The 72,089-nt window shown below is 40.5% G+C and overlaps 1 protein-coding gene and 1 long non-coding RNA gene across 4 annotated transcripts in view; both read left to right on the forward strand.

The window, feature by feature from the left end:
- Positions 1-2,541: 2,541 nt before the first annotated feature.
- Positions 2,542-39,046, forward strand: LARP4B (La ribonucleoprotein 4B). Of its 2 annotated transcripts, none has more exons than XM_085317685.1 (16): positions 2,542-2,673; positions 13,646-13,793; positions 14,062-14,223; positions 18,263-18,344; positions 19,290-19,426; positions 19,977-20,080; positions 21,930-22,040; positions 22,528-22,581; positions 22,958-23,167; positions 25,727-25,833; positions 26,339-26,593; positions 27,968-28,013; positions 31,290-31,454; positions 34,581-34,705; positions 35,340-35,448; positions 35,984-39,046. In XM_085317685.1, exons 1-16 carry the CDS (start codon positions 2,593-2,595, stop codon positions 36,263-36,265), a joined length of 2,178 nt encoding a protein of 725 aa, XP_085173811.1. In that variant the 5' UTR covers positions 2,542-2,592; the 3' UTR covers positions 36,266-39,046. The 2 variants fall into 2 exon arrangements, with proteins under 2 accessions (XP_085173811.1, XP_085173810.1); XM_085317684.1 differs by lacking the exon at positions 2,542-2,673 and adding an exon at positions 8,605-11,819.
- A 29,819-nt stretch (positions 39,047-68,865) lies between these two features.
- LOC146588617 (uncharacterized) overlaps positions 68,866-72,089 on the forward strand; it is an 11,805-nt gene continuing 8,581 nt past the window's right edge. For both annotated transcript variants that reach the window (XR_014897393.1, XR_014897394.1), the window contains exon 1: positions 68,866-69,234. This is a non-coding gene — a long non-coding RNA (uncharacterized LOC146588617). The remainder of the gene's footprint in view (positions 69,235-72,089) is intronic.

Raw genomic sequence — 72,089 nt, forward strand, 5'->3', positions numbered from 1 at the left:
AAGCACAGCTCTTAGGTAGGTTGAATATCCTCTTTAAAGAGATTGTAATGGTATCTCATCTGTTTTGAGAGCCATTTTGATCCTGAGTGATAGAAATGCAACGTAAATATATGGATTTGGCCTCGTTGTTAAAATAACAATAACTTGTTCATATTGCGAGTGGATTTAGGTGTGGTGTATATCATGACAAAGCAGTGTGACTAATAAGAATATGATTATTAGTCTGAGTAATCCCAACAAAGCCACCTTGAGTTTCCATCTAGATTTAGTCTTAAGAGTCTCCTGTAATCTCATCTCAAGGATTTCTGAAAAGCAGGAGAAGGATGTGGTGTTCTTATTGTAACTTTAATTTTCTTGGACTAGCCACCGGTAATGTGCACATTGCAATCATGTGTTACCTATCAAGTTGGCTAATGTCTTGTCTACCCTCAACCTAAATTAATGATTTAGCCGAATATTCTTGATGGCCAGTCAGCAAACGCTTTAAAGGGCATATGTGTAGTGGAACTTTACTCTTGTTTGTTAGAATCACATGATCCTAGCTGTTTTCCTTCCGTAATCCATGGGTTTACAAAGTACTGGTGCTAACTCTGCATAGTTCAGAGGATGGGAGAGACTTATTCCAAGGGGACGTGGTGAGCCTAGAAGGGAATGGGAATGGATGAGATAAGCAGGCAACATACAGAGATGGAAAGAATCACCTCGGCACTGATTTGGGGACCAAATTGCAAAGTGGGTATCATTATTGACTAAAACATGTTTGTGTATCTGTAAAGTAGAGTTTAGTTTGTGAATTTGGGCTGAGGTTCCCACACAAGGTTACTATGAAGAGCAAAGTAGACTATATATAGTGAACATGAAATGTGTAGGAGGTCTTACGCTCTTCTTAGAAAAATACTAATCCAAAATTCTAAAAGACTGAGAGCAATTGCTATAAAGAATATTCAACAGAAGCATTCCTCAAGGAACTTAGACATCTTCTGTTTTGTTAATGTGTATATAACTTCCCACGTGTGGATTTGAACAAAAGTGTAACTATTTGTGTTTACTTATGCTGAGGATGTTTCTTTGTTTACTTTTCATTTGAAATAAAACATCCCAAATGATTTCCAGGGTTTCTGCTCCTTGGACTGTATGCGTAATACTCTCCGCATGGAGTCAGTATAACTTCCCATTTTTATTATCTAACTCATTTCTCCTGTAAATAGCTTCCATTCCAAGATGAGTGGCAGTGTGTTACTTGTGAAAAACTGGGAATAGCGTATGTTCTGAAGAATGCGTTTTTCATGCAAACTCTTGCACAGGTATCGTGCAGTGATAACCAGCTGTTCATCTAAGATGAATATGTAGTTCTGTCTGGGCTGTCAGTATGTTTGTTTCTTCAACAATATTGGTGAAATAGCTTATCTTATGAATTACAAACCGATCTGAATGTCTCTGTTATGGAGTCACACTGATGAGGGTTTTATTTGAAGATTTTGGAATGTATCAAATAACTTGTGTGGAAGACTTCTGCTTTTGTTCATTTCAGAATTTAATGTAGAGAAGATGGCAGCAGAAGGCCATAATGCCATAGAGTAAAGAAATGCTTTTAACCCCAATCTTTTAGAATAGTACAGAATACCTTAAAAGGAGCTTAGGCTGCTAAGGACTGGAACTATACTACTCATCTTCCATGTGCTGCAAATTTTTACTGAGCAGATAGTAGAGAATATTACCCTAAAGCTGAATGTTACCAGCTTGAAGAAAGTAAGTTTCTCGCATGACAATATTATAGATGCAGCACTGGAATTTCTGGGGAAATTAATTGGGAAGGATATTACAATTCACTCGTAGTCCTCTTAAAGAAAAGGAGGGGCGAAACCTACCCTGATCGTTATATCCCACTATTTACTTTGAAGTCTCAGAAATGAGCCTTCCCTTTTTTTTTAAAAGACCAGGTGTCTTTTAAAATAACAATATTGAATAATAATTCTCAAATTTCAAAGCTAAGTTGCTGTCAGATATTCAAGCTACTCAGTTTTCTTCCTGTCTAATCAAATAAAATAACATTCTGGAAAAATGGAGCAGAACAACTTGTTGAGCATTACTAATATACTATAACTGTTGTAACATGCTTTTTAATTTTCTAAGATTAAATGACTGTCAGAGTAGTTGTAAAAGACAGAAGTCTGTGACTAGGAATACGTCTTAAGTGTAGAAAACTGTCTACCAAGTGATATAAAGGAAGCATGGTTTGAAAAGCAATCTGAATAATTAAGGTAGGAATCAAATGAAACTTTCCCAGTGGAGTTTCCCTGCCTAGTGCAGGTTTTCCCTGTTTACATCTGCAGTCTCTGGGCGAGCAGCTACTGGAAGCAGAATGCATGTACAGGATCACTTTATCCTTGCCTATACCATAATATTTTTCCTAAACAGTGTTGGATGTAAGTTTATTGGACCTTTGATCTGAATCAGCATGGCACTTTTTGAATAACCATGTATTCTGTGAAATTTAAATAACTGCTTATGGAGTCTTTTGTCTTCATATTTCTGCAGCTTACAAAGGTGACCAGAAAAGTTCTCTCTGAGCAGCCAAAAAGCAGACAGCTCATGACTTCTGATCAGGACACTAAAGTTGTGGCTGAACCTCAGGTGCAGCAAGTACAAGAAGTTAAAGACGGTTCTCATCTAGTAAGTATTATCATAATTACATATTCCCCTAATATGTGTGCTATATGAAACAGGTTGTTAGTATGTCTTAATCAAAATTGTATCTCAGAATGTTGGAAGAAGGCAATTAGCTTGTACTATTGCAGCATATAATGCCAGATTAGAACTTTTTAAAGGTGACTACACCTCCATACCCAATTGTAGTCTTGAAACATTGTTTTTGTCAGCCTGACAGGGAATATAAATAAATTGCAAATGACAGGAGTTGGCATTTCTGTAGGAAAACAGGAATTTTTAGGCTATATAGGAATTGCGTTACCAATCTTGAGTTAGATTCTAGCTCACTTAGGTTAACATATAAAGTATATCTCAACAGGAAATACTTTTGGCATGTATCTGTAATTGTAAAAACATAAACCTATAAAATAGGAAATTGCATTCTGTAACAGGAATTTCACTTTGTCATTTCTGCCAAATGGTGTGTGCTGGTACTTCTGTGCTACTGTGTAGGATCCAGTAAGTTGCTTTATAGGATGCTTTTGGCAGATCATGCAGTGGATAGGACTTCATATATGTATGTGCAGGAAATGTTACAAACTTTTTTTTAAGCAGACTGAATACTTAGATTGTATGTAAGGTAATAGTGACATGTTTTCATCTTTGATCATTAACAGTGTATTGGGAAGAATATTGCCCCTTAGGACAAACCCATCTTGAAGTGTTTCTCTGTGTGTTCTGCTAGGCACTTAAAGCCAATGCTATGCATTATAAAAATCCGTCTTTCTTAAGCTTATCTTGCCACAGTCACTTCATCGCAGGAGCATTGCATCAAACACTTCAGACTTGTACTTTGCTTTTCTTTGCTAACCAAGCCAGTTCCAAAAAATTTATTAGTATTCAGGGATCTCTTCACTTCCATTCTGTTCTACCTCTCTCAGATGTGAATTTTGTTTAATTGAAAATAGATGAGTAAGTTGAGGCAAGATTTGTGCCATAGTTTGGAAAGCTGAGCTTTTGTGATGTTGCATTTTCAAACAGTTTAATTCCCAGAAACTGTTGAAATTTTGCCATAGTTCTTTGCCACGTGTTTCAGTGTGTAACCTTCAGTAAGAGGCTCTTGCAGATTTACTTCAAAGGCTTGCAACTTGTAGTGCACTTTTTAAAAGGTGCATTAGAATTAAAAGTAACTTGATCAGTCTTTACATTGATGCTAGTTCTTCTAATTTGGCATACAAAGACATTCTTATAAAGCTACGTGTAAAATCTTGGATCTAAATTTCAAATTCTGCTCTTTCTTACTGCTCTGGAGAAAAAAAGAGTAGCCATTTCTTGCAAATTTAAAAAACTGTCAAGTATTTTTCCTTAGCAAAAGAAACTTTTAATGTCAATTTAGGTAACCTGTAATCTATTTGTAGTGCTATAATGCCACGTTTGAAGTAGCTAATTCTTTTTGAGAGGAAAGCTTTTCATTTTCTGAGTATTTTATTCTGAAAAGACGTGACCTATAACTTCTAAAGCTCTTTTTAAATTATACAGTGTCATGTATCTGTTGCACTGTATCATAAGGTCATTTTTTGTATCAGAATCATTGCCAATATATGCTGTTAAAAGAGTTGTTTTAAAGGTGGCTTCTTTCATGATGGCATGCATGTGTTAGTATATTTTGACAGGACTTTAGGACTTCATTTGCAAGGGGAAAAACAACATTTGCTTCATTCTCTGGGAACAAGACTGTAGGTACTAAAGCTTCACGAACTTGCAGAGAGGAATTAGCAGACTAATGCCTTTAAAACATTTCATCTTTCCAAAAAGTGGGAGGTAGTGTCCTCTTGCTCAGAGGACACTAACAGATTCTTAGCTTTGTTAAATCTAGGACTTCTGTATACTGGTATTTGGTGTTCTTGTCTTTGTTTTTGTTTTTCCCTAGAAGCAGGCTTTGTCACTTCAGGTTACAAAAGAAGCCTATGACAGATGTCGCCTGATGGATAATTATCCTTTGTGAGAAAGCGCTGGTCCAACTGAACCCAGGAGAGTCAATGTTTAAGTAACATCCAACTTGGCTCACTTTTTTGTGAGTCATGTAATCTTTTGGATTAGTACATTTTGCTGCTAGGGATTTGAGGTTACCCTCTGAGGAAAGAGGCCAAGACCCAAATCCTGCAGCAGAGTTGGCTTAGTAATAATGACCTTTTTTTGCCTGACAGAAGTTGACCTAGTCTTCAGTTCTGAAGGCATAGGCTTTCTCCTGGTGCATGATCCTAAACTCTTCCCCTGTCATACCTGCCTTTGATTAATGTGTGGCATCTCAAACAACTATTCCAAGCTCCAAAGAATTTTCTTCTTTTGCCTAAATCAATAGCCTGGTTTGGTAACTGCTGATTTGATTTTTTTCTGAAATTAAGCTTTATGAGGGCTTCTTGTCATCAAATGGCAACAGTTTTTTGTTTTTTGATTTTTTCCCAAATGTTGGTATTTCCCCGTGTACATTGTGACTGTGATCCCTTTTGAACCTTGCTGTCTGATCATAAGAGGGTTGCCCACAATCTGATTCATTATCAGGTGGTATCTTGGGCTTCTGTTAATGGGAATTTGAACTTCTGTGGTTTTCAGCTTTTAGAGGCAGTGTAACTACAGGTTCAGTCAACTTGTTTGGTATTTTTCTTGTGCTTAGGACTGACAAGCCTGAAAACTTATGATGGAAACGTCATTGAACTTCCTAAAAGTTTTTCACAGGAGGTCATATGGAAGGAGGTCTTGGCTTTAGAACTCCTAAGCTAATCTATGTTGTTCTAAAATTCTTTTGCAACCCGTTCAGGAATGATCCTGACAGAGAAATCAAAGAGCATTGAGGAAGCTAGGTTTGCTAGTTTAACATAGGACGCTGTGCAATAGTTTTGTGAAAATTAAGTGTAGCCTATAATCCTTAGATCACTTAACAGAATCACAGAATGGTTGAGGTTGGAAGGGACCAACATTTATAAGAAAATACATAGGATAAACCCTTATTTGTTTGCAAGATTAATAGGCACGTGTGTAGAAATGAAAGTGGATTTGCAGGTATACTGTTAATAAGCATGTTGGCTTCTGGCCTCCTGCTCTAGTTGTGTACAGGTTATAGGACTTAGTAAAAATAAATTTTTGAAGACTGCATAGTGTTACTTCAGAATGGTTTTGTTGCATGGAGAGGGAAAGCCTATTTAAGTTTTGAGTATATGGGAAGCTTTTCATCCAAGAGCCTAAATACAGCCCCCCTCCCCCTTCAGCTGATTTAGTCTCTGAAATGACAGAGCACAGTGTTACTCAGAGTGCTTCTCAAGTCAGGTGGAGGTGTTTAGCTTAAACAGCAGGCTTTTAATTTTGGAATTTTGGAAGTTCAACAACCAGCCTCAGGTGATACAACAATAGTGCAGGCATTTTCTACTTAAGTTTTTTGGGGTTTTTTATGGTGATCCCTCTGTGAACAGTGATGAAGAATGATTTAAATGTTCACTATAGGTGACTAAAAACAGAAATTATCCTTAGAACACTTGGATAAAACCAAAGGAACAGGCACAAAATGTGCCTTTGTGCATAAAGAGGAGAGTAGGGGAAAACTGCAAGGCACGACTGCTCGACTGAGCTGTTTCACCCATTTTCTCCTGGTCAGTTGATAGCAGAATTGCTTGTTGGAGCACTGGAGGAGTGGACTTTGCCCTGGTCTGTCCTCTTAAAGGCACTTTGTTCCTGTATAGAAAGCTTTTCTCTCTGCATGTAGTTAATAATAGTTAAATCACAGGGAGAAAGATCTCAGTGTTTACCTGATGAGAGTTACAAACTCTGCAAGTATTGATGTGACTGTGTGCTGACATTAAAACGGTTACACTTGTTTGCTTATGGCATTTCTTCAGAGAAAAAAAAACATTATAAACAGCTTCCCTCCCCCTTTCCCTGTACTTCGTTCCAGGGAAAGCTAAAGAAAGGAGTGACTTGGCATAGTTTTAAGTCTGAATCAAGCTAGAAACAGGCGTGTTGAATAACTTTGTCCCAAGAGAGAATTAAAAAAAAATGCAGCAGATGGCAGCAATGATGCATCAGACTTCCTATCCTTAAGAACAATATATCTGCAGGGACTTGTGATGCTTCACATATTAGATAACCTGGGGGGCAGGGTAGTCTTCCTCTTTTGTTACTCTGTAATTTCAAAGCAGGCTTGCCGAGGAGGGGATGTATTCCCCAGCCAATTCAACAACCTTTTTACTGGCCAGAGGATTAGTGCTGAGCAGAATTTTTCATCTGAAGCACAGGCCTTTCACATATGCAAGTCTGAATCCATCTGTGGCATTTAAATGTATACTAACCTGTGTTTAAGAATATGAAAGCACATCATCTTTTTTCATCTTTTTGTGATTCATTAGTCCCATGAGCAGCATGCTAGCATACTAGTTTGGGAAGTCTGTAATGTGACTGCCATATTGTTACATTACAGGTGTAGTAATTTTTTTGTTACATGTAGTGTTCATATACCAAATATAGAGCAAAATCAGTTAAGAAACTACTTGAAATAAATATTCAAACACCTTGCAGAAGCTTCAGAAAAAGGAATAGAAACACTTCACACTTCGTAAAGAATAGAGATTAATGATTTTAGATTGTCACCTTTGTGGGTGCTGTTTATGCCTGCAGCACACCTTAAGCATTGCTTCTCAGATTTGCCGAGAGATTCATCTCTAACCTATTTTATGCTATTAATGTGCAAACTCTATTATTATTATTACTGCGGGAGTGCTTCACAGAATGACTGCAGTGCAGACTACCTGAAGGGAAACATTTGAGCTGCTAGAGTGCTTCTGTACTTGCTCGGTAATAACTTGCAGTATACAAGCTAGTACTGTAACATTTGGAACAATTTGGGATAATAAAAACAGTTTTGTATTCTCTCAGGTCCTTCCACATGATTTTAATTGTGTGGTTCTGAAACTCGTTCAGTGCAGCATCACTCTTCCCCCTTCCCCCCTTCAATCTTCAGGTGCCAGCAGGGAATAAAAGCTTTCTGCTTTTTCTGCTTTTTGGGGGGTTCATTACTCTAAACAGTAGATGTAATTCTTCTAAATATTAAAGAATCAAATATGCTGAGAAGATGCATTGTTGTCATGAGGTTAGAAGGTCTGTTCAAGTACAGCAAAGAAAACATATTGTTGGCAGACTTTTGGAAATGGTAGACTTTATTCGCATTATTTGTTAAATCTCCTACGTCGGAGGCTTTCTGACACAGAATACACATTTTTTTTGAGATAAAGTATAATTAATCCTGCCACAGTACCAGAAAATAGCTATATGATTTTTGTGAAGCCCTGAGGCCTCACTGAGGGTTTATTTTTTTTTTAATGCAGATAACGATTTAAAAAAAGGCTTGGAACAGAATTAGCTTCTGATAACATACAATGACTGTTTAATGGAATACATGAGGTCTTATCTATCTTTAGGCTTTTTTTTCCTAAAGGAGCAAACTCGATGTAGGTTCAGCTATGGGGGGAGGGAGAAGAAGGAAAGGTATAAAACTTGTTTGATCAAATAGATTCAACTAATTTTGTCTTCAAAACAGATTTAAACATGTGAAGCCAGATCCTTGTATGGTTGAATATGTAAAATTTAAAAGAAAATAGCTTTTTGGCACACATGCATATTTAAATATTTTAATGGTTTAGATGAAGTAAACTTCAGGAAACCAAATAATGAAAGTTCAGGAGACTTGCTAACACTTGTAAATGGTCTGTAATCTCATTAGGAAAATTACTTGGCTTGAATGTTGCAGTACATATGATAAAATATTAAAACATTGCTGAGCAACTGGGATTTGGACTTTGAGTGGCAATGACATGTGAACCTTCTGCATGGTTTTAATGTGCTATTTTTGGCGGCTGGGTGTTGGCTTGTCTTTTCAGTAGCAGTAGAAAGTTAGTTTAGTGTATAGAGGAAGGTGATTTGCAATGAGAAGACTCTGATTCTATTTACTAATCATGGGCTGCTGCTTCAGTAAAGAACTGAACACCACAAGTGAGGAGAAAACTGGCTTGTTACAAAAACCTGTGGAAGACGAAGCACCGGAGTCAAGGATAAGTAAAACTTTATCTTTGATTTTAGGAACCATGGAAAGCAAGGATCTGCATACAGTGGGAAGGACTGTTAATGGGGCAGCTGCATTAGTCAGTGCTGAGTGTGTTCATACTGACAATTGCATAGCATCAAATTCTAAATTTGGGTCCTGGGATAGGAAAGCAAGATATCCTTCATACAAAAGTGTGGATAATATTCCTTGTGAAAGTGTCTCTAGGAAAATGTATGACAGACCTTTCAGCTTTTTTAATTCCTTTAGTCACCTCCTGAAGGTCTCTGGTACACATGACAATCTGCAGAAAAGTGAAGGAAAGAGAGAGAAGTTTATTAACAAATTTTTATTACCTAAAAATTCTAATGCTCAGCATATGAACAATACAGAAAATGTTAACAGTTATATTAATGAAAATATAGTTGGAGAACATTGCTCATCTCATCTTATTTCTACTTCACCCGTACCAGAGATCCTAGACAAAGGCTTGCAGGAAATTTCCTTAAATAGGAGTTTTCTGGAGGATTATCGAATTACATGCAACCATCTAAGACAGAATGAAACAGTAGTAAACAGTGAAGACAATAGGAGTGACAGCCTTCCAAAATTTTCAAGTGCACACAGACGGACAATTCCAGCATTTTCCTATCTGGATGTAGACAACAGAAAACATGTAAAAGATTGGGAGTTTTACAGTATTTGTGTTGTAGATGCTGAAGATCTGAAAGTGGATGAAGAGGTACTAGCTACTGTGCATGAAGAGATTACAGCAGACATAGATAATTCAGCTGTTACTGATGAAGGAATGTGCAGCGTGGCATGGTCTGTAGGCACTGAGAAGGAATTTTCAATGCAGCAATCAGCACAAGTGGAAGCTGAGTTTAATTCACAGAAAGAACTGTGCCTGGATAAAAAGGAGGAAAGGTCAAACATGCAGAAAAAAGAAACAAATGAATATTGTAGTATGAACATCCAGTCGTCTTATGATAACTTACTGGCTAGCAGCTGTCAAGGACATAGGTTAAATACTGAGACTGTAGCAACAGATGGCTTAAGAGTGAAAGTAAGTAATGAACAGATCCCAGAGAACAGACAGAAGGACATACATACAGTAGGTAATGGTATCAGTTGGAATGAATCACTTAATAGAAACTGTGATGCTGTAAAACTTGTGGATGCTACTAGAGATGACCAAGACACTAAATGGGTGGTAGAGAATACAAGGAGTAACTTAAAATTATCATTAGAGTTGCATGAAACAGACAGAGATTCCTTTTTGATGAGTCAAAATATAGAAAAACTTGAAGAAGACTATCTCCTAAAACCAGAAAGTAAGCAAAACTCTAATGTGGAAATGAGACCATTTCACAGTACTCATTGTGATAGCCAGAAGTTTGCATCTGATTTCTGTGAATGTAACGGTGTGTTAGAAGAAATCTTAAACTGTGGAGAGAAACACAAAAGTACAATTCTGCATAGCACTGAAGCTTCAAATGTGACTGAAGTGCAGGGAAACTTGAAGAGTTCTGATTTTCAAACTCAGATTAAGAGTTGCACTGAAAACAAGACATCATCTAAAGCTCCAAGCCATAATAGCATGGAGGAAGATGTCTGTGTGAGTATTGTTCAGCAAACAGGCAGCATGCTTGAGGAAGCTGATAGCTCGAGCAAAACTCTATCTCAAGTAAGTGATGGCCTTTTGACATCTCATGAACTACATAACAGAAGCACAGAGGAAATATTCCTAAAGAAAAATAGCCTAGAATTTCAGATTTCTCAAGAGGCATCTGAAAATAAAGCATGCAACTACTCAAACTTAGTTAACAAAAGCAATATTTTATCTGTGTCTTTAGAACATGAAGATATGAATAAAATGGACTTGAATGGACAGGATGAACAGCAAGATGTGTGTTCCTTCCGTGCAGTGGAAAGGCAATGGAATGCTGGGCCTGACCCTCCTAGAATAATTGGGAGTGTAGTAGAATCTATAAAACAGACAGAATGTGAAGTTTACTCAGACGAGACAATTAATGACAAAGCAGAAAACATTAAACGGAATTCTGATGCTAATGTTGCTTATCGTGACAAAAGTGCCTTAAACTGCAACAAAGGCTTACCTCATGATCAAAATTCCTACTCTAAAAATCATGATGATCATAATCTTTCCTATAAAGTTCACAATTATTTACCTACATCATGTCAAAAATCATATTCTCGTGTATATCATAAAGTAGTAGAAAAACCTGAGTTAAATAACCGTGCCAATCCAGAGCCAGAATTCATGTATACTCTGGTTTCTACTGAGTTTTTTACTGAAGAACATTCAGAAGTTCATGAAAATGCTGCATGTGAGCTAAAGCAATGTAATCTTCAGAGTGGCGAAGTGAAACACTCTGACAGTATTGACTCAAAGGAGGAAAATCTCACCGTTTTTAGCATGTCAACTGGCAATGTAGAAACTTCAACTAGTGGGGATTTGGAGGAGTTAGAAACAAAGACTACTGAAGTGAAAAATAGCAGTTACATATTAAATGCTCAAATGAATGACTTGACCACAAGTTGTGAACAAATGCAGTCAGATCATAAGATTTTCTCAGACAAAGAGCTCATTTGTATTGACCCAAAACAGATAGACAAATATGCTGCTACTCCTTCATATGAGATACCTAGTGCCTCTTCTAGTGCTGCAGAATTTCAGCAAGGCAGTGAGAGATGTATATTAGAGCCGATGGAAGACGTTTTGAGTGACCAAGAACATTGCTATAAACTGGACAGACAAAATTCCCATGCTGAAGTAGAGTCACAGTTCATACCTCTTCAGACTGACAATGCTGACTTCACAAATCAGCTACTTTCTGACACCATAATTACTGGTAATGGTGAATATCTGATGGGTTTTTTATGGAATAATGCCATTTCTAACAATACTGTGAAGAATGACAGACTATGTATAGCTAATGAAAACTTTGAGAGTCAACCTGAAGATTTAACATGTGCTTCATATGCAGTGGGAAGATATCCTTATCAACTGCTGATAACAAAAAATGTTGATATTTGGGAATGGCAAGATAAAGATGAATTTGTAAGTATTTTATGAATGTGATTTGATGATAAAGGTTGAAACTAAGTCATTTACACCTTGGTTTCACCAAATAGTTATGAATATTTCATGTGTTACTATGTCCTGAGGCTGACCAGTATCTATCTTTTTCTTTGCAAAACTAAATGCTATACATGCATGTAGCAGTTCAAAATGCTACTAAATAGTGATTTCCCCCTGCCCCCCACCTCCTTTTGATTCTGTATATCTTACCTGGAAGTTTAAATGTTGGCAAAGTTCCCAAACTGCAAGTTCTCAATTCTATATGAACTTGAGACAAATACTTCAGTATGTATTAGGGAAACTTCGTGTAGGCCATTAATAGTGCTCTGCACCTTCAGATAGGAAGAATTGTTTGTGATTTCCTGAAGTCTGAAGTTCTTGCCTTGTAGCAATCTCGGTACCTTTTACTTACTGCTGGAGAGCTGCTTCTGAAGGGCTATAGAAACAAATGGCTGCAGGAGGAGCAGGGGGAATGAGCTGCACTAGGCCTTGGCTAGCTGGACAGGGAAGCAGCCAACCCAGCCTGTGGTGGTGGCTCTCCTTCCCTTGCTCCTGAGCAGAGCTGGTGTGTAGCAGCACCGTGTTTCCCTGTGCCTATCGCCTGATGGCGGCTGCTCTGACCTTGCCCTGCAGTTGCAGTGCCAGCAGTGTATCCTACTAGAGGCCAAGCCCTTTATCCCTAGGGGAACTTCTTGTAGTAGAAATGGAAACTAAAACTTGACATTAGTGAAACCTTACCGTTCCAGTGGCTGTGTCAAACATATCAATCTTTCCTCTGTTGTTTGGGTGTGTTTAAGTTGAGATTCTTTACATCTCTTTACCTTCTGGCTTTGTTTGCTGTGCTCTGGAATAATGACAATATCTGAGTGCAAATGTTTTGGAATAATCTAAATTTCATGGAGTACAGAAATGCATATCTTGCTCTGTAATGATCTTAACATCCTTACATTTACAAAACAAATCTTAGTAAGTTTTAAGTAGTGTATGATATCATGAACAATGCCCTTCCTCAGTATGATACTCTTATTAAAACACATCAACATATTATGAGGATGAAATAACATTTTGCTTGAATAGTAGTGAAATGAGACAAAACTGTCTTATGCCTTTCAGAAGCACTGTAGATGTTGGCACTGCAGAGTAATCTCTCTGAAATGCAAATGTAATTTATATAATGGTTATATATAACCTTTGAATATAACCATTTCCAATCCAGGAAATAAGGTGATTTTACTGGAGCTAGTAGTTCATTCCTTTTGCCTTGCTTAAGGAAGACCTAACCTAAATTCTTATTAATACTTCGTTCTTCTCTTGAAGTAATTGTAGTTGTCATATGCCTTTCATTGCTTTCAGTTTTCTCATAATACTTCCTTAGAACTCTTACATGTTTACGTGGGTCCAAAAAATGCTTTGTGTTTGTTTTTTCCTAGGTTTTTTGCCTTTTTCACAGGAATAGAGCAATAACAACATTATCAACATTGAATTAGCATGTATATTAGAGAGCTGCCTAAAGTCTACAGCAAATACAGATTGGCCGTCTCTCAGAAGTTAAGCATGGAATGTTTGTTGGAGTTTGAGCTGCTTGGCTAACCTTTTCTGGAGGTTTTTAACCAGAGAAATGTATGCTATGCTGCACAATTGAGTCATTTTTGTACCTGAGGTTACTATTGGATCAGAATTCAGCCAATGTGTGCAGATGTGATGAAACTTGACAACACCATATTGAATTGTATACCCGTATACATATATACACGTGCTGTGCATCCATAAAATACATAATCAAAAAAAAATTTTTCCTTTTGTAGGAGTCAGCCAAGGTTTCTGAATTAAATCCTAATGCAAAGGTGTGGGGAAATCATATGTTACACTTGGAAGCAGGTGGTGCCACTGATGGCAGTGTGAACAAAACGTGGGAACAAATACCTGACCAGCCTCCAGATTCATGTAAAGAAGGTATGAATAACAATTTCTAGCTGTTACTCAAGCACAAGGTAAAATTCAGTGGAGAACATTATCAGTTTTAATTTCTTGTTTAAAAAACGAGTACAAGGATTTAAGAAACTTGTAGGAGTTGTTGTGGGTTGTTCCTGTGTTTTGGAGTGTGTGTGTTTCTTTTTTCTTTTTTTCTTTTTTTCCAGATTTAATTCAAAGTGCATGTGTTACTGTGATTGGAAGGGTCGTTTTCTGAGCATGTCTGTAACCTCTGTCATCTTTACTGCAGGACTGGATGCCAATGGTGATGGTGACAAAAAGCATCAGAATGCAGTGCTGACAGAACTGCAAGAGCCATCACCAGCTGTTTTGGTGTCAGACCACACAGATATGAATCCTTTGGCTCTTGATCATTCTGAGTATGAGTCTATGCATGAAACCACCCAGACAGGTAAGAAAGAGCTGATATTTCTTTGGACTTGGTTCAAAAAATAAATAAATGGAAGTTCATTGTTCTACTTGCATTAAAAAAAAAAAAGTCAGACTTTATTGTTCAACATATGCATTCTGTATACAGACCTCACAAGAAACTGTCCCTTTTGTTCTCAGACTTAGGTAGAGACTGGTTTCTGAATAAGCCTGTTTGAATATAAGGCTTATGAGGTACTGTACAGAATCACTCATAACCTGTAGTAGTGTCCTCTGAAATGTTTTTCTGAATGCAAGTCTTTAAGGGTAGATTAACATTTAGATATCTACATGTCAGCACTGGATGTTTCTAGTTGGGTCAGACATGGAGATGAGATTCATCTTCCTGTTCTCTTTCACAGGTAACAGGTATTAATATGATGAATAAAATTTTCAGTATCTTTAAAAAACAGTCAAGCACTTATAATACTAAATAAAAGCAACAAATTAGTATAATCTCTTTGCATTCTTTTTTTTACTGAACCTTTTTGTGAATTTTTCAGTACAACTGTTAGTAGTTGTAGTCTCTACCAGGTGGCATGTTCTAAGAAACTTCTGAAAACTGGCAGTGAGATTAAGCCATGCTTACATGTGATGGCTGAATGGACAGGTCTCCAAGATACATATCGGAATTACTGTTTGAACTGTGAAGGGGGAATGGAAAGGTGAGGGAAATGTGCTAGGTATTCCTACATTGAGGTTCATAATGGGGGAGAGAGTCTGTTCTTTCTTGATTGTGCATAGCTGATTATAACGTGTTTAAAATGGCAAGCATAACATCCATACCAGTTGGTAATCAAGGGAACTAAAATCAGACACTGTTGTGGCACCATCCTTTCTTCTGTTCAAAACTGAAAGTCCCTTTTGACACTTCTATTTAAGGTACTATTGGGGAATATTAAATAATAACTAATTGGCAAATAGTAAATAGCATTAATGGTGCCTAGCACTCTAAAAGAGAATATCGTTCCTAAGTTTAGTGTTAGAACTTCTTAGCATATCCTTTACTTACCCCAAATGGTTAATTTTTAAGAAAGACCAAAGTAGCTGTGTAAAACAGCTGAACAGGATGTCAGATCTTTTTTGCTTGGTAAGTAGTGACATAGGTAGTGCTTCCAACTCTGAAATCAGATTTTCAGGTGTGGTGGTTTTTTTTTGCTTGATTGTTTTTTATATTACATTAAAAAGCATATAATTCTGGTCCTATCATACAATAATTTCAAGCTCTGAAAAAGAAAGAGGGGATGGGGGGGGATAGTGGTCAGAGTATATACTTGTTTCTCAGGTATTGGCATTATCTACTTCAGAATAAAACATTTGAAGGAAAAAACTGGGGGGAGATTAGAAGTTACTTTAGGAAGAAGAAAGGTTAAGGAAGAGAGCTGAAGAAAAGGATGGAAGTCACTGAAGAAGGGAAGGGTGTACTGGGTAATAAATAAATGGTGTGATTTTTTTTTTCCGATTTAATTGTATATAACGTATTAGTAAACATTTTATGAATCTAAGGCCCAGTTGGAACTGAGTCTTGCAAGGGATGTTAAGGACAACAGGAAGGGCTTCTTCAAATACATCAGAAGCAAGGGGAGGACTAGGGAAAATGTGTGCCTGCTACTGAATAGGGCAGGGGCCCTGGTGACAAAGGATACAGAGAAGGCTGAAGCAAAGAAGGCATTCAGTAATTCTGTCTTCACTGCTAAGGGCAGCCCTCAGGAATCCTGGAGCCTGGAGGTAAGGGAGAAGAAAGTCGGGAGAAAGGAAGACTTTCCTTTGGTTGAGGAGGATAGGATTAGGGACCTTCTGGGCAGGCTAGACATCCACAAATCCATGGGCCGAGATGGGATGCACCCACAGGTACTGAGGGAGCTGGCGGATGTTGTTGCCAGGCCGCTCACCATCATCTTTGAGAGGTCCTGGAGAACTGGAGAGGTGCCTGAGGACTGGAAGAAAGCCGGTGTCACTCCAGTCTTCAAAAAGAGCAAGAAGGAGGACCCAGGCAACTATAAACCAGTCAGCCTCACCTCCATCCCTGGAAAGGTGGTGGAACAGCTCATTCTGGATGTCATCTCCAGGCATATGGAGGAGAAGAACGTGGTCAGGAGTAGCCAGCATGGATTCACCAAGGGGAAAGCCTGCTTAACCATTCTGATAGCCTTCTCTGATGGAATGACTGGCTGGGTAGATGAGGGGAGAGCAGTGGATGTTGTGTACCTTGACTTCAGCAAGGCTTTTGACACTGTCTCTCATAACATCCTCCTAGAGAAGCTCAGGAAATGTGGGTTAGACAAGTGGACAGCGAGGTGGATTGAGAGCTGGCTGAAAGGCAGAGCTCAGAGGGTGGTCATCAGTGGCGTGGAGTCTAGTTGGAGGCCTGTGGCTAGTGGCATCCCTCAGGGCTCAGTACTGGGTCCCATCCTGTTCAACTTCTTCATCAGTGACCTGGATGAGGGGATGGAGTGCCTCCTCAGCAAGTTTGCTTATGATACCAAGCTGAGAGGAGTGGCTGACACACCTGAGGTCTGTGCTGCCATTCAGAGAGACCTGGATGGGCTGGAGAGCTGGGTGAAGAGAGACCTCATGAGGTTCAACAAGGGCAAGTGCAAGGTCCTGCACCTAGGGAAAACTAACCCTAGGCACCAGTACAAGCTGGGGCCTGACCTTCTGGAAGGCATCTCTTCAGAGAAGGACCTGGGAGTGCTGGTGGATGACAAGTTGACCATGAGCCAGCAATGTGCCCTGGTGGCCAATAAAGCCAATGGTCTCCTGGGGTGCATTGGGAAGACTGTTGCCAGCAGGTTGAGGGAGGTGATCCTGAGTAGAGGGTCCCTCTACTCAGCCCTGGTGAGGCCTCATCTCGAGTACTGTGTCCAGTTCTGGGCTCCCCAGCACAAGAGAGACATGGAGCTACTGGAGAGAGTCCAGGATAGGACTACAAAGATGATCAGAGGACTGGAGCACCTGCCCTATGAGGAACGGCTGCAAGAGCTGGGCCTCTTCAGCCTGGGGAAGAGAAGACTGAGGGGGGATCTTATCAATGTGTACAAGCACCTGAAGGGAGGGTGCCAAGGGGACAGGGACAAACTCTTCTCAGTTGTCCCATGTGACAGGACAAGAGGCAATGGGCAGAAATTGAAGCACAGGAAGTTCCACCTGACCGTGAGGGGAAATTTCTTCCCTGTGAGAGTGACAGAGCACTGGAGCAGGTTGCCCAGAGAGGTTGTGGAGTCTCCTTCTCTGGAGATCTTCAAGGCCTGCCTGGATGCAACCCTGTCTAACATGCTCTGGGTGACCCTGCTGAGCAGGGGAGTTGGCCTAGATGATCTCCAGAGGTCCCTTCCAACCTTACTTAATCTATGAAAGCAACAGTGAGCTACTTTGAATAGCTCTTCCACTGATGACGTGAGGAGCTTTCATACCAGTCTTACTGTAGTATAGGCCTTGTTTGCTTTAGTTTAGATCCGATGTAATTAGTATTTTCTATGCAGCAATCTTGAAACCTTCATATAAGAACTCGAGGGTTTTTTCATTTAATGCCAGATACTGTTAGTTAATCAGATACCTGTGGATATTTCATAAATACAGTACCTTTTTTGAAACTATCTCTTCTTAGCTTGTTTGGAGCAAGGTCAGTAATATGAATGGATACATCCCTCCATTGCATTGCCTGCTTGCTGTATTTATGGGTTTAGTCAGGTGGATAATTAGGTAGTTTCCTAAGAGTCAAAGACAAGTACTGGACTGATTTAGTTCATATAGGTGCTTTGGGATGTGTTTGTAGCTGTTCTTCTAAAGTTACTTCAACTGTTTGTATTTAGGGAATAAGAGTTTAGAAGTGATCTTAGACATAGCTTTTCTTAATTTTTCCTGTCTTAAGTGCTCTTTTGCCGGTTTGGTAGGTGCTGAACTAATATACAATGGATGTTTATTGAACTTGAAAGCCTATTACTGAATAAACAGGTAGTTATTAATGTATCTAATGTGTAATATAGCAGAACTAAATTTCAAACTTGTTTTTTATTAAATAGGTGGAACTGAACAGTTGCAGCCAGAAGGTCAGGAAGATCTACGGGAGTTACTTAAAAAAACACTGGAATTCTGCTTATCTAGGTATGTAATGTAGCACATAATGAATACAGGAAAATGTAGGTAGCTAAGATAACTAACAAGGTCCTGTACCCTAACTTGGGTAAATGTTAATATTTTTTACAGCAATCCTTTAAAAATAAGTGAGTGCAAAGGATGAAATTCTGGGGAAAGTAGCATGAAGATTCCAGAACATGGCAGTCGTGTACCTCCCATAGTTCATTTTGAACATTTGGGCCTAAAACATAATAAATGCATTGTTTTGCAGTTAAAATACAGCTGATCTGTAACTGCAGATGTCTGTTACTGTTTTTTTGCAAATTAAAACTGATTACCTCAAGCCATTTGAAAATCTTGGTGTAAGCTGATCTTTCTAAATTTACATTGAAACAAACAAGGATTTTATGCATGTACAAAAATCCTTGTGCATACAAATGTAGATTACTAAGTTAGGGATCAGTAAAACAATAAAGGATTTTGAATAATACATATTCCAATTTAGAATGATGCAAGCTTATCAAAACAGTCTATATGTACTTATGATATTTTTTCCTGACATAAGTAAAAATAAACACATAATATTGGTAACTACTAAGAACAATTCCTAATCCTTATCCTCCTGCATCACCAATTACGATCAGTGGTCATTTGAAGTGTCAGACTGTTAACAATATTACATGTTTGTGAGGACAGTGTGCTGCCTTAACACGAAGATAGATGCAAGTTACATTTCATGGGAGGTGAGGGGAGGTGAAGGAAAGAAAGAAAACAGTCACTTTCATGGTTTCTAGGAAGTGAAACAGCTGAATTTGGTAAGTGAATGGGCTGGGGAACTGGTGAAAACTCAAATAGTAATCCTTACATTAGGAATTTGCTTTCTACTACGTGATACAGAATTTTTATCTTAGCTTTTCCCAGTCTTTAATAAACTTAGGGTTATGACATCATCCCCTTTTTTTCTCCCAACAGAGAAAATCTTGCCAGTGACATGTACCTTATATCACAGATGGACAGTGATCAGTATGTGCCAATAATGACAGTAGCAAACCTTGATCATGTCAAGAAACTCAGTACTGATATGGACTTGATTGTTGAAGTGCTGAGATGTAAGTAAAAATACCATATTTGGACAAAATTTTGGTTACTGCTATAGGGCTATTATATCAGAATTTTCAATGTCTGTTTTTTTATGTTCTGCAGTAAATTGCCATCTTCTTTCTTTAAAGCATTAAATAGTATAAGCAGCTTCTAGCTTAGACCATCACACTTACAGGACTATAGTTTTCATTTTATTTAAATCTTCATCTTTCATAAGAACTACTTCAATTTTGCAGTGTTGAGTACTGTTCTGCATAAATCAGAGTAATGTGAGTAATGCGAGTTTAAATTCTCAACGAGGCTACTGGACGTTGCCACTAAGGTAAGAATCAAGGAAGAATGAGACTCAATGAGTGACTTGGAAGGAAAAGTTAAGGAATTCCGATTTTCTAGACTGGAAAATCGGGAAAAGTGTGGAGGTTTTTGAGGAACATATTTGGTCAGCTGCATATTTGAAACAGCCCTCAGTCTTCTGCTTCTTGTTTCCTAATGTTAAAAGGATTAAAAATTTGGCAATTACTGATAGCTAAAACTGTAGACTTCTCTTTTCTCCTTTAGCGTTGCCTTTAGTCCAAGTGGATGAGAAGGGAGAAAAAGTTAGGCCAAATCAGAATCGCTGTATTGTGATTTTACGTGAAGTACCTGAATCTACCCCCATTGAAGTAAGTACTTAATAGTTCAGTAAATAATATTTTTCCTGTCAGTCTTGGCTTATAACATCTGTTTAGGTAATAAATATATTTGATAGAATTGTGTTGCTTATAGGAGGACTGCAGTAAAACCTGTAGTTCTACGAAGGGCTGAAAAATTGACATTGCTTTGTTTGGTTAAAGATACTGTAAGTAATTTCTTGGAATCTGGTTTATCTATATGCACTTAGCTTTTAGCTCCTTGGTTACATAGTGAGTGAAGATGAATATCCCTCATCTGGAATTGAAAAAGACATTGCTGCAGCTGGAAGCTTCTCAGGGTAAAGAACTTCAGGCCTTGTAAATATTTGCATAGTACTGAAGGTGAAGGTGTCAGTCAATAAGGGTCTCCACTGGCTTGCAGAATGAGCACGAAAGTGGAGGGCTTTGAGCTGAAGGTGTTCAGTGCAACTCTGTGTAGCTGGAACAATGAGTGGTGGAAAGACTAGAAGAAAAATGACTGGGCCATAGGTTAAACTCTCTTGAAAGAGGAGGAGAAGGCAGAAATACTTGCTGTTGGATAGGTATTTTTCTTCCTTTTATTTTATTTTGTAGGGCAGAATAATAATTCTGTAAGAGTTGCTCTTCTTGGAAGTCTTCAAACAAAAATAAAAAATACCACTAAACTAAAACCTTACAGTAAAGAAAAGAAATAAGTGGACTTAAATAGGTGCATGAAACTATGTCTTTAAAGGAATCAGAGGAGGGAAGGAACTAGATATACCAAGTACATTGCTTAAAAATATCAGCTGCTTTTAAAATTTCTAAATGAAATGTAGCCTTTCAAAGACTGATCAGTTTTTAATATAATAGATTGTTTTTCTTGCTGTTATCATTTTGTCAGGTTGGCTATATTAGCACTGGGTAGTCTCTCTTAAATGCTTAACAACAACAACAACAGAAAAATTCTGATAGGTCTTCGTTTTCAAAATAGATGGTCTGAAGTGAGATGTTTAAACTTGCCAGAGTGGAAAATCTAGACTTAATTGATAGACTTAACGGGATGTGTTTTCTGACTTAGCAGAAAATGTCAGGTGTTGTTTTAACAGCCATGTTCAAACATACTGTAAGACCTCCCAAGTTGCTATGCTTCTTGATGCTGCTCACATCAACTCTAACAAAAAAATAATAATATGCAAGTTAACTAACACAAATATAAGTAAAGTCTGACGTGTTTTGCTGTAGGTGTTAGCTTTGCTTATGGGGTAACATAAATCTTGCTCTTAATATCCTAATCTGTGGCCACTTGAACTGAAGTGCATCTCTAAGCTTCTACTAAAAAGGCAGGGCCCCCTATCCCTGCAGTACACTAGCACAGGTTTCTGTGGCCCTTGATCAAAAGTGGGTTTGGGGAGAGGGAAGAAATAGACTTTTTCCTGGCACAGTTTCCTAATCTATCATGCCTCATGGACAGAGGCGGCCTTGCAAGAGGGGAGAGCAGAGCAAGAAGTGGTTTAATGCAGTAGTGATGAGGAAGACGAAACAGCTTTTTTCAGTGAAATCGTGCACTTAATACCAAATTTAAGTGTGTCCATACAGCCTAAATAGCTTTCAGCTCCCCTATTCTAAAAGAAGTAAGCAGCCTCTACCTGCTGTATGGTCTAGATAGGCTAACTATTGCTTTTAACTAACAGGGATCTTCATCTAACATTACTGCAGGTATTCTGAAAAGTTCTCAATTTCCCAGTTTTGTAAGCTGGAAGGTGCTTTTAATCTTTCTTACTCGGAATTCAATAATTATACACTTTAAATTGATGTTTTCTCTCCTTCTGTTTTTGTTCTCTCACTACATTTTCTTCTTTATTAAAACCCCTTTCCTTAGGAGGTAGAAGCACTCTTCAAAGGAGATAATTTGCCTAAGTTTATCAACTGTGAGTTTGCATATAATGACAATTGGTTTATCACATTTGAGTCGGAAGCTGATGCACAGCAGGTAACTGCTATATTTTTTCTGAATTCCTTTAGAAAATAAGAAGGAAATAAGGGTGAATTGGGGGAAGATAAGTTATATTCTTGCAAGCATGTAAAAAGTAAGAACAGTAAAAAAAACCCTCTAAAACTAATAATGCCCGTAGCTAATGTAAAGTTATCAGTATTACTAAACTTAAAGTATTACCTTGTTTGTATATTCTGGCTTCCTGACCAAAGCTATAATTTTAGGTATCAAAAATACTTGTATGTAGGATGATGCATTGAATTATGCTTCAATCTTGAGAAGTAAATTTCTGTTTTAATGCTACTACTCATGCCATGAAAGCACTTCTGCAGTGATAATTTGAATCTTACCAAATGCAGATTAAATGAGTTTCTTCTCAGCATAGCATTAGCAGACACTTCAAGAATTAGGCTTAGCCTGTATAAACTTTAGTTTCCTTTGTTTAAATTATATTTGACAAATTTTACAATAACTTTTTTTAAAGGCTTACAGATATCTTAGAGAAGAAGTGAAAACTTTCCAAGGAAAACCAATTAAGGTAAATAGAGCTTTGTTTTTTGAGGGTGTATATATTTTGTTTTTTGTGGGGCTTGCTTGTTTTGTTTTCTAATGTAAATTAAGATGGTCTAGTCTCTGTAGCCATTTGACTTGGATCTGGGTTTTGAAATGTAGCACACACTACTAGACTTCTCTTGTTTTCTGCCTTTCTGACAATAACATATTGTTTTCCTCCTTTCTGGCAGTAACATATCCATCCTGGCAACAGGCTAAGAAAGAAGTGTTCAACTGTTCTTGCCTTCCTTGAAGGAGAGAGCAGTGGCTTGCAAGTGTACAGTGCAAGTTTGAGAGCTGCTAGTTTGAACCATGCTGGTCTAATTTGAAAGACTGCTATAATAATCTAATCTCCTTTGCAGGCAAGGATAAAAGCGAAGGCAATAGCTATAAACACATTTTTGCCAAAGAATGGATATAGACCTCTGGATATGAACCTCTACACGCAACAGCGTTATACAACATCTTTTTACTTACCTCCAGTATACAGTCCCCAACAGCAGTTTCCGTTGTACAGCTTAATTGCCCCACAGACCTGGTCAGCTGCACATAGCTACCTTGACCCTTCATTGGTAAGTTTTTTTGATTGTGAAACATTTGCGTTCCTCTCAAAGTTATTTTGAAGCCTTAAGGCCAAAGGTAAGAGGAATATATGTAAAGGCAAGTTAAGATATTGATTCTTCTTGAAAAGCAGTTTTTCAAAATTCTTCAATTGGAGTATGCAATTAATTATTTGAAAATAGCATCTGGTCTCAAATCAGAATATGATTCTCAGTTGTTAGTCTTTTAGCTTTTGAGTCAGGGGTTTCTTTAACTGAAGATTGGTTAGGACTTTGGTACTAGTTAAAAGCATTTGTAGAGACTAGGTTTTCAGAGTGTATACAGGAGTACTTGAAAATCAATTTGGTATGTACTGAATAAACTTAATAGAATCAGGCAAACATGACTAATTTAGCATCTTGGTCTTCCAGCAGGAAAATAAGCTTTAACTTAACATGCTGGTTTATCCTGTTTGGTATATTCTTAAATCTTGTCTGTATTGCCTTTTTCAGCAATTAAAACTAAAACTATTTCAAGTAACTTTAAACAGTTTGTGCTTAAATTAAGAAATTTTTAAAAATTAAGGAATTTAAAAGGCTATTGTTAAGCCTTAGCTAGGCTGATAAGATGGCAGCATTGAGTCCTTTTGTACTATCTGGTTGTAGTTGAAGATGCTATCTCATCTGGGACATCCTCTGCAACCCGCAATGCTTCTATCTTCTCCATTGTGACAGTTGCATCAAAATTACCCCCTTTTATTCTTCATTTGTCAGCCCACAAAATCTAAGGTGACTATAGTTCCCTGTAATGACTGGGGAGAGTAAGGTTGTCCTATATGAAAGCCTTTTCTTGCCTTCAGAAATGTGTCTTTACTTGTGGCTAGTAGAAACTAGGGTAGCAGCGCTCAAAATCAAAAGCTTTTTAGAGGTTTTTGGCAGAGGATTAAAGTGTCCTTGAACAAACTTCCTGTGTGCTGAACAACAAGCTAATAAAAGTTGGTGTGCTAAACAGTTCACACATAGGAAGACAGCCAGATCTCTTGCAGTGGAAGACTTTTCTAAAGGAGCAAAGAATGCAGAGGAGACAAGGTAGCATTCTGAATGTTACTACCCTTGGAGACAGCCTTCCTGTTTAGCAGCAGCTAAAAATGAATGTGATTCTTGCTGTACATAAGTGATGGCTGACTCTTGCGCAGTTCTGATAAAATGGCTGTGGGATAGTGAAGTAGCTGGACAGCACTGTTGCAGAAGATCTGGATTAATTAAAACTTCTTGTACTCCAGAAACCTTACTTCTGGCCTTCAGAGGAAGACTCTGAAGGTTTGCCAGTATTAAAGATCTCATAGCTTTCTTAGTTAAAATTGAAAACTAGCTAGCAGAACTCTGCTGTGTTGCAGCATATTGTCATTGGTTGGCTGCATTTCTTTTCAGTGTTTGGCTGTGTTTTGTGTATATGAATGTAGCATGATGTTTCTGGAATCTTTTATAAGGAGAGTTATATTTGAATAGAAATTATTCGTGAGAAGAAAGGAGACCAGGAGGAACAGTGACTCTGGAATAATTCTCATAAAACAAGATTGCAATTTGCTTGTAGAGACTTGCGTGTAAACATAGCAGAAGTTTCTCTCCTCTTGTGAGCTTCAGCAAAAATATTAGCAGCACTTTGTCTCATCTTGAATTTGAGAGCGAATATACCCAGTGGTATTGGTATAGAATTTTCGTTCTGAAACTAGAATATAGCAACATGTACTCAAAATTCTATATTTACTTGCTTTTTCACAAAATGAAATACTTAAATGTATTTGAATAAAGATCTGGTTTATACATGTGAAATTAGGTAGTATTCTGCTGAGTTGGGTGACTTGTGGAAAAAGTGAATTAAATAATACTTCAGGAATTGCTGGAAAGTAGAAAGTGACTTTTTTTCCCCTTCCAGGACTGAATATTACTAGTATCCCTTTAAGCATTGTATTAAACTTACCTTCCTTTAATGTATTTAGTGTCTTTTCATTATTCAGGTTCAGTAGTTTCTTACTACCTTTGGTTGAATTTTACAGCATTTGAGTTGTAGCTGTTGAAGAAAACACTTCAAAGCAATATTTTGATAACTTTGTTCCTAAAATATCTATGTTAAACTTTAAATGACCTATTTTTAGGGTCTAGATTACTAGCCTCATGATGTGATAGCATTTGCTGTTATAGGTACTAGACTAGTCGAAGAGCAGTTTGGGATGGCAGTCTTCGTGTAAAATTTTGACTCATTTGTTACTGATGTGCTTTAACTTCTGCAAGAAAGTTTAGACAAGATTAAAGATACCTAATAGGAAACAGTTCTGACACCAGCTCTTTCAGGAAATTGAGGCTATCTCATCATTTAACTGTAGAAAGAATGCTATATAGAAGTTTGTTCTTGAACATGATATAGTATTTAATGGGTTTCTATTCATTCAATGTGAATAGAAAGTACTAGCTTTTCTGTCTTATAGTCACTATTTTTATAAGCAGAATACTAGTGTAAGTGAGTGTTCAGCTTTGTACTTGTGAAAATAGTACAGTTTGTTTATACATACGAGCATGTAATACATTCCTTAGGTAACACCATTTCCAAATACTGGATTTATTAATGGGTTCACATCTCCAACCTTCAAGCCTGCTGCTTCTCCACTGACTACACTCAGACAATATCCTCCCAGAAACAGGCAAGTTCTTTTTTTTTTTTTTTTTTTTTAAACAATATACACCTAAATACACACTACTGAAATATCTGGCACATGGGAGTTTAATCTGCTGATCTTAACGCCAGCTAACCTGAAAATGCTTGTTAAGTTAAACTTGGTGCAAGGTTAAGCGAGGCCAAGGGTCAAACAGTGCTGCTATTAGTGAATACAACGTTTCTAATTACAAATGGACTGTCTGAGAGCCAAGAACTTCTGTTCCGTGTTTCAGGGTGTTCAGATAATCTGAATGATGTGTGATCAGCAGGTGTATTCATGTAACATTTTGAGTTTCAACTAGTTTTTAGTTAACTCATAGCTTAAGGTAGACACTGCAAAGATTGTTCACATACCCTATTAAAACAAACATCTATAATTCATATAAACAATAGAGGGCTAAGCAGTTTGCTGCTTCTGAGTTTTGTGTGGAGGCTAAGGCTTCAGAAGATCTCTCATAGTACGTATGATGAAATGACTTTTGAATTTGTAGGAATCCTAGCAAGTCCCATATACGACACACAATACCCAGTGCAGAAAGGGGACCTGGGCTTCTAGACAGTCCTACAATATTCAACTTTTCTGCTGATCGTTTAATCAATGGCGTCAGGAGTCCTCAGGCACGGCAGCCGGGACAAAACAGGACACGGATGCAGAATGCTACTACGAGTTACACCAAGAGGGAAGTAGGAACTGGACGGATGGAGCAGACCAGTGTTGACTCATCTCCAGGATTAGGCAGAGGAAGGTGAGTGCACTCTGTAGTTGTTCTCTGAAGAAGCCAATAGCTTTGGCTCTTGCTGCTACTTTTAGAAAAGAGAAATGACATTACTATTGTACTGATTGCTATTTTCAACTGAGGCTATGTCTCCTTAAAGCTAAAGTCTTGTTGGAAAGTGCTTTAGAGAAAGTCCTAAATTTAGAACAAATGCAAAGTAGAGTTACGTACTTTCATACCAAGTTAAAATCAGTAGTGGCAACTGATGAGCAGTTTGTAGCCATAATAGCCTCCGTCCTTCCTACAGTAGGTCAAGAAATTTTCTGCATGTTATTTATCTTTAACAAAGTAATTCTTCCCATTCCATTGTTTGGTGGAGTAGACTACCTGAGTCTATATCAGCAGTGCTCGTTTTTAATAACGTCAGTTGAAAGACCAAAATCTTGTCCAGATTAGGTGCATCTAACTTATCAAAGACAATGGATTTGTGTGAAAGGGGGGAAAATATTACTTAGAACTAAAAAAAACCTTACAGTTAAAAACAAACAAACAAATGAAAAAAAGATGGGGAGCTGAAAATTGGCAATCATTTAATTTGAGAACAGAGCAGGTAAGTTCTGAAATACAGTACAGTTCTATTAAGTGCTTTAAAAAAATATTGTGTGACTTTGTTTAATGATGATTATGTTTTTGTCCCCAAATCATGTTTTGAAAGTAACTTACCGAATTGGCAGATAACTTGAGTCTTTTTGCAGATGATCCTACATTAGGCTTTTATTGTATTTTTGCAAAGTTAAATGGGGATTTTGTGCAAGGATTGTAAGACTTTTCTATGTATAATTTGCCACACTGTGTTAATGAATGAAAACTTGATTAATAAGGGAACAGGAAACAAGATCACTCAAAACTATAGGATTTCCAAAACGTGGAAGAATAGTCAAGGTTATGTTCTGGTGCTTCAGAATTGAATAATAATAGGATATTAAAAGTTAAACAGAAAATATTAGGAAATGTATAGAAATTGAGTTAAAAGCCACCATGAAATTTTGACTGCTGCTTGGAGGCAGCAGAGGAAAAAGCATCAAAAACATTCTGGAGGGGCCTTATCTGGATTTAAAATAGCTAACCATATTTCAAAAGTGACATGAGTATCAAAAAGAAGAACAAAACAAGGCAAAAAGCCCTTCTTTGGGATGTTGAAAGCCTTGGCCAAACCTTATGTAAATTTGACATAGGAATGTATTTTGAACATAGGAATTATTAACCAATATGTTCTTACACCTGTATTTTAATGAGGACTTACTAGACCTTTTTTTTTTTTCCTAAAACACTCCTTTATAATCTGTCTAGAATGAAGATGAATGAATAGGCAGGATTCTGATCATTGTGTTTTCTTTCCCTTAGGAAAAACTCATACGGCTACCGAAAGAAAAGGGAGGACAAGTTTACAGTGAGTGTTCATGATTTTACTTGACTACAATTAAAATAGGTTAATGAGACAATAGCATGGGTTCCATGTGGAATAGCAGATGAGATAAACTATTGCACAGGAAATTGTAGGTAATAGTTGACTAAAGATAACAGCTCATTAAATTCACCTGAGTTTACTGCATTTGGATATTGGAGAAGATTGTCCATTAATACAGAAATCAGGAAAAAATTACTCTTTCATTGTAGTAAAGAAGTTTCTATCTTTCTAGTTAATGTTACTTTGTCAGCATGCGCATGCTTATGCTCATGAAGAGCTAACTAGCTAAGCTAATGTTCAAACCACTGCATATTTGATAATCATAGATACAGATGTTAATGGACAATTTATAGATCCTCGTGTCGCATAATGTATAACTAGAATGTTAAATTATGAAATGGTCAGTTTTACTTCTAAAGTCAAACACCTTTCCAGACCATTCCAGACCATTCCTCCACCTGAAAACCCCCAAAACTGAGGAGAAAGATCTCTAGTTCTCCTTGGATAGAGAGATGAAAAGCTGATTTTTTTTTTCCAGGAATTGCAATGTCATCTTTCATTTAAGGGTAGTGTAGGGGATAGTATCTATTAAATAAGAATTCTCAGGTATTTAGTACCACCAGGTAAGGGTGGATATACTAATGCTGTGCAAATATTACTATTTTGGTAAACTTAATGATGAATGCCTAAGTTGACATGATATTTGAAAAAGCTTGAGCTTTACAGTGGGTAGAGATAAATGTGCATTTTTTTTGTAAGACTTAAGGTTTGATTTGATAAAATCACACTATTCGTTGCAACTCATTTTTTCACACGCAGCAATTTCATGAAGTTCAACCAAGTTGTTTCCGCAATGTTATGATTGCAAAGTAACCTCACTGCTTGAGCCATAACATTGTCTTAGAGGTCTGAATAGCTGCACTTGTGTATATATGCTTCCTGCTGTTGAGCAGCCTTATGGGACATAGAAGAAAAGAACATCAAGGCTTTAGAGAGTATATAAAGGCAAGTGTTTCCCCTTGGTTCTTGCCAAACTTCTCAAAGCCCACTGAGTTCAAATAACATGTAGGATTCTCAATACTACTTTTTGCCCTTTCAGAGCTGCTTTAATTTTTAGATGGACATTTTACCATCAACACTTTTCTGCTTTTGAAAGAAAAAGGAAGTGGTACAGGTTAGACGTGACTGACAAAAAATGAGTGGCAGGAGTGAAAGGATTGCCTCAGACATTCCTAGTGAACAGAGAGGCTCTTGATATTCAACTGACTTGAAAGATTCTTTTAACTTTAAATGTTAAACTGGTAGACACAAAACTACTTTGAAGACTCACCATTCAATTCACTCAGCAGCAGACTTGAACTGCTGCATATGTAGTCAGGTTCCTTCTAGTCTTTTTTTGGCCCATGAATTTTTAGTCTGCTATACAGCAACACAAATTTGGTGGGGGATGCTGCATACCCACTGCCTCACACACTGATAAATAGCATACTCTGAAGTGAAAGACAAAGATTTGACTCTCTCAAGCTATGGAGATTGAACCCAGGTTTTTTTGCTGTGTGATGGTTTACTAGTTAGCCATTTCATGTGTACAGTATCTACAACCAGTTGTATTTGAAAGGAGTGATGACTTCAGTTTATAAAATGAACAGTTGTAAAGATTATACACGTTCATTTGGAAAAGAGCACATTCCTTTTTGATCAGTTTATGTCTGGGACTATAGCACAAGCCAATCATTCAATTTCTTGCAGCTGTAATCTGTAAGAGAAATTTTATGCAACTGGCAGCTTAAGTTCCATTTAAGTCCTCCCTGGTCCTCCTCGTCCAAGCTGTTAAAACATCCAGGTTCCTTGTCTCTCCTGCATATTTATGACTCACCTGTAAAATCTAAGAAGTTAGCAATGAATATAAAAGTAGTACTTATTGCAAGCCCTTCAGTCTCTTTTAATAAAACTTTCAGTGCTGTGATATGGGGTACTCTTCTGAAAAGCAGAAGATTTTCTCTGTTGCAGTTTGTGTTGGATAAGCGTAGTCTCTGGATTCCTGGTCAACTGACTACTGTTTTGGGAGGTTTGCAGTCTTGATTGCTGTAGTGCTCTTTAAATGCTGGGTCAGTGGCTGTCTCCTAAGAGCAGCAGTTGTCTGAGAGCCTTACCTCTGTATTTATTCTTTCCCTGCTTTCCCCTGCCCCCTATTCCTGGTGCTTCTTTTGAAATAAACTGTAGTTTACAAAAGGACCTCAAGGGTAGTTTTATATCTGTTTCCCTTCGTGAGTAGGAAGGGGAAAAAACAGCAGATAACACAACACTTTTCCATGCTTTGTGCAGAAGTGCTGTTCTCACATTGAGACTATCTTAACTATACAGCAGTAACTGTTTTCCTTTTCAAAATAGGAATCATCTCAAAGATCACTTCACATTTGTTATTCTGAAGCAGAGGTTGTCTTGGCACAGGCCTGAGCACAGCCATGAAACAGTTATTTCTTTGTTTACAAGATGTAGATGAAGTTAATGGGTAACTTCAGTTATGGCATATAATAAAAGGAGTTTTAGCTTTCCAGTGTAAATAGAACTTAGCTTTACAAATTCTTACACGCACTCCTCATAAGCGATCCCTACTTGTAGTGCTCACTTAACTCTAGAGCTGCTGTCTGCAGTTGCAGATTTTAGTCCCTTGATGTTTTTCAGCCATTTTGGCCTGGGACACATTTTCCTCCTCGGGCACACTTAGAAAAATTCTCCGCATTTCAAAGATTTTGTAACATTTGATTAGATCAAACATGCCTTTGCCTATGCAGTATACAAGGAGTGCTGTCTTGCCATTTCTTAATATACGTGAACATGAGGTAAGCTTCTTACTGACTCCTGTCTTTCACTTAGAATGTTACCCACTTTTCACATAAATGGGTTTTATGTCTATGTTGTTACTATACCACGATATCTAAGACAGTCTGTTTTTCCCGTCATGTCAGTGTAAGTGTCCATCCTGATGGAATGGACAGGGAGATTACTTTTTAACTGTACCAGGAGGGCATAATATCGTGTGCATACCCTGATTAAATTATTGTTAAATATTTTTAAAGCAGCAATGGAAAATTAAACCATGTCTTCCTGGGTTCTGTGTGGTTTTCCAAGGGGGGGAGGGGAGGCCTCTAGGGTTTCACAGATACACATCAAATACAAAATACTGAGTGGTTTAGAGTCCCATGGCTTTCCTTTCTGTCATCCAGTGTGGTAATATCAATGTTATTTCTGTTCCAGAGAGGCCAAACACAGTCTCCACCACCCCCAAAACCTCCATCTCCTAGCTTTGAATTGGGTTTATCTAGCTTTCCTCCATTACCTGGGGCTGCTGGCAATTTAAAGACTGAAGACCTTTTTGAAAACAGACTGCCCAGTGTGGTAATAGGAACATCAAAAGAAAGAGTGAGTAGTCAGTGTGCATTTTTGGTGGGAAAACAAAGTATTGCATACCTCTTGTTTGTAGATTTGGTGGCTTATGCAGAGAAAAATACATGTGGTTTTGGTGGCTTATACAGAGAAAAATACATGTGGTTTTACATGGGTCATGAGAAATGCTTTGAAAAAAAGCTGTCAAGTGATGTACAACTGCCTTCACCACTCATGTCTTAGAATTTGTTGGACCTTCTTTTTGAAACGATGTGGAATATATGCAGCAGTTGTTAATAGCAGAGATTTGAAAAGTAAGCTCTTTGCTATTTCTAATTGCCTTAGGCTTTTTAATAGACTCAAGTGAAAAATATATGCTAAATTTTCCTTCTGTTTGAAAATTAGACTTCTGAATTGTATATAAAACAGTTTCAAGTGACAAAGACAAACTTCTAAGCACTGAAATATAAAGAACCTGCCTACATAATCTCAGTACACTATGCATCATAAATGGAAAAATAACTTATCAAAACCAGCTGGGTCCAAGAGTTATCTTGTTATATTGCTTGGAAAACTTAAAAATATACCAGAATGAGTTGGCAACCACTGCTTTCAAGATGTAATAGAGATGCAGTTGAAAATTAATTTTCAGTAACTGTTCATAGATTTCATTCTTAATTAAAACCACCACTACCACACCATCTGTGAGTGACAGTATGTTCTCCGTCAAGAGTGATAAAACGGTGTGCACTATTGAACAGTCTAGACTGTGGAAATCTATATTGTGTCTTTTGCTAGCTTTAATATTAATTTGTATTTTCATTGTTGTAACTGAAAGTTACAGCCAGGATATAGCAGAACAAAGCAACCTAAAGAACACTTAAATTTATATTACTCTTGTAATTTGTCTGTAGAACCAGTCCGCTGCAGAAGTGTTATCTTTGGTGACAGGGAGGGTATTTCTTGGTAAGGGAAAGAAAAAACAGTAAGAGCAGCCTACATCCAAAGTGATGATTACATAGACAAGCTATATATTCTACCTCCTGTAAGTGGCAGTAGGGATAGCTACATTCTAGGGCTGTGTTTATGGGGAACAACCATGTAAGGAAAGGACAAGACAATGCTCAAGTGTTTAACACTGGACGGGAGCAGTGTTGAACTAAGTTATAAGCTCCCCTTGCATACAACTCTCTGCCAGGACTCCACAGTGTAGTCTGTTCCTCTTAGCCAAGATTTACCCTGCAGTCTATTTTAAAATACTTTACCTATATTATTTCTGAAGAGGTTTTTTAGCTAATGTATTTCAGGTTTTAAATATAGTACGAGGATTTGGTATTGCCGCTACAGTTTAAAACCCATTGCTCCTCCAGGTAGAAAACTAGTAGCTGCTTTGCACTGCAGCAGATTTAATGAACCTACACTTCTTTCCTGTAGAGGCAGTTTTAATAGAATACAGGCATTGTGGTTTTATGATGGTGCAATGCACTGTCAAATTTAGAAACTACTTTTAATTTTCATATGTCTGTTTCTGACTTGTATGGGTTAATGTCTGTGCAGTCGTGTGTAAGAAAAGAATTGCACTGTCTTTCCTTGTTGGCCCTAATAATAAGGTAGTAGTAACCACTCCAAAGAGTGACTGTATTCCAGGTAAGGTGTTTGAGGCACACTCAACTTAAAGTTGAGACTTTGCCTATTTATACAGACTGTTTTTCATCTTGACCTCAGCATTTTTCCACATGTCCTGAAGTAGATATTTAGTGTTACTCTTGCTTTATAGATGCGCAAGACTTGTGTACATAAACTGAGTGAATTTAGATCATATAACTTGCAACCATTATTTCCCAGGTATCATTCTTTCTGCTCTTCGACTTGCGGTGCTTCCGTTTATATGTAGCTCTGAGGAATGACAAAGTTAATCCCCTCGCCCCTTTATTTATTTATTTATTTATTTTACACTAGGAAACTGCAGCCCTGTGAGATCGGGGCTGAGTGTTCTGGCCTAGGAATTGCACTTGTGCATCTGCTTCATTTGAAGCTATTCACACATAACCATATACCTACAGGCTTAGATGAACTTGGGCCATAATGCTCAACACCTTGCAATTTTCAAGCCTTTGTACAAACTATTGTAGTGAATACAACCACAGAAGGTGTTCTTCTATTTCTAAATATCCACCTCTTAAAAATTTTACTTTGAATCAGACTAGGCTTTCATCCAGTAGAGTAATCTATGGTGCCTGATATTTAGAAAGTGTTGTCAAATACCACTTGCATTCCTAGCAGTGATGTGAGTCTCATGTTGTATGACCTTTGAATGGTGCTGGGGAGGAGGGGTAGCTATTTTCTACTTTGTGCTAATTCATTGCTCTTCTGCTTACCAGAATCAATTCTAGTACTAGACTCCATCTGGACAGAACCAATAGGAAAAGCATAGAATTTTTAAAGCAAATGAAACAGTTACATTGTCAGAATTTTGTTCTCAAGGTGTAAAAAGTCTTCTCTTTTCCTCCTGCTTTGTGATAATTTAAATTCCTATGTTATGTTGAACCCTCTTGGAGTTTATCTGGAAGGGCAGTATCACATGGCACTAGAAAAGTATTCTAAGGACCATGGAAAAATAAGTGCCTTGTTTAGTAGCAAATCACATCATAACAAAAGAAAAGAGACTTTTAAATGACTCATAACCTAGTTTGCAAAAAGTTAGTTTTTTAGAGTTAAGATTTCTTTTAGCACCTGCTATTGGTAAGATGCTTAGAGCTTTGCCAAAGCCAGTTCTAGTGCATAAATCCAGTAGGCGAACTATAGATATGTAAACAAGTGCAAAGCCTGCTTAGTCACCATTAGATGTAAAATTCCCAAGTTAAAAAAAGTGATTGTGTCATCCAGATATGTTCCCAAGGGAGCCAAACTTAAGGCTTCTTGGGAAAGAGCTGTAGGGTGTGATCCATTTATCTGCATTTCTGAATAACTGCAAAGGAAAAAAGTTACTCTAGTTGCGATCCATATGTCAGATCCTTCTGTATCTTCTTGCGGTCAATTCACCTGTATAAATCAATGTGTAAATTGTTTCCTTGTATTAATTTTCAAGGAAACCATATTAATTGGATACCATGATTGCCATTCTATGCCTTAATGTATTTGAGCTTTTTTTTTCTCCTTCAGAACCTAAATGTGGATGCAAGTACAAACACTATTCCATCAGGAATTCCTCGAGAGCCGTTGTTGCCAGTGTCTTCTACATTGCCCAGGACGTTTGAAAGATCTCCTTCGCCATCCCAGTCTTCTGAGTAAGGACTTAGTTACATGGCTATAATTATTCTGCTCTGAATAATGTTTGTATTTTCCATCATCAGAAGGCTGGATGGAATACTGTGAATAACTATTAAAATATTAATGAAAAATAATACTTTATATTCTGTAGTTGCAGTACGGACAATAAAAATTAATTTCTGAACACTGTCATAATAGTGCATGTTCAGCAGATGAAAAGTTTTGTATTTGAGTCTCAACAAGCATTTAAAAATTTGATGAATACCTTCTTATCTTGCATTCAGATAGCTATGGAGCCCAGAGTAAATCTACAATACTGTTATCAATGTCTGTCATTGTCCATACAGGAAATGTTTTCAGTAAACCTTTATTCGAAGCTTGCAAATTAAATTGAGTAAGGTGTTTGAGTAACAGGAGAAAGAACTGAATATTTGCATGCTATCAAAGTGTCATAAATTCTAGATTATGTCAAATTACATGTTAATATCCTTTTATATAATTTATAGCATTTTTAAATCTAGTCATACTGTGTTAGCAAATTGCAGCTGTAATTTCCTCCTGGTCATCATCAAATAAACCTCTAGAACCCATATTCGATTATTTATCTGTCTTGAAGTTTCACTTTTCATGCTTCTTGCTGAATGCTTACAGGGATTCCAAGGTTGTGGATAAACAGCAGAGAGAGACACAGAGTACAGAAAGGCTTTCTTCCACACTCAGTACTGCATGTAAATCGGTACAAGTCAACGGGGCTGCCATAGTAAGTGACTTTATTACCTGACTATCTCTTAGTGATCCAGTTTGATGCGTTTAACAGAATATTGTTTTTATTGCTATCCAGTGTTGTTTAATCATTTGAGCCCAGCATTGTTAAACTTGCATGTTGATGGTCTCTGATTACTTGCATGATAGTCAGGTAACTCATATTGCAAAAATATCCAAGATAACTTAGTGATAGCTATCTGACTTCCCTTCTTACTTGGCTGTATCCTTGAAGTAGAGAGAGTAATATATATGTTGATATTTAAACAAGAGTATTCATCATTATTCAAATGTTCTGGTTTACTTTAATCAAAAATATTTTTCTGTATCACAAAATCACGTTGCTCTGGAATGTTGTTTTCCATCTTGCCTTGTCTTGCATTTTGTCCATACAGTTTCTGTTAACTTCTTTACGTGCTGCAGCCTCTGTGACAAAAGACTTTACCTTTTTTGTTCATAAAAATAAATGATTTTTTTCAGTCCTCAGGTTACTTTACTTAACTCTGCCATCCTGTTTGCTTTTGATTTCATAGGAACTGCGAAAACCTAGTTATGCAGAAATTTGCCAGAGAACAACTAAGGATCCTCCTACATTGCAACCCCAGAAAGAACAGAAGCCAAACACTGTAGCATGCGGGAAAGAAGAAAGAAAGCCCACAGAAACAATAGAGAAAAACAGAGAACCTCCTCCTGCAAAGTCCCATCCTGGACAACCCAAAGACCAGAGGAGACAGTCAGGGCGCAGATCGTCCCCTCCAGCTGTTGGCAAACGCTTAAATAAAGAACAGAATACCCCTCCAAAATCTCCTCAGTGAAATTAACACTGGGGAGGGATTCGAAAAGAGGTCTGCTTCCCACAAATTAAACCCATGTTCCCACTAAGATACCTGAGAATGAGTTGCTGGTTAGGAGCTTGCAGTGATATTAGGCATGTAACAATGCCTGCAAGTTATTTTTCTTCTGTGAAATACTTTTCCCCTCTTGAACAAACATTCTATTTTTTCTGGATATTTCTGGATAGTTGTTCTAAACCTTACATTTAGGTTGGTGCTTAATTGGAGGTGAAGCTTAGTGTGATTATTTTTTTCAAGATGTAAAATATTTGTCTTTAAAAAAAAAATCAACTTTTTATTAAGCCTCTCTGTGGCTGTGTGAGTGCAAGCTCTGTATAGTGAGTTTTTTCTAAACTGTTAAGCAGAAATGTGCTGCTGCAATATTTTTAATAAACTGATCTGCAAGTACATATCTAAAGTGTCCAAAAGACTGATAACGGCAGCTAGTGTGTAGAGTGCAAGGAAGTAGATATATTTTATGAATTAGTATGTGACCTTGAAGATTTTTTTTATTGGGCTGCTGTACCAAGCGTCAGCAAATGAACTTGCACTTTTAGGTTAAACGAATAGTTGTTTCTAGCGTTTTTAAAAAATTTAATCTTTTTTTGATGTTTTGCACACACGAAATGAATCCTACAGAGCACCATAGTGGTCTTTCTAAAATATTTCTGTTTTTGACTTACTGCAAGCAAGTAACCATCTTCTCACTCCAGAATAAAACTGATATTGTAATTTGCAAATACAAAGCACATTGTGAATAGAAAGAATTAAGTCTGTGAGCTTCTTTGGTGGTGAAGCCTGTTAGTGGATGTTTTCAGGAGAAAGCACTATAGCCTTCTTCTGATAACCTTAGCTTCCCTGTGCTTGTAAGGGAGTTAACTGAGTCAGCGCTGTATGTTCTGGTTACCCCTGTGCTCTGTGTAGACTTTTTTTTTTTTTAAAAAAAAAAAAAAAAAACTCTGCCCCAAGTGCTCTTTGAAAGAGTTCATATCTTAGTCAGCCTCGTGTTGACGTCTTCCTGTAACTACAAGCATTGGCATACGGATTTAAATTTTTCAAGACGTGAGATAATGGTGTTTGTTTTGTGTGGTGGAGGAAGAGATCCCTGATGTTTACCTCTGGGATGAGGTTTCTCACACTTACTTACTTACTTTAGAAGTGATGCGCTTTCTGAAGGACAAGGATGCACTAAATTAGCAAGTTTCTAATAAAGTTGAATATAAATTATTTTTGTTTTAAAATGCCTAAAGTTTTCTTTAAGTGTTTAAGCTGCAGGAAGTTCAGACAAAACTCATTCCTGCTGACTATGACAGTACAGTTTATTCCACAAAAATGTTTATTTAAACAACTGATTTTTTTTAAAGAATTATTTCCATCCAATATTTAAAGACTTGAATTTTATTTAAACTTGAAAATGACTTTGCCTTAACTTTTGTACAAGACAGCTTAGAGTTAATGAGGTCTGACCCCATTGAGGGTTAGCAGGAGTGGAATACAGAATTACTCAGTTACAGTATGTATCTATTGTCACTGGTCTTACTGGGTAAACATACTGTAGTACAGGAACTAGCAGCAGTTTTTGTAATATACCTTAAAGATCTTAAACAGTTGATCTTTTTCAGATTGTTGAAAAATCTGTAAATGCAAATAGTCAATACTGTATTAAATATGTGCACTTGGAAGTGTGTGCTTTGCTTGTACAGTTGTAAATAATCAGAACATATAAAAAGGTACCCTAAAGAAAAAAATCTGATAAAAATTATTGATATTATAAATGTTGCTGTTGAGCTGGATGTAGATAAACTAAATGTTGTGGTTTGAATATTAATTTGTTGTTTTTTCTTTTTCTTATTTTATTCTGGTGTGCTGAACTGACTCTGCCTCTTCACTGCAAAAGGGAAATGGAACGAAAGTCTTATTTGAAAGCCCTCAAATGTTTTGCTAAGTCCCTCTAAAACTAAGCAATTTAACCAATTCAGAAGTGTTCTGCTATGTAAATAGTGAATTCTAGCAGTCCAACTGTAATTTTAAGTCAATAATAAAATCAAATTTAATTGGAAAAATACTCTAGACTGCTAAGAAAATACACACTGAAGCTTACTTGTCTGCTTCTTTCAAGAATATCAGTCTTTTCCTAAGTGTATCATTCGTAGAGCTGTGAAGTAATTATAGAAGCTAACTCCTGATGAATTTCCTCTTACAAATACAAATTGATAATTAGTTGACCTTTCAAATCCAGCTTGTTGTATGCTGCAGAATTGGTTAAAATAGGGCATGCTGGAATCTGTTTTGTTTTGTTTTGTTCCCCCCCCCCCCCCCCCGCCCAATTTAAAAAGAGCACTTTGTGAAAGCTGTGGGAGGAGATAGGACTTTGACAACGTCACCAAAACTGCTAAAAACTAGTTCTGTCATTGGATTTTAATATGCTTATCCTTTCCCCAGTGGCAGTGAAAGTGGTAGCTAGATTTATGTATGGTTTAGACCAGCTGTATGATTCCTGTTGTTTGTCTGCTGAAAGTGAAAGGCTTACCAGCTGCAAACAGTCACACGTGGCTACTTACAGCAACTGTGTACAGCTAGTCGTAATATTCAACTGATGCATAAGGTAATATATCGAGACCAGCAGGATGTGTTGTGCTGTTCTAATGTATTCTGCTGCCATTTGTGCTAGGTCAATACACTGTAATTACTGCTTACCCAGCAACAGTTTGTTGCATCGAAAGTTTAAACCTTCCTCTGATGTGGTTTTTATAGCTTTTTTTTTTTTAAAAAAAAGTGACACACCAAATAGCTGTGTAATATACAACTTATCCTTACTGCATTTTACTTTGAGGTTTTTTTTCACTCAATGACAAAATGGAGTTTTCGGAGTAGAGTTGTGAAGTTGCATGCAGACTGTTGCTATGATACATATAGCTATTAAAATGTGGCTTTTGAAATGCAAAACCTCCCAAAAGCAGTAGCTGAGTTGCAAGTTCAGGGTTACAGTAATTAAATTTGGCATTTTACCTTGTAGGATTGTGTGGTGATGGTTTTCATTTGAAAATATAAAGCAAGTTAATACGGGATCTGAGACTGTTCTTGCAGGAATTTGTTTAAAAAGAAAAACAAAAGTTGTTTTTAAAGCGTACTGTGTAATCTTGTTTCAGATCAGTCCCCCGCCATGACTTTATAATTTGCCACTCAGAAATCAGTGAACGGTGGCACATTTTTATGTTGCTGCGTTATCCTTTAAAGACTGGAGCAGTTGGCATAGAGAGGCCCTTGTCTGGGTGCGGTGCAGTGTATCACGAGCAACAGCTGACTGTAATGGTGCATACCTATCTCTGTATCTCCTTCGGCTAGCTACAGTTAGGGGTTTTTACGTGCTTTGTAACCTATTACACTAATAGCAGCAGACAATCGAAGATTTCTAAGGAGACCTAACAGCTGCCAATTCATGAAATAGAAGTGTAATATGGAAGCCTTCTTGAGGGTTTTTGTTTTTGTTCTTCTTCCATTAAGACTGGAATCAAGCTTACATGTAAACTATCAGTAATTTAAGTTTCCTTTTGTGTCATAAAATGTAAAACTGTCTAATTTGAAAAAAAAATATGTAGGTTATGAAAAATAAAGATTTAGGCACCGTTGAATTCCTGATTTTTTTAATTAAACCTTCCTTCAGCAGTATTTTTCATTATTTTGTCTTTTGCTCCCATTTTTGGAAATTGCATATTTCTAATTTTGGGGAAAAAAATCTGTACTTGGTTTACTGTTCAGCACAGCTGTTATAACCATCACAAGGCTATGGAGCAGCAGCAACGACATTCCTGTAATATGACACTGGTGGAGGCAGCGATACCTATCTTTATTAAGTAATTTTGACTAAGTTTATATTTAAAAAAACAAAAAAGCTGAAGTGATGTTTGTTTACTAGAGATTGTTAACCTTATTAATGTTTTCTTCAGATTCTTAGATAAGGCCTTGACTTGGTCTTGAACATGTATTTAAAGACGGTATTAGTATTATGGTTGTAGGGCTCTCAAAACCAGAGACATCCTGGGATTATTTTTGGTTTTGGTTGGCTTTAGAGGTTTTTATACCATTATCCTGTTGTTGCCTGTTTAAAAAAAAAAAAATGCTTCTTGGATAGTCTTTCTCTGAGCAAAAGATCCCTTTTAGAAATACTTTAAACTTTTTCTTATTTTTCTAGGTTTGTTTCTCTTTCAGCCGTATTTGGCCAAGTTTAACAATGGACATTAGCATTAAAGTACTAATAGTGTATATTAAAATGAGTAGCGTATATTAAAATGAATTAAAGCCTCTTGGAAAACATCCAGGTATTCTTGACGCCAGATCCCCTGTCAGCTCCTGTACGGGATAGGCCGCTTGCCGCTCTGCTTCCCTGCTGCCTGCTCGGCAGAGCCGAGGCAGCGCAGCGGTGTCGGCGTACGCTAGCGTCTGCTACGCTGAGCACCGCAGGCCCCTCCAGGTCAGGAAAGCTTAGCGTGTCCAACAGCAGGATTTGGTAGTCATGCCAAGTACAGTAGCTACAGGTAGTCATTTTTCACTCTTTAAGAATGAAGTATCCTTTCTACCTTTGGAGCTGTTCTCTATTACTCTCAAGTTGAAGATGCATGAAAACTTGCCAACAGTGTCATAATACTAGTGTGGCTTCCTGGGGGCGAAAAATGGGGAGTTACTTGAACACAGAGCCAGAATGAGGCGATGTGCCCTTTGTGTGAGACTTTTCTGTAACGAAGTGGTGCTATATGATGGCTGCCCCAATTTCTTGTTGAACAAAGTCGCCACCCCCAAACGTGAGGGCACAGGGCAGATGGGCAGGCTACATGTGACTTGAGTATCCGGGAAGGGGTTACTGTCGCAGGAACTGTATGTACCTTGTTACACTCTGATCCTAAGGCTTCTTTAAAAAACATAAAATCTGTGTGAAGTGTTTATGCAATCCAGTTATGGTACTGCACCATGGAAACTGTAAGCATCTCGTGTGTATGTAGCTCTTGTATAATTCTGTGATCAACTTAAGCTGATCAGGTAACAGTTGTACTGTTAATAAGCTAACATGCAGATGACTGTTACTAAACTATTTTGCTAAATAAGCATGACCATGCTACTGCTTTGAAAAAGCTGGCCTGCCTGCAGGGCTTCCTTTCTGTTGGCTCGCTTCACACGATCACCTCAGCTCTGTCTGAAAAGTAACGAAGAAAATTTTTTGGAAATATGCTGGAAGTCAGAACAGGGGAATCAGCAGAACAGGGGAGGTAGTCAGCACCCAAAGAAGAGGGCTGGTGACATCTTTGGCAGCAGAGAACCTTACATCAGCCAAAGTGAACCGAGAAGTGGTATGGTTAGCTCATGACAAATGTAAGGTGAAAGGTTTTGGCTTAAACTTGGCTTATCTTGTGCTTATCGTGCACGCATTGTGTTATCCCAGCTCAGGTGATATATAGAAACTCCCTAAGATTGCTTGGTCGTATTTGAGCCTTATTTTCACAGTGGGGAGAAGGGAGGAGGAAGGGTGTTGGTTTTGCTTTAACCTGGTTGGTATTGGTGGCACAGCTGTGTATACAAGCTGTCAATGTGCCAAATCTTAAATCTGTTTCATGACAATACTATCACAAGACCTACTTTATGTGTGTGTGTTGGGGGGTAATTTTATCTTATGCTCTTTTCCTCCTAACCGCTTCTAAATTCTCATCAGTTTGAAGAGCAGACTGCTTTGTGTGCTTGCATTATGCACTTACACTGTGGAAACCATCCTGCAGTTTAGCAGTTTTACATCCCATTTACTGTAGGCAGACAGTTGTCCACAGAGTAGTAAATCTGCTGTGGCTAAGAGTGCTTTAAGGAAGGAAGGGATAAACGGATGAATCTGGAGCTGTAAAACAGTGACTGGTACTTAATAAAATGTCTCTAATGTCTTTCAAAACTGGAGCTGAAGTTACAGGTATGGGCTACGTGCAGTGTCGGCTGGCAGCCGGAGCAGAACGAGTGAGAGATGCTTGGTGGGCCTCCTGGCCTCACTCTTTCCCATTTCCAAGCTTGTCAGTGCTTTCCAGTAGTTAGTTCTAGCAGTTGTAGCACAGATGAGAAACTTTCTTTGCTCTTGCTTTTTGTGTCCGATTTCAAATTACTCAATCTGGGTTTCAGTTTGGGTTAGCGTGCAGCGCATACTGGGTAGAGCCAAATCTGTGCAAGGTGCTAGCTTGCAGCTCCCCCGACCTGCACCCGAGCAGCGTGGGAGGTGGCCTGTGCCATGAGGTCTGCTCTGGCAGCAGGGTGGCACAACCGAGTGGAGAGTGAGTAGTCTCTCTGGGGAAGATGACCTGTTTTCTAAATGACAGTTTTTGGGGACCCATGTTATCTGTGGCTGCACTTCCCTACATGGTCTCTTACTCCTCCACAAGAACTGTGATTTCTATCCAGTTTCCCTCTAGAGATGGGATGTGTTAAATTTAGTCATTTTTTCCCTCCTAGTGTATTCTCCTCCCTGTCCCTTCTGGTGATTCAGTGTTATAATTCTTGAGAGTTGCATCACTTGTGGAAGATGGCAATTGTTAATCCCTGCTACTATGAATTACACCTCCTTTCAAAAATATAAAAGGTGCAGTATCTTGTAACACTTCAGTTTGAAGCTTGTCAAAGCAAATTTGGTACTCGGAGGAGGATTATCTTGATACTGTATTTTGGTTCTCAAGCTCTAGGTTCCCAGAGCTTATTATATGCAATAAATTCAAAAAGTATGCTCCATCTTTGAATATTTATATCTGTTGCTGGTTTTCTGGTACTTCTCTGATACAAAGTTTTCCATTTCTGTGTTTGCTGGAATCTGTATGCTTCCTACATATTGGCAAATGCTAGCTTGTCTAATATGACTCATGGCTCTACTGAGGAAAGATTCCTTTATACAGGCTATGGCAAATAAAAAGAGCTGGAGAGAGCTGTTGATCAAGGCAGATACTATAAACGACTGATTTACTGAAGTGATTTGATTGATTGGACTGGCAATCAAAAGCCTTCTTGGTAGCAAACCTTGTTTCAAATAAACCTCTGCGTTTTATTCCCTGTTTGAATTATCTCTTCTCGTGGACACCTAATGTCAACCAGGCTGGAGGAGCATTACTGCCATCCTGCCTACTAATACTGGCCTTCATTCCAGCCTAGAAAACCTAGGTTCAGTGCTTTCACTGGACTGCATACATGAAAGTTAAGTGCCAGATTTAATGTGCATAGAGCTTAAAAATCTGCACAACAGGAGGTGCCCTTTGGAACTGATTCTTGGTCCCTTTGTAGAGAAGGAGATACAGGTAGCAAAAGAAGCTCCAAAAGGGAAGGCAGAAATGTGCAGCAGAGCTGCAGTTAGCGAGTCACACAAACAGGGCACTACATACTTCAGCATTCAGCGATAGCAGGTGCTGCTATTTCAGAGGTTCTGACTACCTGGAAGCAGAAAACATTAGCTTTGTTTTCCTGTGAAAAGCTTCTATCTCGTTTTTTTTGCATCAAATGATACAGAATTGTCTAAAAACAGATGTACTAACCTCTTTTGCTTTAACTTCAAGCTGTATTTTCTGCTGAGGATTGCTATTTAACAGTAAGAGGGTAAGTTGCTGAAACTTATTGTAATTCTGGCCATGATGTAGCAAAGATTCATTTTGTTGACCTGAATGTCATTGACTTCGTGACTTTGACAGGCTGTTGAAATGGATTGACAGGAATCTCATGAAGCTCGCAGTGGGAGGTGCAGAGTCCTGCACCAGTCCAGGCTGGTGGCCTCCTGGCTGGAGAGCATCTTTGCAGAGCAGGACCTGGGGGTCCTGGTGGACACAGAGTTGGACATGAGTCAGGAGTGTGCCCTTGTGGCACAGAAGGATAACAGCCATCTGGGCTGCATTAAGCAGAGCATTGCCAGCAGGTTGAGGAAGATGATCCTCTCTGCTCAGCACTAGTGAGACTTATCTGGAGTGGTGTGCCCAATGCTGGGCGCCCCAGTACAGACTTGGAGCTACTGGAGTGAGTCCAGCAAAGGGCCACAAAGATGTCTGAGGTTCTGGAGTATCTCTCGTTCAGTGAGAGGCTGAGAGAGCTGGGACTGTTTAGTCTGGAGAAAAGAAGTCTTGGCTGAATCTGATCCATGTGTATAAACACCTGATGGTAGGGAGTAAAGATGGTGGAGCAAGACTCTTCTCAGAGCTGCCCAGTGTCAGGATGAGAGGCAATGGGCACCAACTGAAATGCAGGAAATCTCATTTAAACACAAACTTCTTTTACTGTGAGGGAGATTGAACACTGGAGTGGATTGCCCAAACAGGTTGTAGAGTTTCCATCCTTGGAGATGTTTAAAACCTGACTGAATACTGTCCTGGACAATGTGCTCCAGGTGACCCTGCTTTAAGCAGAAGAGCTGGACCAGACAATCTCCAGATGTCCCTGCCAAGCTCAGTGGTTCTGCTACTCCCCTGCCAGCTGGCAACAGAATTTGTGTTATATCAGTTTAGTTGCTAACAGAAAAATTCAGTTCTTACTGTGCATTGTGTAATATTAATCCCCAGTGAGTTCTACCTTGGTTCATCTCCAGAGATGGAGCTTGGCTCCTTGTTTATCAGCAGCTAGTTTTCAATATATAGTTTTCTTCTGCCATATTGTGAAATACTGGTTCAAATTTGATGCTTTTTATTATTAACTGTGTTTCAAAGCTGTCAATAAATGTATGATAAAGGTGAATCTTCTGAAGAATGTATTTACAAGTAGCTTCTCAAGCATCTAAATTAAATGACCGTATCTGAATAAGAACTTAATTTTCTCCTGAAAATGGTGATATTTCCACAAATTCCAGCTGGCTGCTTCGCTCATGTCTAAGTGGAAACTAAGTTATTTGGATGGCTGGTTCAGATTCTGAATATTGGCTGTTTCACAACATTTACCGTTGTTGTCCTCCTAGGCGCAAAGCCAATGCAAAACAATGCAGTGGGTAGGTAGGGTCAAGTACTGATACGAAATGCTAGAATTTTATGGCAGCACTTGGGATCTACCACGGTTGCTGATGAGTAACTATCAAATGATCTTCATGTCTTGCTACTGCGATGTGATGTTTGCATAAAGATGGTGATCTCGCTGTTCCTTAGAGAAATTCTGTGAGAGAATATCCTGATACAGAATGTTTGTCCCCGGATCTTAAGGCCTTGGGCAATCCTAGTGATTCAGCAGAACTATAACAGTGTGACCTACAACTGCCTTGAGGCATTTGGCAGTGTTTCCAAAGACACATCAGAATGTTTTCTGTCTTTATTCCATTTCTGTAAGAACTGTTCTTGCAGGAGGATGATATATATATTTATAAGACGAGAGAAATAAGGGATTGTAAAAATTGCTCATCTTCAAAAAAAAAATAAAAAGGAAAAAAGAAAGAAAAAAAAGAAAAGAAAAAGAAAGAAAAAAATAATAAAAAAAGAAATCCGGCTTTGTGGCACTCCTTTCTAGCCCTCTGGCCATCATTGCTGTTGCCAAGGCCTCTGTGCTTCTACCTCTATCATAGCACACCAAAATCTTGACGATCTTGCTCTATAGGATCAAAGTGCACCGGGATCTTTTATGCTCCAAAGCAGCAGCATATTCCATGTTACACCTTTGGGAGAGAGGCATCAAGGCTTGGAGAGTGGCCAAAGGTTTGAGGCAAAGACAGGGAGGTCAGAACTGAGCACTGAGGTGATGTCCTGTGGGCTGACTATAACTTCTTTGCAAACCTGACTGGAGTTGGTACCTGCAAGCTTGCTTTTATGGAGCTGCAAGCAGTGACAGCTGCTATAGCCAACATCATGTTTTTTTTAAAAAAAAATAAATAAAAATAAAATAAAGATACTGTGTAGTAAACAGAAACAAAGTGGAGTGCGGGAAAATCGTGCTTAGCACCCTGAAGGGAAAAGCTGTCCCAACACAGTGACTCTACGGGCTTCTCGCACTCTGTGGAGACAACTGTAACTGCAAGAAACTTTGCTGTTTTGATGTATAAAAAGACAGTCCCTGAAGTTTTGTTGGTCTCCTCCACTTGTTGTGATTTCCTCCTATACTTCACCTATGGTTGCCCTGTCAGACTGAGCTCAGCATGGTAAAACTCTCGAGCAAATGACACCAGAATCACGTTGTAAGCAGTGAAAGGGAAGATTCTTAGGCTATTGTGTACTCTTAAAATAATACAGCCTAAAAGAGCAAGGAATTTGTATATGCAATATGCAGAAACTCAGTTATAAACTACTACACAGCACTACTGTTACACAGCAGCTGGGATGCAGCTTGTAGATGTACATAAACTTAATTGTCTACTTACAGTCAGTAGAGATCAGATCAGTAGTCAGTGTTCATCTATCTTGATTAGCTGAATTTTGACCCTGCATCTCACTCAGCTTGAGTAGCTCATAAGCCTTCACTGAAAGATGAGGACACTCAGATACATAGCTTATATAGATGCCTACATTTGGATGTCTTGATCTGTGAACCAAATTCCATCGACATAAACAGCTAAAGAATACGCTTCTGCTTTACTAGAATTATGTAGCACATTCTTCAGTGACACAAATGACAGTTAATTGATGGTCTCTGCAAATCATACTGTTTTTGGTTTTTCTCTTATGTCTTTTCCTAGAGGCAGATTTAGTCAAAGCTATAGAATCATTGAATAATTTAAGTCTGAAACAACTTGATGAGATCTTTCATCCAACATCCCACTGAATGCAGATCACATCAGGTTTCTCAGGGCTTTATCCAGTTGACTCTGGAAAATTCCGAGGATGGAGACTGCACAGCCTTTCTTCGTGACCTGCTCCAATGTTTGACTGTCGTCATGGGAAAAGATTTTTTTTTCCCTTAAGTCTTCATGCCTATTCTCTCTCATCCACCCTCTGTGCAGTGCTGTAAAGAGCCTGGCTCCATCTTCTCGATAACTTCCCATAGGTACCAAGGGGCTGCTGTTAGGTGTCCTGAAAGCTGTCCCTTTTCCAGGCTAAATAAGCCCTGTTCCCTCAGCCTCTCCACACACATGTGCACACTGTTTTTATGATGATGATGATGATGATGATGATGATGATGATGATGATGTGCCTTTCTATGATGGAAACTCCCATCCCAAGCAATCTAGTCCTATGTGGTGATGATCATTCCCTGCTCCCAGCCTCCTCTACCCTTCTTCTGGCTGTTACCTCCTGCTGTGAGCTGCTCCTCTTCCCAATTCCCAGGGCTGCAGAGAAGGGGTCTGAACTCAGCCCAAGTCCATTTTGGACAGCAAGGGAGAAGGAAAGGACAGAAACGGAAGGACTGAATGACGTTATGGGGCTGAAGAATGAGGCTTTTGCTTCCCTTGCTGCTAGAAGGGTTTGAATAGTCATCACACTGTGCACTCTCATGTGCCTCCAGCCACAGTAAGGTTACCAGACAGGTTACACTAGAGAGCCGTTCTCGCTGTACAGTCAGTCCCTGCTGGTGGCAAAAATAGGTCTGTTGTGCTGAATGTCTCCTCTAGCCAGGCTTAGCTTAAGCATGATGCTTCACATACACTGAAGTAGGATGGTCATTCCCTGTCAAAACTTTAAAATCCAGTTTATAAAATAATGTAGGTAATAATGTTGGTTTGTATTTCAACTGTTATTTAATCCAATGGAGTAAGAGAAACAGAGAATCTGCAAATGATTTATAATGTCTTCAGGATTTTGACACTTATTTTCATTGTGTGTATTATAGAAACCAAAGACCGCATCTCTTGACTTAAGAGCAATTTTTGGCCAAAGATGTATTGTAGTAAACTAACTGTACTAGTGGGGCTTTTTTGACTACACCTGAGAATGCTTTGCTAGATGGGGAAGTTACTTTCTTGAAGCATTCTTCAAGGGAAATAGCCCTGTCTTATAAATACACTTCTAGTACATTAAACCATCGACAAATCCATTGCAGCCATTCTAAACTAATTTGTCTTAAGTGGGCATCTGATGACTCAATTTGTCTGAACTTAGTCATTTGGATGTGGCTCAGCTGCTCTGTTCAAAGCAAATCATCTGGATGCATCTGCTCCTTCTTGCTCCCAGCCGTGGTCTGGGACTCTGAGAGAGGGCTAACCTAACTCCAATAAGCTCATATAGGACACAGGTGAAGAGCACGCATGGGGTCAGTTACTGCAGATTGTTCCCTGGCGGTATCTGAGTTTAAGCCCAGAAGTCTGTGTATAAAGCATTATTCTTTTAGAAGAGTCTATTATTTCAAAAGAAATGGCTGTTGTTAAATCAACTAAGTATTTCTCAACCATTCTGCTTTTCTTTAAGGTCATCCTTTAAAAAGGGGATTCATCAGAGATAGCAAACTGACACACTACTTAGAGTATACTCTATTACTGAAGTTACTAAGACATGTCATTAAATGCTAAATTATCAGTGTCAGTCATTTGGCCATAGGCAATATGCTTTTTCCTAAGCACGAAAGCTGCAATTAAAGATTCTTAAGGTCCTTTCTACATTTTGCTGTATTTAAACTATTTTCAAATTACACAAATATTCTTGGGCATAAATTGCATAGCAGCCTGGAAACTGACATTTTTGCCTTGCTTTTCAGTGGAAAGCTTTACATTCTGCTTCTCAATCTACTTCTCAGTGGGAGCTGCACCATGGACTATATGCAAGATATCAGCTTCCACTGAGAGAGATGCCTAAGCCATGCATAGTTAGTGATACAAAAAGTAATTTTATGAGGCACTTTTTGAAGAGAAACCTGCAGTATGTTCTCACATGTAGGTATCATCAAACACCATGTACTGCACCATCTACTGTTAAATAGACCTAGCCTGTACTGCAAACATTTTTCAGTTATATTTTAGAAGAAATCATCAGTTCTTGCTTCAACTGAGTATTAGAATACATTTTTTACAAACAGAAAGAAGATCAATACTTTCATGCACAATGTTTTTAGTAAGTTGCATCTGTTACAGTTTCTCTTGCATTTATTTTAAGGAAATGGTTGGCTGATTAGATCAGTCCCCTTAACCCCAACTCAAACTCTGTGTTGGAATAGGGGTTAGATCCATGCTACTGGGCTTCAAGTTGGGATCATTCCTGTGACCTGGGAATGAATTTTCAAGCCTCTCCAGGCTAATGCTGCTTGGTGATCTGGGCTATAATTACGCTTACTAGAAGATCTGAGTTCACCTAGTAAGAGCTCCCTAGGCTAAGTTATTACTGGGACCAAATGAGAGTCAACTGGTTATGGCTGTGGCAAGAAGATTACTCTCCTCTCCCTGTAGAGTTATATATTTTCACAGTACAAAAATATTTTCATTAATACTAATATATATATCTGTATTTATATATAGATATAATAAAAAGGAAAAAAAGAAAAAAAAAGGCAGGAAGACTTGACCTTCATTGATTAGAGATAATGCCATGAGTGATGAAGGACTTGCTATGGAAACTGCTGCCTAGATGTCTATGGCATTTACTGTGCAGCTGATCTAGATCATGCTGGTTCCTTCTGGCCTTCGGTCTACAAATCTCTGCAGAAGCACTCTCTGTCTGGTGCTCTCTCTCAAGCAGATGGTTAGGCAGATGAAGAGCAGAGATGTGCTACTTCAGCAAGTGGCTTGTTGGTGCCAAAAATTTTTAAAAGCAAGTTGGAGGAAAGAAAATGTGCAAGAAAAGTGCAGCAGAATGAGCTGAGACTTCCAAGCAAGGAGCTCTGAGCTCACAGGAGATACAGGATGGGGTTTGGGGTAGGAACAAGGTCTAGGGGGAATGACAGAGCAGTGAACTAGCTCTAACCAAGGGAAGAAGAGAAGAAAGGGAAGAGTGTGGCCTCAGGGACAGAGGACGGGGGTGGTCTCTGCCTCCTTGCCACATTGCTGGGCTCTTTCTCTGACGTGGGTGTGAGGGATTTCTACTGCTTGCATATGTTAACAGAGGACAAAAACATCAGATGTGAGTCTATTCCAATACCATGGCGCACACGGCATCTAAACATCCTGAGAGGTGTGAATTTTGGTAAGTCAGGTGGGAAAAGTAAAACAGCAGAGAACGCAGCTGAGAATAGGAATGTGGCTGTGGAAGGACAGCAACAGGTCAGGGGGAAGTAAAAAAACAGATACAGAAAGAGTTTTATCAGCTAGGACAGAGGAAAGCCGTGTGTAAGCGCTGTAGCACTCGGCTTTGCGTGGATGTGGCAGGGCAGTGACTTACAGCTGATTGCGGGGTTCTCACTGGCCAGAGAAATGATACCATCTTGTGCAAGACACCTGCAGCACTTTAAACCAAAGTCTGTTAATAAATACCACAGCAATGAATATATTATGCTGTTTATTGGCATGAGGAGAGAACTGACCTTTCCTTTCTTGCCATCTCGCTGGGAGCCTGACGGGCTGCGATAACCCACTTGGAGCGGCGCGTGGGCGGTGGGTGATGGCGTCAGAGTGACGAGAGGGAAGTGGCTCACACCGTATCCTTAGCGCTACGCTACTCTAAAAATAAATGCTGCCTCATGTTAGGAGCCTCTGGCTGTTCCTTGGCTCGGCTCTGCTCTCCTCGGCTGTTCCTCTCTCCCAAACGCGTCTGTCAGTGCTGCTTTGCGGCAGCTGATGCTCTCCGCTGCCTCTGAAGTATCTGAATCATTGCAAGGCAGGCTGGGGGCAGCTGGATGTTTTTGCATGGCAAGGGATGTAGAAGAGATTTCAGGGACCAGGGCACCCATGGCAAGCAGCCTTACTGGGTGCCGAGGGGAAAAACAGGGATTTGGCCTGATGCCAAATCGCATCTGCAGCGAGGAGCTGCAGCGTGGTTTTAGTTCAGCACATCCACAGAAGCTGGCAGGCCCGTGCTGGAGCAAGGGACAAACCTTGCTGTGGGGCTGAGACAGGCGAGGAGCACCTCAGCTCACTGAGTACCTGGACCTGTGCTGGTGGATGGTGGCTGCCTCCATGTCCCATGCCTGGTCGCAGCTATGCTGGCAAATTAACACGTTTAGCAAACGCAGGTGGCGGCAGCACAATTCGTGCTGTGAGTAACTTGCAGGACAGATCTCACGGGCACATTTAATGGGCATCTTCATGGGCTGCAGCAACAGAGGTGGGATGTGGCTCTTGGTGCATCTGACCTGTTCCCTTCAGGACATGAAGGCTTATCTATAGAGCGAGCCTGCGGACGGGCGGCATTAGCACGGCGATAGACACACACAGACCAGCAGCGCCGCTGTAAAGCTGAGCAGGGCCCAGCGCACAGCGCTGCACGTCATGCTGGAAGAGGCACTGTGCAGCACAAGGTGTGCAGGGCTGGCTCCAAGGCTTTGCTAGTTTATCAGCCTGATGCTGCCAGGCTGAAAGTATACCTGTGAGGGAGGCCAGAAAGGGAGGGAGGAGGCCAGAAACCTACAGCTTTGTATATACCAATTAGCTAAAGAATAATCTATTTTAAGAATCACTAATTTACAGATTCAGTTTGTAATTTTGCTTTGAAGTTCCAGGACATTTATTCTTTCCCAAGAAACTGCATGCTGAGGAAACAGAAAGCCAAATAACTTCCCTAAAGTCAATAGAGGCGGTCTGGTGGCAAACACACACAAGGAATTAAAGAGGACAAAACAAAATAAAACTCAGGAGGCCAATGTCACCATAAGAACACCACACTCCATCACTTCACTTGCTTTCCTGCCCTGGGGAGACACTCCAGGGGCCTGGTGTGTTGGCCACCCAGAGCACTCCAGCCATAGTGCCTCTAGGAGACCACTGGAGGCAACAGGTCCTGCTGATGGGCTTGTTGCTACCTCTGTGCACTACCTACGTGGCTTGTGCTGTATCTTTTCTCCAGTCTGAGCTGGGGCTGTTTAGCCTGGAGAAGAGAAGGCTCAGTGGGATCTGACCAATGTGTATAGATATCTGATGGAAGGGAGTAAAGAGGATGGGGCCAAACCTCTCAGCGGTGCCCAGTGACAGGATGAGAGGCAACGGGCACCAACCAAAATGCAGGAAATCCCATTTAAATATAAGCTTTTTTTTACTGTTAGAGTGGTTAACACTGGAACAGTTTGCCCAGAGAGGTTGTGGAGCCTCTGTCATCACAGATATTCAAAATCTGACTGAACACTGCCCTGAGCAACCTGAGCTGATGACCCTGCTTTGAGCAGGGACTGGACTAGACAGCCTCCAGAGGTCCCAATCCCACCTGTTCTGTGGTTCTGCTCCTTCACCCTTCCCACAGGTTCTGCTGATGGTCTGACTTGCTGGCACAGAGCTTTTGCATGTTTTTCAGTAGGCTGTTTCTGGTGCTTTTTCCATAGCCTTGAAGGGGGGCCCCTGGGCACTCCCCTAACTGAACAGTGCCAAGCAAAATTAGTGCCTCACCTTACTCAATCTGCAGCACAGTGCAGTGTTATCTTTGGATTTATGAATGGTAGGCAGGGGGGTGGGGAGCCACTGTCTGTGTGAATGTGCAAAACGACGGCAAAACTTGCAGCTTCCAGCACTGCTCTCCCTAAGCTGCCCTATCACAGAGCTTTTCCTTAAGACAATAACCAGAAGAGGCTTGGATTCTTTTTTCTAATAAAATAAAAAAGGGTCTAACTGGTAGCAAGTCAGAGATTTAAACATTATTTCAGGTTGAGTTGGCATTAGAATATGTCAGCTTGCTGAAGAGAAAGAAAAACCATCTACTCCAGCTTCAGGTAGGAAACTCCCTCTCTGCCACAGCATTTGCTCAGCCAGGCAAATTAAAGACTGACAGGCAACAGCGTCACCTGGCCAGGGCTGGTGCAGGAAGGCTGGCATGCCTACAGACCTGACGTGGGTTACGAACCAGGTGCTGACCTAAACAGCATCATCCAACGTGCCGTTGTGGCCATGCACATTTCTGAGCATGGCAGCTCCAGGCCCTCTGAACTTCAGTGCAAATGTTCTCCTGCTGGTGCCAGCGTACAGAGGAGCACACGCCTGTGTGTATACGGACGTTACTGGTCTTGTGACCTGAGTCATCACACAAACACCCTGAGAACTGTTTCCATGGAGAGAAGAAAATGATGATAGAAAGACCATTTTTCTATGATGTGATCCTGTTAATTTACATAGAGGATGTTAACAACCTGCTTTCCTGCATCACAGAGTAACTAAAGTGGCAAGGAGCTTCAAACCCCTGACAGGCAAAGGTGAACCTTAGGAGTGCTCTTCCTTAGCTTTGCCGTGCAAGCATGCTGGGCTTTTCAGGTGCCTTTTCAGCGTCCTCTTGCAGTCCTTTTGCCATTTTTTCACAGCAATACACTTCAGAGAAAACCCCTGTGCATTGCCTGCACTGTGTTTTCAGGAGAGTTCAGATCTTGGCATTTCACAGTAAGATTATTACTCCTTCCACAATCCATAGGAGAAGGCTGTGGCTTCTCACACTACCTGAAAAAAAAGAGTAATGACTACATGCTACACTTCAAGCAGTGTTTGTGGGGCCAGCATTTGAAGGCATCACTAACTTTACTGGGATGTCCTACTGTACTGACTGCTGCCACAAGATGTCCCATATTTAATAGTTTTTTTCCACAGGAAGCATATCAGATTGTAAATAGCTGAAAACAAAAGGGAGCAGAATAACAAGGAGAGAAAAATAATAACCCTTCTGAAACTTCAGTTGTAATTTTGGAGGGAAGACCCTCAACACAGACCTGACCCTACCAGCTTTGTTATCATTTCTCCAGTAGCAACAACACAGCTGGCTTCTCGCACCTCACCTGAACTGCTTCTTCCTCTGCTGCGTCCTCTCCATTGCATAGACCTGTTGATCTCTGAGGAGATACTGAGATGCCAAATCAAAGCTAAAGAAGCTGATTTCTGACCAAAGTTTTCTGCTGCCAGGTGAATTTGGAGGACTGTTTCCAGGTGGCATTTCTGCTCAAGCACTGTAGAAACACAACGTAAATGTTACTAGTGCAGAAGGCCTTAAAGTGTTGGGAGCCATTTGTCAAGCTTGGTCTTTCACTGCACAGAAGAAGGGAGTGGGTGGAGGACCAGAACATGAGGCCCAGGATTTGCAGGGGGGCATCCAAAGACCGTCATTGCCAAAGTGTATTAGCTGGCATCCACACTTCCTGGGATTGCCAGCCCCAGGGCCAGCTGGTCCAGATTGCAAACGCTGCCAAATTCAGCTGAGGGAGTTTTCTTTGTGAACAAGAGCTTGATTAGGAACGACAAATGAGTAAGAGCCTGGGTAAACTCTGGAGCGAATTTGTATGTTCAACAAATTACTGCTCTCTCCTGGCTGAGAGGGCTGTCTAAAGTCAACTGAGCACTTATTACAGCTTCCTGATGGGTCACTGCACGTGTCAGGTGCTTAAGGCAGCCTGCACTGACCAGGGTGCCCCAGCTTGAGAGAGCACCCAAACTTGGGATAGAGTCATAGGTGCCTGTAAGTGGCAGTGACTTTCCCTGGAGAGCTTTCTTTCATTGCCTGGATCCCGTGCAGGCAGAAGTCATTTTCTAGGAGGATATGAAGTATCAATTGAAAGAACAAACAGACTGAGAGAAGCAGAAATTTAAATCTGAACCTATCACTGCATGATGCTGAACAGCTAGCCACCTTGCAGAGTTTTGAGTAGAGAGAGACTTTGGCCTGTGTAGTCCCACAGTAACACACAAAAATATTTATGCTAAAGTTTTAAAATATCTTGATTAGGATACACAAGAGAAATAGATCAAAACCAAGAATGAGTATTCTGAACTTGAAATGGAGTAGTTATGCAAAATGTACATAATAACAACTTCATGTTGGCTTTTCAAAGGGAAGATGCTGCTTAAAGTTCTTATTTTGTCAAACAAATGAGACAGAAGGGAAGACTTTGTTCTGGTCACTCCTCCTAATTGCTTCTTCAGTGTTTGCAAGATGTATGCAAAAGGTAAAGGGTGAGGATGGGAGGCTCCCAAAGCTTTGATCGACAAGCTGCTCCACATTAATTTTTTCTCTCGGTAGGCTTGCTTTGCATTAGTCACTTTTGGGCAATTGATTCTCAGTCCCATACACTTGCTTACCAGATTCTTAGCATGGTCTTTGGGCTGTATCAGTCAACCATACTGTTTAAAGTCAATCTTTCATCTCCTCTTCACACTTTCTTCTGTTAACATTTATATCTGGACCATCCTGGAGCTCTCATCCACTTTCTTGCAGATTAATTTGCAGGTGACAGGTCTCAGTTTTTACAGTAGCTGCTGAAATTATAGCACTGTGGCTTTTTCCTTACACCTTTAGTGAGCAAAAAGATTGCAAACATGAAAGAACACAAAAGAAAAACCCAGTAATAAGACCTCTTCTCCCCTGGAGTAGCTGAACTTTCCCATCACATTTTTAGAAGAAAGTATTCAAGGTAAAAAATTTGATTCAGAGGGATGAGGTGGTATTTAGAGGCAGAGATGAAGAAGAAGTGCGAATTAAATGAGGTTCAAAGTGTTAAACAGCAGACACTTCCCTAGTGTAAATATTTTGGCACAAAAGTTTGTTGGAGTTTTAATCTAAATAAAGCAGTAGGACTGGAACAGATACATCATCAGGACTTTGCGCAGTGATGCACCTGTCCCAGCTTGTGATGTGAGATGGCAAGTGTCTGCATCGCTTGGGGAGCCTTAATCACCTTCATCAGGTTTGGGTCCAGTTCAGCTCCAGGAGCTCTGCAGATGTCCGTCCTGTGCCACCCGAGCCCTCGGCAGCAGTGCACTGGTGTTGCTGGTTCCTGCCTGGCCAGGTCCGCCTGGTGCCTCGCGAGCACCAGTCCTGGCAGTGATTCACCTCCCTGGCACTCTTGGATCGACGCTTTCGAGATGCACCAGGTCCTTCCCCTGCAGGGCCCTATGCAGCGGATACCCAAATCCCATCAAATCCTGCCTGATACTGGCTTTTGTGAATCAGCTTCACCAGAGTTGTGACATTTAACTTGATCAGAGGAGATGAATCCTTGTGCAAATAATGTTTTATCCCTTCACCTCTGTTTATTTAGTGCATTGTAATAAAAATGAGATCTCTCTTTTTGTTTAATGTTTCTCTCTGGCACTAGAGGGCAGAAGAAAGGAACGTGGAGCCTTGCAACAGAGACAGGTCATTTTTCAGCAGTCATCCGAGGGTGCAGAAATAAATCTGACTTGAAAGGTTTCTGCTTTTGTCCATTATGAACACACATCAAGGTTTTCATACCCCAGCCTCTTTAGCACTATTAAAATTTAATAGTTAAATGTTGCATTTCAGATGTAATACAATACAAAGCAACTATACGTGCTATTCTTTGGGCACGTAAGCAGCACCTCCATTCGCTCTAAATGCAAAGTGGGCATTTGTGGTTTCTGCTAGGAAGGTTTGAGAAATGACTTTGTGCAATGAAGGGTGTTTTCTCTCTTTCAGGGAGACCGTCTGTCATGCCTAGCTTCCTTATATTCATAAAGTGTTATTCCCAAACCTCAGCTGACTACATGAAGGCTGGAGGTCTCTAGTGTGATACCCCATGAGAGGGGCAACTTGCAGTCCCATTGCACAGATAAGGTAAGCAGGAGTTAAAGACCCCAGGTTTACCCAGAGGCAGTGCACAACCAGGCTAGGAACCAGGAAGTATCTGCTCTTAATATGTGCTCAACATGAGAAAACACTGTCTAAGACCCACCATGGCTGCAACACGGAGGGTTAAACCATGCTGAGATCTCCCAATTTATCTATCCTGAAAGGGAAAAGGAGCACATGTGAGCTTGGGAGCCCAAACACCAGGCAACTCCGGACAACTGACACAGTAGTGTGTTGTAGAAAGAAAATAAAATTCCTTAACTTCAAAAGAAATTGTACTGAAAAGAGTTTTTATGGTCTACCACATTTTTCAAGATTACAAATGTTATTCTGTTTTTCACTGGGGAAAAAGAAGTTCTTTCATACATTGATGGTAAAAAGAGCACCAAAAGAGCTAGCAAATAGTCAGCTGGTCGAAACACTCACTATTTGTGGAAGAGCTGAGATCAGGTTTATTGTCTACTCACTTAGACTTCTTATGCCAATTTTCAATAAAAGCATTGTATTTTTGAGGAAAACTTCGGTTTCAACTAATCAGCATTTCCTGACTACAGAAAAAAACTGTCAAAATTCCTGATCATATCTTTCCCTGAGAGTCCTCAATGCTGAAAAAGGGTGGGACTGAGCCCAGCACCACCTCCCCTGCCCCTTGCCCCCACCTTGCCATGGTGTGCTTGCCTGCACACGGTGATAGCACCTGGGAAAGAGTGATGTCCTATATCCCAGTTATGTTAAACTTCTGTACAAACACACACAGCACTAGTCTTTGCCCAAATTATCTTACAAGGTCAGTGTGCTGTTATTTGCACCTTGAAGCTATTTTAGCAGCTCAGTTGTGGTCCTCCTAGTCTAAAGTGCAATACTCTGTTCCAGGATTGAAAAAAAAACCCATCGTGTGGCCTCCAGGACCCAATGCAATGTTCAACTCCTTTCCTGGCCTTCGGGGAGATGAATGGAAGAACAGTACCAAGGCAGAGATGTGTGTTATATCTGAAGTCTTTGTGTTTGAAGGGTTAATGGTTCCACAGGGAGGCCTGACTGTTGAATTAGACTTTGTTTAATTCAAAGATTATTGATTTTCTGAAATAAAAGCTCATAAAATGAATATCAAGAGATACACTCTCACATACAATTTTTTAGGTGAATAAGTAATCCATTGGCTCAAATTGATTTGCACGGATTGTTCAGCAAATAACAGATACCCTGATGAAAATTAGAATTATTTCTCAAATGACGAGTATATAAGAAAAAAAGAAGTCATGAACTGTTAGCAAAGAATAATTCAACAATCCAGATCATACTTTCTGCAAGTGGTATCCAGGCTGGGCTTCTGGTGTAATTCTAGAAAACATTCAGGAAGCAGAATAACTCATTAAGTGTTTTACCCAGGAGAATATTTGGAAGAGATCAAGAATATGTGAACCTAAACAAAGAAATGTGTGACAGTCATAAGAAATGATCCTTACCTGTAGAGAGTGAGCTTCGTCCCTTCTCCATAACCAGTTTCAGGCAGAAGGTATTTGTGTTCAGTCCTATTGGCATTAAGCGGCTGTTGAACACTCAGCATTTGCTCTCTGACTTGACAAATATATTAGGCCTACAGGTCCACCAGAGAAGAAACTTCTACTTTACCTTTAAGAAGCAGAGGAGTTATATAGAAAGCAGATTTATACAGAGGGTAAAGGGTGACAAGTAATTTATAATCACTGCAAGCACAACAGGGAACCAACTACCAGTGAGTGACCCTCTCCTGAGGTTGTTCTATGGGGCAAACGCATGTGTCTCCTAAAGGTTGTGCAGACAGAGGGTCACCAGGTCCTCTCAGCATTTACCAAATAAACCTGTGCTTGGCTGGTCACAAGCTGCTCTGAGAAAACATGAAATATTTTGATTAATGAAATTGCTACACACTTCTGTTGTGTCCTGTTACTTCAGGTAGAAGTTCTTTAGGACAGGGACTTTATTCTCTTTACTCCTTCATCCTCAGCTCATGAGGCTCCTGATAAGGTGGAAATATGAAGGAGAATGGCATAGGCTGACTTGATTTGTATTTCCTATGGAATTGATAGTTATCCAAGTCATTTCTTGGTGCAGTTTCATTGGAGCTGTGCCAAAGGATGAACTCAGCCCTGACTAACCAGGACTTTGTCTAACCATTCTAGGGCTCGGTCTGACCCAACTGCAACAGCTCTAGCACATAAAAGCCATCACCTTGGTTTGTTGTACAACTGTGTAATCAAGACAGCTACAAAAATGCAACCTGGATAAACAGTGTAGCTTTGTCGGGGAAAGGGAAAAAGGTAAGAGTAAACAGGATTTCTGTGAGGTGACCTTGTATGGGATACCTTATTGCAGCTCTGTAATTCTAGCAATTATTTAGTAATTCTCTGTTACCTGCAATGACAGCTGAGGCACAGAGCAATGTCTAGTCTGGCTGCAGCTGATCCCCAGGACCAGGAGACTCCCCCCAAGATGTTTCCAAAACCTCTCTCACAATCCTGTTGTTGATTTTCTCCTGCACAGTTCTGTACATGCTCTGCTCCATACTCACGTTCTGCTCCCCAAATCCACTTATCAAAGTCTCCACTGAAAATATCCAAGCCCAAGAAATGTTTAACTTAAATGTACTGGCCTGAGTCAGGGATGAGCTGCAGTACCCTGCCAGTAGTCCTGCAGGTATTTCCAGGTGAGGAGCTAGGGTCATGGCTGGGGGCTGCATGTGCTGAGCCCAGATCAGCTGCAGCCTGTACAGCCTGGCCTGACAGCTCGGTCATACAGGCCGGAAGAAATGCATATATGCCTGCACAGTCTCTCCAGTCCCCTTTTTCCAGGGATGGGCACTGCTGTTGGGGAAGCAGTTAGGTTTGGAGGGGCCAGGCAGCCCCCTTCGTGCCGTGTAACTCAGCTGCACTGGGGGCTCCTTCTGTGCAAAATTGCAAGGGGAGGAGAGTTTGTATCTCAGAGCAACCACCACCATTTCTCTTTTCTTAAGGCTAAAGATAGACTCCATATGGGCTGTGTGCAGTACGATCTGACCATACATACCATGGAGCTTTCCTCCTGGCCTTTTCTCAGGCAGCAGTAGATGTGCAGTGCCAGGTATCCCAGGGATGTCCTTACTCCTCTGCACAGCCTCAACAATAAGTGCAGTGGATGAATTTTCAGGTGGGTCAGAACAATAATTACCCCTTTGGTTTACAAATATGACCTGCTACCATAAGTTCCTCTCACTCATCCAGACATCCCAGGTGCACCTGCAAAGGGTAAGCAAGGATTTTTTTCTGGCAGCACTCTGGATGGACACAGTGGCAGTTGTCTAATAGGGTCCCATGGTCAGCAGCAGGCAGATGGCTAGCTGAGCCACCTCCGGTGCACCTGGTTCCTCATGCAGGCACCACCGGGGCTGTGCCAGGAGAGGACAGCCAGCAGCTGGGGGCCTCCTGCGACCACAAGGCTGCAGCCTGCTGCAAGCTCCCACGCCTCACATGCAAGTGCAGCTCCCAGGTCTGTGCCCTGCCACTTGGCACTTGTGTGCAGGATCCTGCTGTGGGAGAGGGACCACACTGAGTGACTCTCATCCCAGTTTGGAAAGCCAAAAAATTATTTTTTTAAATCTACAACCTTCATGTGCTTTTATTGAAGTGTTTCTGTTAGCAGGGTTTATATCATTGCTGGATGCAGAAATCAAACATTTCTCACCTCACTACTGAGTATTATCATTGCCACTACAATTTCTTCAACAGTATTTGGCATCTTCAGCATCCTGCTGAAACACTTTCTATGGTGACAGAGAAGTGATGGCTCTTCCAGGGAATGACAGACAGCAGGCCAGCAGTGAGACAGCTTTGCTTCTCTTCAGCCTTTGACCTGTTTTTACCCTGACATTTCTGCACCTCAGCTTTGCAACCACCTAGCAGACCTACAGAAACATGTGTTCAAGATTTTGAGTCTTGTGACAACCTGACGCTCTAAATGTTTTTGCGAGCTCCAGGCATGAAAAATGGAGCAGGCACTGGAGCTGGAGTAGGATGATGAGTTGTAGCTACAATAGGAAAAAAATGAGAATTGGCTAGATAATCACTTGTGTCATGGGGTGCTGAGCTACTGTGCTGCGGTGCTGTGCCATTTACCCACAAGAGCCTGTCCGTGTGCTTTGACTACGAGCGGTGCTTGCGGGGCTTGCATCCCACCCTGCACTCGGCCGGTTCCTGTTCACTGCGCTGCTGGTCTGCATGTTTGTGTGGGGAGCAGGACGGTCTCACTGAAAACACAGGGCAAGCGTGGAAGGTAACAGCAAATTTTGAGAGTCAAATCCAAGCATGGAGGCTTCCTCCTCTGATCATGCATGAAATGATGTGGCGTTTTTATGGAATTAAACGGTCACAGCTTAGGTGTACTTGGAGACCTGATGTTTCCAAAACAAAACATCACTTCTCCCTAGGTATTTGTAGCAGGTATATGTCTTTTTAGATCTCGAAGAGCCTCTTTAAATGGGAATTGCTACTCAGAACAATACAGTTTCTCACTAGGTGCAAGGTACAAGTAGGAGATTTTCTCCTGTGGCATTTCTGACGCACACATAAAGGTGTATTTTTCTGGCAACAGCCAACTGCACACAGCCATTTTCCACTGCTGGTTTTCTTTTTCCTTACCTATTGAGCTGTGAATTCCCTTATGTGTTGGTAGAGCTGCTGCTCATTAAAACTAATCAGCTAGAGAGATGCTAAAAGAAACGATAGCCTGGAAATAAAGAGGACGTTGGTCATACTTCACCAGAAATCTCTACTGCAGACTTTTGTAGTTCAGTGAGTTTTCATTCTATTCCAAATCAACATGCAAACCAATTCCACCAGGAAGAGAGCAGTTCAATAAGTACAAGGAACTTCAAATTACTATGGATTGATTTCCAAATGACACAAAAGAAACCCATCATATAAAATATTCTTCATGGAACAAAATTTGCAACACGGTAATGGATGTAAGTGCAAGTCAATCTCATCCTACTGCCACCACAGCCATAATTGGCAAAATGAAAACTCTCTCCCTGTCCATGCTCTGAATGTATATTTGTGATACAGGAAGCTAGGAACGATATTCTAGCTTTCAGTAAATTGATATACGTTGCACAGAGGAACCCAGCTCAGAAAATGGCCTACATTAACTTAATATCTGGCTGTACAAATAACTTAGGGCCAAAATTAGCCTTCAGTTGCATTAGTGTAAATGCAGCACTGGATTGAAGGGCCTTTCTGGGCTGTAAGTGGAGGGAGGATTTGGCCTTTAGAAGACCGTAATGGGAAGAAGAGCGAGAGAATCCCATTATCTGGCTTTGCAGGGGAATTGATAGGGGATTCTCAGTGAGCACGGAGCTCCAGATGGCTCGGCAGTGATCTGGTCTGCAGCGAGGAGAAAGCTCAGGTATCAGTCTGCAATGCAGAAGCACACAGGCAAGATTGGAAAAAAATATACCAACAAATTTTTTGCTAAGGCCATTTTTTCTAATAATTGCAATTACAAGTCAGCATAAGAGTAGGCACATTTTAAACATGTCAAACATACCTGCTATTTTTCTGGCAGGGGTATAGAGCAGGGCTTCATAATTTCACCTGTTTGTCCTGGTGATGCCGCCTGTTGCTCTCTCACACCAGATGCCCAGAAAAATACATTCTCACTCCTAGCACTATTTTGTCCTTTCATTTTATAGCTTTAATTTTTAATAAAGAAGTGGAGTATGTGGAGTATCTCTTCTGCTTTTGACTCACATAGGCATGCTTATTAAATGTTATATTCTTGGCCAGTATTTGATTTGGTTATAAAATAGGAAGAATTTTTGGTGAGGTTTTATTTGAACACAGCAAACATTTCTGTTGAAATTTTTTTGCCAACTACCTCAAACAGCTCTAGGAATTGATTTCTTCTTTCTTTTCTTGGTTGCTTACTGCAGGTTTCTGAAATCTTTTTCTCTTTGTTATTTTTTACATATTTTTTTTATCATTTTCTTGCCAAAAATCATGATTTACAATTAGAGTTGTGCAAATAGCAGGTTTTCCAGTTTAGTGGCTGAGCCGTAAAAGTGAAGGATGGGGAACTAAATGCATTTAGAGTTGATCTGAAACAAAATATTTCATAGGGGGCTAATTTTCACCCTCATTAAGAAATCAGTTCAGTGTCAAAGGAAAGCAAACATTTCCCTTCGTAAGGTCGTTAAATCCATCTCTCCTGACTCTTTTGTTCTCTGAAACACTTTGCTGAGACACTTAGCTCCCCAAAACTGCGCTCTGTGGAGGTGAATGCAAGCCTGCTGGGCGGCGAGATGGTAACAGCCCAGGATAAGGGAGCACAGGCTTTCTTGGAAACAGATTGCCCCTTGCTGTAAATTAGGAGTGAGGCCACTCTGGAAGATTAAACTGCAAGTGTCCTCACATGTTTTGTGAGTTCATCCAGATTTTCACATTCAGGTTTTGTCCTCCTGTAACTGATGGACCTGAAGCTCAGGCCTGAACTGGAAGCTTGTGAGCAATCTGTTCCAGAGCCAAACGTTTCTAACAGCAGGGCTCAGGTCTACTCAGTCGTGGTGTCACTAAGAGCGGGTTGCTCTTTCGTTGAGCTGCCAAGGGGAAGCACGTGGAGCTCAGAGTCGAGTACCCGATGCAATGTTACAGCGAAGGCTGTGAATCCCCTCAGCCCCTGAATTCCAGATGTCCTCTCCCGTCTCCCTCTACATGTTCATCTCACTGGCTGTTCATCACCCTCAGAGCTCCCTTTAATCAGGTGCCCTCCAGTGCAGGTCCTGCTTTTGCCCATGAGAGGCTTGGTTTGCTCAGAGGGGCTGGAGCAGCTCCTTCCCTCCTGTGCAGCCAGCAGTGGGGGTAGAATGGGGGCCCTGGGCTTTTTATAGAAAAGTAATACAATGAGGGTCATATAGGAACGGTTTTCCCAAATAATTATTATTCCTAATCAGATATTTGCCTGTGTGCTGCCCTGCTTCATGGCTTCCTGGTGGTCTCTACAGCAGATCACAGTGAGGTCAAGTGACTGGTGCTCAGGTGGTTTAAGAAGACATAACCTGATTCTCACACCCGATAAATGTCATGGCTGGATCCCTTTTCCTCGTTCATAATAAAACATCTGGACTTCTCTCCCTCACCCTGCTGCTCACTGGTACTCCCATGCCTGTAACAGCTCTCCTTCTTCCACCAGCAATGCTTCTTTCTTCTCCAAACCCATCTCTTTCTGTTTACCTCAGCCCATCTTCCCTGCTTCCCTTTACTTTCTTTTTTTCTGTTCCACCACCTTTTTTTCCCTTCTCTACTTGTATTTTCAGTAACCTCAATCTTGGGGCAGGAGGAAGGAATAAAAATAACAACAAAATCTTTCACTCTTTTCATTTTTTAGATCAAAGATAACTGAGCAACAGAGGGGGAAAATTCAGGGCAGTCTTTGACGCACAGTATTGATGTTGGCTTAGCATGAAAATCCTCTTGTGCTGTATTTGGGCCAATTACCAGAGGTCCATATAATTAACCTACTCTACACTAGCCCCATGTGAAGAAATGAAATTTAAGGCCTAGGGAGGTTAATTCAAATCTTAGATTTGCAATGATAAGAGATTATTTACCCTGTTCAGTTGTATTTGTCAGGAATCATTGTGCTGAATATTTTGCTATTCCATCAAAGATGTGCTCTCACGGCTTGCTTCTTGCTGTGATATCTGATTGCCCTCCTGCGCTGTTGTGCCATGAGCTACATAACTGAGTTGCTTCTCTACTAGAGATGCTTTTGCTCTTACACCTTCCTGTTCCCTATGAGAAAAGCTTCCACAACTCCTAAAATGGAGTCTGTGCTTCTGCAGCATTCTAAAAGGCAATGAAACTACACAAAACCTCTCTGCAAGCTTGATTCTCTTGAACTTTCTCTTTTTATTTCTTTGTACAGAGTTTCTACTGACCAAGTTTTAGTAAAGACTACACTTCACACCACAGAGATGGAAGTCGCTGGGCCATGCGTGCAAACGGACACTGCTTTTTCTCTGATGGACACTGAGGTTTTGTCACTCTAGCCACACCTTAGAAAACTCAGTATTCACTGTAGCTATAGATATGAGTCTTCTGTAAATGAAAACAGCCTTTATTTCTGACCTGCCCTATAATGAGTTTGTACTAGTGCCGACACTGTCTGAGTTGCACAGTCTACATGAAAGGAAGAGCTTCCGCTCCAGACGGGCACTCCTGACTGAGCTCCAAAGCAAAAAGGAAGTATAAAAAGGGTGAAAACAGGGACAGGCAGAATATAGAGTCATTGCTCGAGTCTTTACAGATAGAGTTAGGAAACCCAAAGGCAGGCTGCAATTGAACACACTGCATTTTATTGATGCAAGTACGGCCAGCAGGTCGGGGGAGGTGATTCTTCCTCTCTGATCAGGACTTGCGAGACTACACTAGTGTCCAGTTTGGGCTCCCCAGGATAAGACATCAACACAGTAGAGAGAAGGGCTACCAAGACAGTTGGAGTTTGCCAGAGATTTGGTTAGATGACATTCGGAGATCCCTTCCAGCTGGCACAATTGTGGGGTCCTGTGGAGGGGCACAGCAGCCCTGCACCCTCCAAGTCCTGGGGGAGCCTTTGGGGACTGCCTGGGCCTTTAAAAATAAATGAAAATGTAGAAGATTTGAGATGAAAGATGATTAGACTTGTTTTAATTCTCAAGCCTTATTTTGTAATTTGATTCTATAGGACACCATGGCTCAGATCCATAAAATAATTTATTCAGCTGCCTGGCTCTCTTTGGGATCATTGATCCAAACCTGATGTGAGAAAGGACTCCTCTGGGGCTTGCATCCTCAGAGCTGGCTAATGTTTCAACAAGATTGGCTATCTAGACATCTAGAAGATGGCTCCCACTTTCTCCTCCCTCATACCACCCGCTCTTGGCGCCTACTTCTTTACAACTGGTTTATCCCCGGCTTTGAAGGCAGGATGCTGGACCCCTTTGAGGGCCAGACTCCTGGTCTTCTCTGGGAACAGAGTTGGTCAGCTCCATCCCATGATTTGGCAATGGTTCAGAGCTAAAAGCTAGACCAAAGTATACTACCCAGTCTCCAGAAGAGGATCATGGAGCTATAGTCCAGGAAAATACCTGCCTTTGCTGATTTCCTGAGACTTTTCCTGGAAGAGCACAGACAAGGTCTGGACTGCATCAGGAGCCAGATCCTATACACATTCCATCTCTCAGGACTGGAGTTTTCCTTTTATTGCTTGTAGTCTGGCCTGGAGCCTGCTGGCACACACAGCCGTCCTCCTCTTTTGTGAGCTCGGAGGCCACTGGCAATTCTTTTATCTCCATCTGATGAGTCTACAGCAAGACTTTCCTGGACAACTGACATGCTTTTCTACAAGGAGCAACCCTAGACTTGCAGACTGTTTCTGAAATCAGATTTCTTCTGCTTGAGAAGGAACCATTCCCCTTGAGCTCCTGGGACATAATCCCATGTATCAGTCACGGACACAGCATTTGGGGTCTAGGGGCTCTCTCTCATAGGCTAATAGGCTATGATGACAGTTTTGTGGGCATTTCCACTTTGTTCCTTGTTTTTGTTAGTTGTACAGTCAGTTTAATGAGTGATGTGATTTCACTCCAGGCTAAAGAAAGAAAACTTTTATTTTAGATGATCTTTGAGGTTTCAGATTTCTATTTGCACCACTGAATTAAGCAGCAGTACTAAAGCATAAGCGCCATTACCACAGGGACTAGCAGTGATATTGCAAGCTTTTGCTGTTACAGGCCCAACTGAATAAACCAGCATAGAGTCAATTCATCTTGGCCACAATTCCTGTGGTATCCTTCAACTGTCCCATCGCCAGGAAATACAGATAACACCGTTGCAGTTCAGTTTTTGCTGCTAAGGAACTTACCTCAATTTGGATTATATGTCCACCTTCTGTCTTGGACCTGTGCAAAAAAACTGTCTGTAAAAAAGCGTGTAAAGAAAACATGTATTTTTACATGTTTGTGTCTTGGTGTATGGTAGCCCTGCCTTTCCTTAGCCCTTCACTTGTTCTTCAGATCATTTTTTGCTGCATGTTTGGCTTAGACCATATGGACAGGGATTTGTCAGTTTATTTATTTGCAAAGCACTATACCCACTCCCTGGGCTTTATAAACCTGAAGTGTCTCAGAGGACTGGATGGCTCATTACTTATGGGGTCATTAAAGCTGAGAAAGCTAACGAACAGCCCTTTAAATTCTCCAGCCTGGCAGTGGGCGAGCTCTTTCTTCCCTGGCGTGGGCTGCGGCCCGGCAAAGCCGGCACCTCCGGGGCGGCACCGCCGTGGCGGAAGCCTCCTGGAAAAGCCGCTTCTTAGATCTGCCACGTCTTGTTCTAGGGAGGTTTTGTAAATAAAGACCTGAATCCCTAAGGTTCTCCTTCTGACACCTTTCATGAGCGCTAAATAATTTAATAAAGAAACTATTCATATGATCGATGCTCCTTTTCGATATCTGCCTTGGCTCACACAAAGCCCATTTGAAAAAAATAACACCTGAAAATAATGCTTTCTCAAAGTAACTGTAAGTCTGAATCCCAAATATCTTCAGTTTGCTTTCTAACCTTCAGTTCCTGTTCTTTAATAATGCCAAACCTTTCTGGCATTAAAAACAAAATTAGAACTATTTCAACAACTTTCTCGTGGATATAGCGAAAGCAATTTTCTTTGTAAAGAAGGTTTTTATTTCTTGTTATATTCTGCTGTTTTCTGAAGCATAGTTGCTAACTGGCATTTTTCTGTGCAAAAATTTCTTTCTCCCACCCCCCACCCCCCGCCAATTCCTCATGTTCTTTCAGCCTGATGAAAAGAAGGAGCAGGTTGCCTGAGCTCCATGTCCTAAATTCTCAAAAAATGATCGGGGTGCCTGGACGACTAAAGGGAGAAGCCTTCAAAGAAGCCTCATTTGAAAACTCTACTTGCTCCGTACTTTTTTTTTTTTTTTTTTTTGGGGGGGGGGGGGAAAGAAAGAAAGAAAGAAAGAAAGAAAGAAAGCAGAAATGTGCCTCTCTCAAGGAATCCAGCACCACTCGCTTCTGAAAGCTTTTACCCATTTTCCTTACACCTTCTCCATACACAAAGGATGCAAAGGAAAATAATGACTGCTGCTTCTAAATACTCATAAATTCCCGCTGTACTGGGGACAGCGGTGACTGGCTGGTGGGACTCAGCTTCTCGGGGCCTTGCAGGAGGCGTGATGCCCAGGAGGTCTGCTGCCAACGAGAGCAATAGCGGGAGGGAGGGATGGGAAACCCTGTTGAGAAGGGCCCTACCATGGTTCCGATGTCACAGTTCGGATGCTTTCCGGTAAAAACGCATTTAAATTCAAGGAAAGGGCAATTGCTCTGACAGATCTTACTGTGTTTGTGTGGGAGAAAGGGATCGTACAGGCTGCAGGTGTTGAGAGGCGCCTCGGGGAAGATCCAGCCTTTAGTGAGCCACGAGACGTATTTTCTGAAGCTGAAAGAGGTTGTTATTTCTCTGCCCGAGTTGAATCTGAGTGTATTTACTCCAGTCAGAAGCCCTGTTCAGTAGGTGCTCACAGCCCACTGAAGTCTATAGGAGTTAAACGCATGCTTCAGTGCTTCCAAAGCTATAGTCTCTCATTTATTTTTTTTAAGTACTGTCTTCCTCACACACTGGCCTGTGCGTGTACCAACGCCACACAAACAGGTCAGCACAGCTGCCTGCAGAACGTAGATCTCCGCTCCCGGGTTGTTTGAAACCCGCGGCCCGTGCCAACTCAAGTTTCACAAAAGCTGCGAGGAAATACTATGCGCCACACTTTGCCTGCGAAATACTCACAAAAGGGATCTTCAAAGGTTTTGGTGGTGCGTTAAGTCACCAGACACTCATCCAAAATGTGCTTGGGAAAGGTCACAGCCGGGGGGAGATTGCCGTCTAAGCGCGTTTTGAGATACACGGGAAATGCTTCAAAAAGCCAAGCACTTCACGTGACCCTGAGCCAGTCTGATGGGAGCAGCCACCTCCGCCGTGGCTTATTCCCACACGCAGTCCTGACCTTGTCAGCTCGCTCTGCCCTTATCTTCCCGCAAGCACTAATGACTCTGTAATAATCATCCCTGAGCCTGAGACAAAAATAAACAGGAGCTTTAGGCAGGCACCGCTTCCTCTCCTCCTCCTCCATCTATGCATTTCATGGGAGAGTTGGCTTATTTGCAGCCTAAGGATTTGGATTTCATGGAAACGATCTGCCCAGTCTCTCTGATAAGAGGACGCACCCAAGAAATCCTGCCCTTGTGCTGGCCACTGAAGGAAGCCGCAGCCCGGGAAACAGTGCACCTGCTTGGAGCGGGAGCTGTCTCCTCACCCAGCTTTCTGCAGCACGAGGAGTGGTTGCGTTCAGAAGCCAAGGAGCAGGTAAGGTGCTACGGCAATCAGTGCACAATGCAATAGGCTAGATGGTGAATAGGAAATGTTTATATAGTGGTTCAGGTTGCCTCTTGGAGAGAGCAATTCTAGCTTTCTGGCATAGAGATCTCCTCAGAGGAATGGCTAGGTGTATTGTAGACTTCCAAGAAGGTGTTATTTTTCCACTCCCTTCCCAAGCTTATCAGCAAATGAAAAATGACAGTTTCTGGTACTGCATCTTTTGGAAGCTGGGAGCAGCAGTGCAGCACAGGCACCGCGGGGCTCTGCCGGAGCCTGGGAAAGAGCGGTGATATTGCACAACCTGTGTGCCCTGACCACGAGGCTCCCAGCCTCCGTGCCTGCCCACATCCCTAATTCTTCCCGGGCTCTTAAGTGTCTTTATTGTCTTGTCTCAAAAGGAAATACGGCCTGGCAGCCTGGGGAGTTTATCTGTTACATCTTTTCCAGTGGTACTTGTAAGTTAGCATAATTTTATATAATTACAGCTTTGATCTTGTCTGTATTTATGAAATGTGATTGTGGAACACCGAAGGAATTCAGGCAAGACTTGACTTTATACAGACCCTCCCCATAAACCGAGTTCTGCTGCTGATCACCTTTCTAAGTTGTCAGTACTTGCCTTCAGTACTCCCATTCTCCTATTAATATTAGCATATTATGCCTCAGTTCTAGAATTAGCTCTGTCAGGTTCAGCACTAGGCAGGCTACATTTTGAAGAATCACAGAAAAAGCAGCATAAAATCACCACTTAGACTGTGTAAGTTTTAGGATGGGGCTAACTTCTTGTTCTGGCATTGTATCAGTCCCTGACTAGCATCTACCTACCATCCCAGGCATTACTCTGGTAAGTATTTGTGTAATTACAATTACAAAAATTTATAGAAGCCCACATTATTCATATATTTAAAAATAAGGCCTTTAAATTTGAACTGCCTTGACAGCTAGAAGGTTGTGTATATACAATTGCAAAACCCCCTTAAAGCAGCGCGAAGTGTCTGTTATTGTGATACACGCTTTTGAGAACCCTGAGCATAGTTTTACTACACAAATAAACAAGCAGACGAATGAACGGAAATACTGTTCAATCAGGAGTTCCTCATTGATAAAATACCTGTCACATACCTCTGCCTAAAGCACACAGACGTGCTTGTATAGCAATGTGGCAAGTGGCCCACTAATCATATTCAAAGTAAGTCCTAAAAAGGAAAATTTCTACAGTCTTCAAATCTATAGAGGAGCAGATGGATGATGGTAAACTCTAAGTGCTTTGCTGGCTGCCTGCCTGCCATCCTCTGAACAAGGGCTAATAATAATATCACTTAAAAGAGCTGCTGAAAGGTTAGATAGCTTCACTGCTGCAATTCGCAAATAATCCAATATCTGAGTTTACTATGTCCTTTGCTATGGCCACGGTCAACCAATTCTGAGTGCAGCTTGTTGACCCACTGACAGCCTATTGCTTATGTTTCATGAGGAAGAGCTATCTGGGTCCTAGTGAAGTCATGGCAAAATACAGAACCAAGCACTTTCTTTTTTTCAGTCGCTCAAAGCCTCTTCATTCGGGAGACCAGGAGAAGAGATTTCTCCCAAACACCTTGTGGCTTTTTCTCCAGCTTTTTTTTTTTCCTTAGTGGGGGCTCAGAGCCTTTGGGGTTGTATATAAATACATGGGAGTATGGTCTTACCTCCAACTCGCAGGCAGGTGTGTGGTTGTCCCCACGCTGGTTTGCACAGCGCCCGCTCAGCTGGCACAGACACGCTGCCCCGCAGCCTGGTGTTTAGCAGAGCCTGATCCCTGCAGGGGAGCTGCACCTGCCTAAAGCTGGCATGCAGCTCTGCATGCCTGGGTTTTTAGCAAGATTTTCTCTGCCTATTTATTTGATTTTTTTTAAAGCAATCTAGCAATTTCTCTGCTAGAGAAAAATATTGCAGGCACCTTCAGCCCTAGCAGAAGCGCCCACTCTGAAGGGGCCAAGTGTGGTGTCAACAACAAATGCAATGAAGTCTCCTTCTGTCTTGCACCAAACTGGGACAGAACTCAAATGCCTGTACAAGGGAATGTTTCCTAAGTGAAACTCAGAAGAAATATCTAGCAAACAGCTTTGGACATATGTTTAAGAGGTTTGTTTCCCCTCTTCTACCTTGTCAGCTCTGTGAAGATTTGAGGTCAGAGCTATAAGCCACCACCTTGCCTCCCCCCTACATGCTCCAGCATCCTCTGGGTTGTTTGGGACTGCACTTCACTGCCGGGTAATGGGGAAGCAGGCGATAGACAGGAGTGACCATTTTTGACGCAAAATCTTCTGTGTTTACTGCCACAGCATCCTGCCTAACTCAGTGGCACAGGGTCTCTTTGAAAAACACTGAAGGCTCCATGCTCAGCCTTACAACATGGAAGGTCTTCCATAATGCCTATATCCCCATCAGATGATAGTGTGTGGATGTGTGGTTGCCTCCTTTGGAAGAAGCCTATCTTGATACACAGGAAAGATGGGATACAGACGGGCGTCAGAGACATTACTGAAAGACTTGGGATGAAATGAGATTCCCCAAAAAATTCATCCTGCCTGCTCCCTGCCTGCCTGAGCAGCCCCAGAGAAGGAGGCAAGCAGGGAATTGGCCAGACAAACGACCTGGGCTCCTCTGGGTCTCCATTTCTTTGCCTCCTACATGGCACCAGTCGTTCTCCCTGCAAGGCATCTGATAGGAGGACTTCTAACTTAACACTCATGTCAGTGTTCAACCCCACTGGCATCCAATGAGCCCAATATTGTTTCTGTTTCAGGTGTGTGCTAGTGTAAAGATTTTCCCTGTGGGATTTGGGATTGATACATATTGTTTGC

This window comes from Rhea americana, unplaced genomic scaffold (genome assembly GCF_003343005.1).
Source record: "Rhea americana isolate MKP2758 unplaced genomic scaffold, rheAme1 scaffold_50, whole genome shotgun sequence".
NCBI classification, from domain to species: Eukaryota; Metazoa; Chordata; class Aves; order Rheiformes; family Rheidae; genus Rhea; species Rhea americana.

Excerpts from the sequence above, each read along its gene's own strand:
- LARP4B (XM_085317684.1), top strand. The coding sequence starts at position 8,649 with ATGGGCTGCTGCTTCAGTAAAGAACTGAACACCACAAGTGAGGAGAAA. Across the intron at positions 19,427-19,976 it reads GATTGTTGAAGTGCTGAGAT|CGTTGCCTTTAGTCCAAGTG; the intron begins GTAAGTAAAAAT and ends TTTCTCCTTTAG. Across the intron at positions 23,168-25,726 it reads GCTACCTTGACCCTTCATTG|GTAACACCATTTCCAAATAC; the intron begins GTAAGTTTTTTT and ends TACATTCCTTAG.